At 43.2% G+C, this 66,983-nt stretch overlaps 2 long non-coding RNA genes across 2 annotated transcripts; both read left to right on the top strand.

Moving 5' to 3' along the window:
* The first annotated feature begins 17,591 nt into the window (after positions 1-17,591).
* On the top strand, positions 17,592-34,460 carry LOC122565334. Its single transcript, XR_006316134.1, has 4 exons — positions 17,592-17,663; positions 23,110-23,226; positions 28,252-28,353; positions 34,426-34,460. It is a non-coding gene; the product is annotated as an uncharacterized LOC122565334 (long non-coding RNA).
* A 27,109-nt stretch (positions 34,461-61,569) lies between these two features.
* Positions 61,570-62,424, top strand: LOC122565330. Its single transcript, XR_006316133.1, has 3 exons — positions 61,570-61,760; positions 62,157-62,214; positions 62,307-62,424. It is a non-coding gene; the product is annotated as an uncharacterized LOC122565330 (long non-coding RNA).
* Positions 62,425-66,983: the final 4,559 nt, after the last annotated feature.

Genomic DNA, 66,983 nt, shown 5'->3' with positions numbered 1-66,983 from the left:
GGTTTTTACAGTGGTCTGTAATGATTTTCCTCTTGTCTGAAATTAAAAGGTTAATAAGTGGGCATTTTACTTGAGAAGCCTCGATATCCAGCCAAATTGATTGCGGGTCAGACAAGACCCAATCAGCTATGTAACTTAATAGGGAACTTAACTGATATTTCCTAAAATCTGGGAAATCCAATCCTCCCCTTGCCTGTGGAAGCTGTAGCTTCTTCAGCTTAATGCGGGGCCGTCTATGATTCCAGATAAAGGAACCCAACCAGCCATATAATTTACGTAGCATCACCGGAAGCATTCTTATAGGGTATAGGAGACGGGGCAGGACATTCATTTTAATTAGTGCTATTCTGCCTAACCAGGAAATTGGAAGGTCTCCCCATCGTTGGGATCCATCCAATAAGTGGGATATACTAGCAAGGCCACCCATTGGCATAGCCTCCGATTTTGAGAAATTAATTTTGTAGCCTGAAAATACACTAAATGTATTAATAACTTGGATTAAGTGAGGCACGGACATCAAAGGATGACTGAGAAATAGAAGAACATCATCTGCATACAGGGTAATTTTATGTTTACCTGTACCAATCCTGGGGGCCGTTATATTAGGGTCAGCCCGTATAGCTTCTGCTAGTGGCTCAATTATTAGCGTAAATAACAATGGCGAGAGAGGACATCCCTGACGGCAGCCCCTACCCACACTGAAGCTATTCAAACCTAATCCATTGGTAATCACAACTGCTTTGGGATCACTATACAATGTTGAGACCCATTTGGTAAACACCTTTCCAATGCCAAGCCTTTCCAATATGTAAAACAAATATGACCATTCAACCCTGTCGAATGCCCTTTCCGCGTCTAATGAGACACTACTCCTGGTATCTTTCCCTGATGGCATGCTTGAATCATATTCAAAACCCTTCTAATATTATTGGATGATCTACGGCCCTTAATAAACCCCGTCTGATCCTCCTTTGTGATATGTGAGCAATACCCTTTCTAGCCTCAATGCTAATGTTTTAGAGAGGATTTTAAAATCTACATTTAGCAAGGATATTGGTCTGTATGACGCGCAATCATCTGGGTCCTTTCCTTTTTTAAGGATAAGAGAGATATTTGCCTCTTTCAGTGTAGGCGGGAGACAGCCCTGACTGTATGAGTAGTTATACATGTCTATAAGTGGACCAGCCAATCTTCCTGTAAATTCCTTACAGAACTCAGCTTGAAAACCATATGGGCCAGATGCCTTACTGCTCTGAAGTTGCCTAATTGCGTCAAGTATTTCTTGGATTGTTAGGGGAACATTCAAGACCGATACCTGTTCCAGAGTTAGGTCCGGAAGTAAATGTTTCTTTAAACTCACCGAGACAGGCGTATGGCTTCCAGAGAGTGAGTCAAAATATGCTAAGGCAGGCTGAACAGGGGAACTGGAAGAACAGGAACTCTACTCAGAGAATAAAAACATGCAAAAAGAACAACGGGCAGGTTTCATGTTAAAATGACAGGCCCATTTGGGATGTAAGGTAATTGGTGTGGAAATTATAGAGGGTTTGATGACAAAAGTGCTATCAACAAAAATGTATGTATTACCAGCAAACAATAAATATTTGGAATAGAGACAAAACATTGGAGATTTTCAGCAGTTTAGGGAACATCTGTTAAGAGAAAAAAAAGGCAGGTGACTTGGATCATGTCCAAGATTACAACCCAATAAATCTGTAACATGAAGACTGGCTTTGAACCCATCCATGTTAATAAAACCTGAGCATCAAGGGTGAGGTGACTAGTCCACTTGAGGGGGGTCAGTTGGTCATTTAAAAATCACTATCATGGCCTGCCATAATTTTAAAAGCGATTCTATTCTTGATTCATGATGGGCAGACTTTCCCAGGAAGGTGGAGGAAGGTGAGACAGGGCTACCTTATTGTCTTTTACAGCACAGCTTATGGAGTGCCAGGACAGGATTGTTTGTTCTAAGACCAACAAGATGCTTAGTAAATCCCTCATCAGGACCCATTGCACCAGGGACAAACAGCAGATATACCTGTGACCGGCCCCACCACTCACCTAGTTATTGGGCTGCTTTTTCTGTGATTAGGACAACACTATTTGCCATCTTAAACAGCCAGCACCAGACCTAGCTGTTCTCCTTGTTGTAGACGTTATTACCTGACAGGGTGTCAGTGATCTACAGCATTACGCAATGCAGTAATTTGTATTTTTAGATTGGTACTCTGTATACTGCAGGTTTGAGATTTAACTCTCAATGCCTGTTGGGAAACAGTTTGGCCAGAGGTTGTGAATGATTTCTCAGACTTCCCAATGTTGATGCTGAGGTAGCCATGACTGTTGAGCTGGAATATCAGATTGGAGGGAGAAACCTGAAGATCTCACCATAAGATCACAGGAATTGCTTCAGTCTCTTTAGAAGGAACTCTGTACAGGAGAATTGGTGAAACTGATGAAATCTCACGGATAATAAAGAGGACGAGCAGGATCAGAGACAGACTTAGACACTCAACTTAGATCCAACCTAATGGTATACCTCATAAGATCAATTGAGGAATAGAAAATAAAAGTGACAGGCAATGATGCAAATGTAAAGAAGCATTGCCTTTGACAAAGTGATTAGCTCTATTATTATTCTTGTCTGAGATTCTTAACAATTTCAAAAGATTACTCAGGAGTGCTGATGAACTGAATGTTCTCATTTGTGCCAGCTGGGTTTAAACATTAGCCATCTGTGAAAGCCACTGACAGAGAACTATCCCCTAGTCACCTCTGTGTTGCAGGTAAAGTGCTATATCATTAGAAGTCAGCTAGCTAGCAGCCAGATGAAAGGGAACCAGGATAATAAAAAGACTCTTTTCCTGAATGCTGGAATTCAATCGCAGAAGGAATCAGAACTACAGGACCTCAACTCAATCTCTCTCTAAGGATCATAAAACAAACTGTTCAACCACCAATATCAACTCTACCAGCAGCCTCCTTAGAGCCGACATTTACATCAATCTGTTCTTTGTGAACAATTCAGGGACCGATCTGTGTATCTGTTTTTATATAATCTTATCATCAATAAATAAAACTTCACTAGCCAGAATTTTACCCTGGGTCATTCCACGAAATCTTTGCAGTTGGCTAAACACTTTAACAAATTTCCATAGGAACCCCTGTGTCTAGTATCTCCTTAAAACAATTTGACAACTCCAACCAGAATGTTATGAATGAATTTACCCGGATGTCCCACAATGCCAAAGCAATCATATATCATTATGAATACTAGCCAGCACTAATGCAAAACAGTCCCAACTTTATTAGGAACAAATTTACAATCATCTGTAATACTAAACATACTATCTTTAATGCTATTTCACCCTTTAAGGTTACAATCCTTCCCGAGCACCTTGTAGATTTATGCAGTCACTCTCTCTCTGTCTGTTTCTGCGAACCTGCTTCTTCTCTCTCTGTCTGGATGTCCAGTTGGTCTTGGTCTCTTGCCATGCTGGTCTCCTCAGAAGTCCTCAGACAATTTAAAAAGGGTTTAAATGATCTCAAGAGAGAGCTCAGCAGGTGAACTCTGTTTGATATCTTTTAGATAGTTTTCTGGAACTTTCTATAGTTCTGGGAGAAAGTGAGGACTGCAGATGCTGGAGATCAGAGTCGAGAGTGTATTGCTGGGAAAGTACAGCAGGTTAGGCAGCATCCGGCATAGTTTGCAACAGAGTCGATCATTTGGATGGCATGCAACTGTTAGTTTCTTTGTGTAGCAGCACCCAGTGTCTTTCTGTCAGGGCCCTCCATTGTTTAATGGATTAGTTGTTGGGCATATGTATGTCCAGGATAACTGCTGTCTTTTACATTATGTTAATGTCATTTGCACCTGGCTGCTGTGTTTGCACTATGTCTGGCATGTGGGTTTTGTGATTTCAGTGTTCTACTTGGCCAATGTGCCCAACATCCCTTGCTTTTTCGCCAAGTTAGCAATCTAGCTGTGTCTTAACAGCCAGGAGGTCTCTACACCCCTGCTTGAATCCAGCTATACTTGAGGAGTATTGAGGTAGTAAATGGATGCCATTTTCAGATTGGCATCTGGGGACCCTAATCCTTCAGAGTTTCTGCAGATGGCATCATTTAGCCCTCAGTGACTCAGCCTTGTTTGTTTGTCATAATGATGAGTTTCCATCCAAAATAGAACATTGCTTCAACTTAAAGAAATAAGCTCAATGATTTGTTCTGTGTGTAGAGGTGTGAAGGAATTTGTATTTTAGTTACCTCCCCTTATAATATCCTTGCCCTTGAACTGAAATAAAAAATAAACATAAAGGAAAATTATCTTGAACAACTGTTCCCCAATCCACAGAAGTACAGAGAATGAAAATATCCTCCTGCTCACAATTACCTGGCACAAATCCAACATTTATGCTCCAAACAAACACTGTGATCTCATTGTTTTGGGTATAAACATGCCCTAGACGTCCCTATTTTAAAGAGTGTGTACCGCCAGATAAGGAGAGCTTCAGGAATACAAAAGGAGTGAATATTCCACAGAGAGATTAAAGTGCAATATGGCTGTCTACCAGGCAGCAACATGCCCAAGTAACATCATATTTTAAGTAAAAATGCAATGGAACATCAAACATACCAGTCTATTCAAGGCTGCCATTTATTTTCTTGTGAGTTGGAACTTCTATAGGAAACTCTGACTTGCAAATCTCGATTATCCAGGAGTTTGCAGAGGGCGGGGTTGCTCCCACTCTGCTGGTGTAACTTTGGTGAAAACCTGATTGATACACCTAACCTGGATATCTCTGCTGTCGTGACAAGAGCAGAGCAAGAGAGAAGGCTTGAGGAAATTTGGCCCCATGTGTTTTTGTCTTGTGCACTGCTGTCTGCAGTATCTCTCTTCACAGTGAATAAATCCCGGCTGTAAATAATTACCATGGTTTGTTTTATTTATACTTGATGTAATTTGATCTCAACTAGTTTGCGGAAGCCAGTCAGTCAGCCTAGCTTTCAGCTCAATATAGTGTTTCTTTTGTGTTTTGATTGCTTTGACTTATGTCATTGGTCAAATGTAATTGTACGTAAGCATGACTGCATAGCACGGCAAGTTTATATATAAATACACTTTGTGGTAAAATAGTGTGGTGAGGGCTGACTCCTAGTGGTGCATATATCTGAGTGTAATCTCGCAAACCACTTCATTGTTTGCTTTTCTGCTGCTTTATCAGACGATGTCAACCATGGGTACAATCCAGTTTGGATTATGGTTGCATTTATAGAGTCCATCAAAACTTCTCTTCAGGACAGCTGCTATTGCTGTTTCTTTTCCTGAGCTATCATTCTTTGAGATGCTTCATTGTTTAAATGATTATGGGGTGGCATGGTGGTTGGCACTACTGCCTCACAGCGCCAGGGCCCCAGGTTCAATTCCACCATTGGATGGCTATCTGTGTGGTGTTTGTACATTCTCCCTGCGTCTGTGTAGTTTTCCGAAAATGCTATTAGATTAGATTCCCTCCAGTGTGGAAACAAGCCCTTCAGCCCAGCAAGTCCACATCGACCCTCCAAAGAGTAACCCACGCAGACCCATTTCCCTCTCACTAGTGCACCTAACACTATGGGCAATTTAGCCTGGCCAATTCACCTGACCTGCACATCTTTGGACTGTGGGAGGAAACCGGAGCACCCAGAGGAAATCCACACATACACGGGGAGAATGTGCAAACTCCACACAGACAGTCGCCCAAGGCTGGAATTGAACCCAGGACCCTGGCACTGTGAGGCAGCAATGCTAACCACTGAGCCACCGTGGCACCCGTTAGGTGGGTTGGCCATGCTAAATTGCCCAGTGTCCAGGGATGCGCAAGCTAGGTGAATGAGCCATGAGAAATGCAGCGTTACAGAGGTAGTGTATGGGGTGGGATGCTCTTTGGAGGGTTGGTGTGGACTCACAAATTGAATGGGCTGCACTGTAGGGATTCTATGATTGACCTATATCTGGTGAAACACAGAGTTTTGATACTATAGGTCCTGAAATTCCAGTTTCACACCTCAACCAGCTAGTCCCAGTGTGGAAACAGAGGTGTGACGGAACAGGATGTCACTGAGAGAAAATGATTCACAGTGTTTATGGACGGGAAAACAGAGTTAATGTGTGGGTCTTGCCCCAGCTCCCTTGAAATGGCAGGGCAGATGTGAAGAAGGATAAACAATTGGGCAGGCTGGCACAGGAGGAATATCCTTTCTGCCATCTCAGTAATCAAGTTCTTGGTGGGAAGGTCTGTGGCTGACTTCCCTGACCCATCACCAGTTAAGCTTCTTCAGTGGCTGTTATGGCTTTTTGAGGGACTGTGGCAGGTGAAATAAGGGGCTGTTTTCTTAGCAGGGGAGAGCCAGGGTGGCCTGCCTGCTGGGTGGGTGGGGGATGTTCCTCTATGTGCACCAGGGTGGGGCAAAGGGAGGCACAGATGATGGGAATAGGTATGTGCCATGAAAGCCATCATGCCGTCCTTGCCTCAGTGCATTCGAACCCCACCCCATGATCCCAACCCTGCAATCCTTCCCCCCCACCATCCCCTTCCCAAAGCACTTCCTCTGATTCTGGTCTTCATGGCTGATTAGCCAGCAGCTTTGAGCTGGATGAGACCTCTCGGTCACGCTCGTGGATCAGTCAAAATCCTCCTGGTCACTTCTAAACTGCTCATTCTGGTGGGCTTTGTTGTTGATGGGGGTGAGTAGTTACTCAGTGTCAAGGCTGCCCACCCCAACACTTAGTGCATAGAGAAATCTCGGCCACTCATTTTGGTGAAAGATCTTTCCTCATTCATGACAGGAAACCCCTAATCAAGTACAGGCAGTGGGACTAAGGCTTTGATTCCTGCCAGCAATTGGCCTTATGGTGGGAGATGGGAGAAGGAGAACGGTGGAAGTTTTGGGAAGGGAAGTCTTCATTCTGAGGCATGCCTGTTGCAAGAGTTCTGTGGACTGTGGCAAAGGGGAATTCAACGGCAGTGATAGAATAAGTAAGAATAAAGAGAGTATGATTTCATTTTGAAGGCTTGTGTTTAAGTGTCTGGTCAGAAAGATGGAATGCTGTTGTCGGAATATAAGAGAAGAGACCATCCAAGTCAACAACACCCAATGATATGACTAAAGAAGACAGCAAGTAGCACGTGTGTGATGTCAGAAGACTTTACAAGGTCAATAAAGTATGTGAGATTTCTGCTAGAGTACAGGGAAGTGGACTGAAACGCAGAGAGGTCACAAGATCTGTTGGCTCAAACGCTCAAGCTGTGTTATTTAGAAGATCTTAGAGGACCTTGCTCTGTGACATCCTTCTCCCTCCACAACTCTCTCTTGACATCTACCCAAGTTCATGATGTTTATAGCCCAACTTGGGCTCTGTCTACATACCAGTGGACTTAAGTCAGTGGACTTTAGACTTTAACTTTGCTCTCACTTCTGACCAGGTTGTCTACATTCAAATCTGTAAGTAAAATAACAAGATTGATTTGTACATTTTTTTTTGGCTAAATGCAAATTACATCAGGTTTTTTTGTAGGGCTTCTCACCATGAAGCGTAGTGAGATTTCTTGGCGTATCTTACCCAACTTACCTCATTAATTACCTATCCTGCTTCTGTGACATTTCTCACATCTGATTCTAATTGCATCTCACCTCACACTGTCCCCAGAACAACCTCGTCACTCATCAGATAGCTGCTAAAAGGTCCCATCCCTGGTGCCCATGCCATCTTTAAAAGGTAAGTGAGCAATCAATGAGCACCGGCAGTCCAAAGCTGCCCTGCTCCATTAAATGTACCAAAGATGTACAGGTTAGGTGAACTGGCCACGCTAAATTGCCCGTAGTGTTCAGGGATGCATTAAGTTAGGTGCATTAGTGAGGGTTAAATGTAGTGTAATAGGTTAGGGGAATGGGTCTGGCAGGGATACTCTTCAGAGGGTCAGTGTGGACTTATTTGGCCAAATGGCCTGTTTCCACACTGCAGGGACTCTATGTTATATTTTATGTTAAAAATGGAGTCTGAACATTTCAGAGAAGAGGATGACACTGAGCTCCTGGTGGCCAGGGTGGTGCACAGACATGCGGTCTGGAGGACTGGCAGAGGAGGCCATGCCACTGGCAGTCTGTTCACCCAGGTCAGTGACATTTCAACAGTGCAAGTGAATGGCCAGCAGTGCTGTGAGGAGGTCAATGATTTTTTGTCTGGCACCAGGTTCTGTGTCACACTCTTCTCTCTGCTACCTCACACTCACTCTATCTCAGCTTCTGTATCCATCCTCTCACCCTCTCACGTCCATGCCACTCACTTACAACTCACTCAATCCATAATTTTCTCTCACTTCAGGAGAAGACAGGCCAGAATAGACTAGAAAGGGCCTAGATGTCAGGGTGATAGATATTAGACTACTGACCCCAAAAAGGACAGAATCCTGGCTCTGGCCCATGTCCCACCAACTGAGTGACTACCATTCTTCATTCCACTGCAACTCTCACAGAAACCTTAGTGACAGTGTCATTCACTGCACAGTACCTCTAACCACTGGCTGCGACACTTTGTCTCCCTTCAGTCTTAGAGGTACCAGCCGGAAAGCCACCATCCCTATGGAAAGATATCTACCAGTTGGCACTTCCTTGAGGATGGACACCTGTGAGGAAACACCCGTAAGCTGTCTCCTGCACATTTCAGATCCTGACACTCACTGGAAACGCCAACCTCAGCCGGTCAGGAGCACAAGCTGTTGCTACCTCGGTTCTGTCAACAGCCTGACAGCCAAGTGAGGAAAGAGTGATCCAGGTCGCTGGCACTGGGAGGGCTGCCAGAAACCAGACACCCACTCAGGCCCAACACAACGGCACCGTCCGGCTGCATTCATGAACAGGTTGGTGGCTGCCTTGGAGAGCCATGCCCAGTAACCTCGGGCTCTGCTGGAGAGATGCACATTACTGTACTCCATCACTTCAGCCATTGTTCCTTAGGACAGAAGGCATGGTAACTGGGGACAGGGAATGTGGCTCTTTCCCCTCATGAGGCACCCAGCTTGGGGAGGGGGGTGTGCGGGATTGGAGGAAGCATTTGCAGGACACTCCTGAGGTAGCTGGGCCCTCTACCTCCACCCTGCCTGACGCCATCTAACTCTTGGAATTTGAAGCCTCTGGCAAGAAGACCCTTAGCACGGTCTGGGCAATCAAGACACAAACGTTACCCACTCTCTCCTCCCCCCAGCAGTCACCCAATCAATCCTCCAGGGTCAACAGGTTTCACTGCTGAGCAGACCCCTTCTATCCCATCTGCTGAACCAGAGGAATGCACTAAGACATAGTGGGACAGAGAAATAGTCAGTGTATTCAGGTACTTTGATGGGATGGGCGACATTGCACTGTCAATGAAGCATCACACTTTTTTAAATTGCAGTTTTGGCACTACATCTGTTTATGTCTCCGTGTAATTGTATGTAGCTGCGCCAGCATGACGCCTAACTTTATGTTCAGACAAGATAGACCATGCAGAGAAGTCTGCGTTGCGAGCCTGCTGCAGCATGTGGAAGCAAAATGAACAAGGTATATACAGGGCAATGGGTTCTGCTGGCATCAGTGCCTTTTGTGCTAAAATATCTCTATTCTTTCTCGAGTCTGTGTCCAAACGTGTTGTTGTGAGTGAAGTGGCCAGTGATGTCTAGGGCAGGAAGGTGTACACTAAACAAGGAGCCAATGTGTTACCTTCGTCAGGCATGAGGGACTCTGCATCTGTTTCCTGTACAGATCTGTGTCATATTGGTGGATCTGCAGCTCCCTCCCTCATTGGTCCAATCCACTCCAGGTGGACTCACAGCCAGTTTCTATCCTATTGAATACTTTTGACTTCCAGCTTAATGAGAGGTGACAATGTGTGTCCTTCAGCCATTTATTTCCAGCCTGTGCCTTTATGTTGGTGAGGACCTGGGTATCCGGATCCGTCCCCGATAGCCCTTCCAGTGTACAACTCAGGAACAGGCCCTTCAGCCCACCATGTCTGTATTGAGCATGTTGCTATTCTAAACTAATCCCACCTGCCTGCACATGGCCTGCATCCCTATATTCCCTACTGCTTCATGTGCCTGTCTGAATGCACTTTATACAGTACTGTTATATCTGCTTCTACCACTTCCCCTGGCAGTGCATTCCAACCAACCAACAACCAACATATCAACCTCTGTGAAAAAAAACGCCCCTTGCACATCTCCTCCTTTAAACTTGCTCCCTCTTACCTTAAACATTTGCCCCTAAGATTTCCACCCTGGGAAAGAGGCTCCGATTATCCATGCCTCTCATAATTTGAATACTTCTATCATTCGTCCCTCAGACTCTGATACTCTAGCACAAACAGTCCAAATTGGACCAACCTCTCCTTATAGCTAATACACTCTAATCCAGGCAACATCCTGGTAAATCTCTTCTGTACTGTCTCAAAGCCTCCATATTCCTTCCTATATGCTGTGTTTGTTTGCCAGCAGCACCTCCAAGTTCCTGCCTGAAAAGCAGGACTGTCAAATTTCCCTTCTCTGTCAAATCTGAGAAAACAGCAGGAACCACACAACAGCTCTTTCAACATGATGCACCACAAGCGATGCTGGTCAATTCTGGGATATCCTGGCAGTGGTGAGCTGCCGTGGGAACAGTGGTGTGTGGTGAGATGTGATTAACATCAGATGAGAGGGATGCCATGGAGTAGGATTGGAAGTTAATCAAGCAAGCTTGGTAAGGCATGATGGGAAAACTAATAGGTTTCATAGCGGAAATCCCTCCAAATCAAAATGGCGCAATTGTACTTAGCCATACTCTGACCAATAAAGGAAAGCATACCAAACACCTTCTTCACTATCCTATCTACTTGTGACTCCACTTTCAAGGAGCTATGAACCTGCACTCCAAGGTCTCTTTGTTTAGCAACACTCCCTAGGACCTTACCATTAAGTGTATAAGTCCTGCTAAGATTTGCTTTTCCAAAATGCAGCACCTCGTATTTATCTGAATTAAACTCCATCTGCCACTTCTCAGCCCATTGGCCCATCTGGTCAAGATCCTGTTGCAATCTGAGGTAACCCTCTTTGCTGTCCATCACACCTCCAATTTTGATGTCATCTGCAAACTTACGAACTGTACTTCTTATGCTCGCATCCAAATCATTTGTGTACGTGACAAAAAGTAGAGGACCCAGCACCTTTGTGAGATCTTTGTGGCACTCCACTGGTCACAGGCCTCCAGTCTGAATAACAACCCCTCACCACCACCCTCTGTCTTCTACCTTTGTTCTGTTGGGAGGTCATGTTGCGGCTGTACGGCACATAGGTTAGGCTGTTGGAGTATTGCATGCAATTCTGGTCTCCTTCCTATCGGGAAGATGTGAAACTTGAAAGGGTTCAGAAAAGATTTACAAGAGAGGCTGAGAGGTGACCTTATAGAGGTTTACAAAATTATGAGAGGCATGGATGGGGTAAATAGGCAAAGTCTTTTCCCTGGGGTCGGGGAGTCCAGAACTAGAGGGCAAAGGTTTAGGGTGAGAGGGGAAAGATATAAAAGAGACCTATGGGGCAACTTTTTCACACAGATGGTAGTATGAGCTGCCAGAGGAAGTGGTGGAGGCTGGTACAATTGCAACATTTAAGAGGCATTTGGATGGGTATATGAATAGGAAGGGTTTGGAGGGATATGGGCCAAGTGCTGGCAGGTTGGACTAGATTGGGTTGGCATGAAGGGGTTGGACTGAAGTGTCTGTTTCCATGCTGTACATCTCTATGACTCTATGACTCAAAGAAACACAAGAACTGAAATGGCTTGCGAAATTCAGCAGGTCTGCCAGCATCTGTGGATAGAAAAGAGAGTTCACATTTCAAGTCCCTTCTTCGGTTGCCAGACCTGCTGAGTTTTTCCAGTAATTTCTGTTTTTGTCTCTTTCCGATTTTCAGCATCTGTAATTCTTTGTTTTACTTACATAAACAAAAGAGTCAGCCCATCTCTCCCTTCACTGATACTTTCAGACATGCTGAGCATTCCAGCATTAGACTCTAACAGAATGCTCAATAAAGACTGAATTCAAAAACACAATTTAGTTTCTTCCACAACAAAGAGATATTTCTTACCCCTCTGCAGCAAACAGTGCATGCCAATGATGAGGTCAGTTCTCCTATTAAGCTGTCTCAACATGAAATGATGACACTAACATCTGTAAAGCGAAACCCATGTGATGTCAATTCACTACAAGCAAAATATAAATGTGAAAGACACTTGTGCTGCATTTGAGCTCTCAGTAGTTTTACATTTGTGAAACTGGTGTTATGCAAGTCATGGCAGCAATAAAGAATCTCCTTATTTGACAAGAAGAATCTTTTACAGCCCAGAATTGTAACTGTGTATGCTTGTTCCCCATGCAGCATAAATTATTGTTCATTTGAAATTTGGTATCCATGGGCAGAATCTTTTCAGCACCTGAATGATGTGTGCATTGGATGAAAGTTGGGAGAACTGCATTAGATGGCCAGTGAGGGACCTACTGCTGTCGAGGGCAAAAAAAAATTCCAATTTTCCATCAAGTGTTGAACAGCAAGTCAAGATTGTTGCTGGTGACTGGTGAGATACCTCTTTGTGTCAATTAACATTCTCAATATCATATCAAGTTTTATCATTGATATACAGTTTGGCATCCTCCTACCAGCTGGATAGAAACTAGAGCGGGTACCTGGTGACTCTAGTTCACTCCCTGCCGCTCCAGCTCTCAATCAGTCACCATCATCTCAGTGCATATTGTGTGGACTGTGATTGCACATATACCTTTCCACCATAACACCAGTTTCCTGTTGGCAAAGCGACTGCTAATTTCCCTTTGCCTGACACATCTAGGGCAATAGATTGCCAGCACTTGACCAGGTGAGCTTTAAAGATGGCACCAGTATTGAAAATCCTAGAAGATCTCAGCAGTCACTAAATATGCCTTCCTGCGACACACGGGCAAATATGAATTGCAGACACCATAGGGACATTTGCATGAATCATTAGGTGACTTTGCGAAGATAATGTGAGAAAACTCTGTAAGCCTGGCAGAGGGAAATCCTCTATGAAACTTGCCAAAGTGATGCTTAGCTGATTCCTGATGAAATCCAGCCACTTGTGATTGAGATAAGATGGAGAACTGTGACCAGAGGTGTTTCGTGGGACCACTATTGTTTGTGACGTACATAAATGATCTGGAGGATGGTATAGGTGAGCTGATTACCAAGTTACAGATGACACTAAGATTGGTGGAGTAGCAGATAGTGAAGGGGACTGTCAGAGAATTCAGCAGAATATAGATAAATTGGAGAGTTGGGATGAGAAATGGCAAATGGAGTTCAATCCAGGCAAATGTGAGCTGATGCATTTTGGAAGATCCATTTCAAGAGCAAACTAAATGGTAAATGGAAAAGCCCTGAGAAAATTGATGTACAGAGAGATCTGGGTGTTCAGTTCTATTGTTCCCTGAAGGTGGTAATACAGGTTGATAGAGTGGTCATGCTTTCCTTCATTGGATGGGGTATTGTGTACAAAAGTTACAGTTGTATAAAACTTTGGTTTGGCCACATTTGGAAGACTGCATACAGTTCTGGTCGCCACATTACCAAAAGTATGTGGATGCTTTGGAGAGGGTGCAGAGGAAGTTCACCAGGATGTTTTGCCTAGTATGGAGGGCGCTAGCTATGAAGAGAGGTTGAGTAGATTATGATTATTTTCATTAGAAAGACGGAGGTTGAGAGAGAACCCAATTGAGGTCTACAAACATCATGAGAGGTATAGGCATGGTGGATGGCAAGAAGTTTTTTTCCAGAGTGGGGGATTCAATTACTAGGGGTCAGGAGTTGAAGGTGAGAGGGGAAAGTTTAAGGGAAATATGCGTGGGAAGATCTTTACCACCTCCACTGGCAACACATTCCGAGCACCCACCACCATCTGCGTAGAGATGGGCACGATAGTGTCATTTAAAATGTATCTAGACAGATCCATGAATGGGAAGGGAGCAGAGTGATATGGATCCTTAGAAAATAGGTGACAGATTTAGATAGAGGATCTGATCTGTGCAAGCTTAGAGGGCTGAAGGGTGTGTTCCTGTGCTGTAATTTTCCTTGTTCTTTGTTCTAACATGTAGCCTTTAATGGTGAACTGAGACTAAGGTCATGATTTACTACTCAGCAGTGATCCTTATGCTCCTATACACTTTGGAGATGTGCATGACACGCAGCAGGCATCTCAAGGGACTGGAGAAGTACCACCACAAGTGCCTTTGCAAGATACCCTCAGATCAGTTGCAGGAATGGCTCTCCCCAACCAACACTGAATTGGTAATCATTCAATATAAGCTCTGTTGCACAGGCCTTGTCATTTGCATGCCTGGCATCAGGCGCCTGAAGCATCTCAAAGCTTAGTGTGGAAGGACTCTTGCAGACGGATGGTACAAATACTTTGGGCACATCCGTAAAACATAATTGAAGGGGTCAAAAATCTCACCAACTCCAGGAAGTCCTTGACTTATATGTTTTATTTGTGAATGTACCAAATATCATTGAGAGACTTTGTTGAGAACAAGCTGAGGCATTGAAGCATTGGAGACAGTGCATAAATCTCCCAGCAACCCATCTGCCCAACTCTCCAAGTGATATCTTTCCCACATGTGGCAGAGTCTGCAGTTTGTGCATTGGACTTATCAGCATCTCAGAACCCATTGCTCTGGAATGGAAATGAGTTATCCTCAATCTGAAGAGACTTTGTAAGAAGACAGCATCATGTGAATGTAAGTGTCCTATTAATGGTTTCTCTCTCTCTTACATGGAAATGAGCAGAGTCCATGGAGAAATAGAATCAACATTCAAGGTGAATAGTCTTGTATCAGATTGTCAGATTTTTGTTTCCATCCATCTGTGGCAAACTGAGGAACCTTGAAATGAAAGTGAATGTTCTGATGAACAGTCATTGAGCTGACACATTAAGCTCAGTTTCTCCACCAGATCTATCTGGATCAGCATTTTCTGATTTTGTTTTCAGATATCCATTACCTTTTGTGATCATACAACAGGGGATAGAAATAGTATATAAAGCATGAATCCCTACCTGTAAACTAGATTAAGCAAAGGCATAACTTTACAAAGTTGGATTTTTAAGAATTGCAGGTGACTTCCACAATGGATGTTTTTCACCTGGTGAAGTAAGATTTCAAATCATAGGAACATACAATCACTTTTAGAGTCATAGAGTCATAGAAATGTAGATCATGGAAGCAGACCCTTCGGTCCAACCCATCCATGCTGACCAGATATCCCAACTCAATCTCGTCCCACCTGCCAGCACTCGGCCCATATCCCCCCAAACCCTTCCTATTCATATACCCATCCAAATGCCTCTTAAATGTTGCAATTGTACCAGCCTCAACCACTTCCTCTGGCAGCTCATTCCATACCCGTACCACCCTCTGTGTGAAAAAGTCCAGGGAAAACAGCCCCAGCCTGTTCAGCCTCTCCCTATAGCTCAAATCCTCCAACCCTGGTAAAATCCTTGTAAATCTTTTCTGAACCCTTTCAAGTTTCACAACATCGTTCCGATAGGAAGGAGACCAGAATTGCATGCAATATTCCAACAGTGGCCTAACCAATGTCCTGTACAGCCGCAACTTGACCTCCCAACTCCTGCACTCAATACTCTGACCAATGAAAGAAAGAAAGCATACCAAACGCCTTCTTCACTATCCTATCTACCTGCGACTCCACTTTCAAGGAGCTATGAACCTGCACTCCAAGGTCTCTTTGTTCAGCAACACTCCCTAGGACCTTACCATTAAGTGTTTCAGTCTTGCTAAGATTTAGTTTCCCAAAATGCAGCACCTCGCATTTAGCTGAATTAAACTGCATCTGCAACTTCTCAGCCCATTGGCCCATCTGGTCAAATCCTGTTGTAATCTGAGGCAACTCTCTTCGCTGTCCACTACACCTCCAGTTTTGGTGTCTTCTGCAAACTTACTAACTGTATTCTCTTATGCTCCAGCCAAATCATTTATGTACATGACAAAAAGTAGAGGGCCCAGCACCAATCCTTGTGGCACTCCACTGGTCACAGGCCTCCAGTCTGAAAAACAACTCTCCACCACCACCCTCTATCTTCTACCTTTGAGCCAGTTCTGTTTCCAAATGGCTAGTTCTCCCTGTCTTCCATGAGATCTAGTCTTGCTAATCAGTCTCCCATGGGGAACCTTGTCGAATGCCTTATTGAAGTCCATATAGATGACATCTACTGCTCTCCCATCTTCAATCTTCTTTGTTACTTCTTCAAAAAACACAGTCAAGTTTGTGTGACATGATTTCCCATGCACAAAGCCTAATCAATCCTTGCCTTTCCAAATACATGTACATCTTGTCCCTCAGGACTCCCTCCAACAACTTGCCCACCACCGATGTCAGGCTCACTGGTCTATAGTTCCCTGGCTTGTCCTTACCACCCTTCTTAAACAGTGGCACCACGTTAGCCAACCTCCAGTCTTCCAGCACCTCACCTGTGACTATCAATGATACAAATATCTCAGCAAGGGGACCAGCAATCACTTCTCTAGCTTCCCAAAGAGTTTTCGGGTACGTGATCAGGTCCTGGGGATTTATCCACCTTACCCGTTTCAGGCCATCCAGCACTTCCTCCTCTGTAATCTGTATATAAGTATACAATAAAGAAAAATTATGACAGAATTTATGGGAGAAATTCACATAATAAAAATAATAAAATAGTCAAGATGTGAAGTTCTCCTCAGTGCTATTTTGTGGATTAAGCAGCATCTCTGAGCTGGAACGTTTAAAAAAAGCAAAACACATGTTTGCAGTTAATTAAAATAAGGCTGGAAATGAATGAATCAACCATTCTGCAGATTGTGGCAGTTTGTAAAGTTCTAATTTATCAAATCTAGTGCTGAAGATTTAAACCTCTGTTTTATGAGGGAAGTGGGTAAGTTCTCGACTTTGTGGGGTGGTCTTATGAAGGCAATAACCAATTTGTTACATTTACTTACGATATTCATTTCCCTTTGAGTCAATGGGAGGGCTGGAAAACAAACTGCTGACTTGTCATCACCCATTTTACACCAGGACGGAAAGTGGATATCTAATCTGGCGAAATTTAAATGTCTTAATTTTCAAGTTGAATGAAATCAAACGCAAGGAAAAGGGATTCCCAAGGGTCACAATTTATTTTCTCGAAGTGGATTTGAGCTATAATCCTTCCCACTGGGAATGCAAACTTCAGAAAGTTCCATATGCAGGAAGGAAAATTCCTGGTTACTTTTGTTTGTTTTTTCCTCCACAGCAAACTGACTAACATTGAAGACTAAAGTGAAACCGCGAGAAAAATTAGGCGTGGGAACTTCCTTGACTGGAGAGCAAAGGGAAATTGCTTTATCTGTCCCACTGCCAAAATTGCTCTGGTTTGCAGTTCTGGGCGCTTTGCCCAGATGGAACCAACAAACACTGTTATTTTACACAGCCTGTCCTTCCCGACTTAATAGCTTTTTCTAAGCATTCTGGTACAGCAGCCAAATTTTGATTTCTGTATTCATTGCACATCCACTGGAGTATCACAGCATATGAAATTCAGTTGCCTGTTGGGTAAGTTCAAAATTGCTCAAACACCTTATATCACCAATTATATTCTACCATCTATTTTTGCCCAGGTCATTTGGTAGCTTAGAGATACAAAAATGCAAAAGTCTTTTTAAATTATGTTTTGTGTATATCTTGACAGGAATTTGTTACGTTGTTGATCTGTACCAAATCTTCCAGTCTTGGAATGTTTTCCTGTGTTAAACTGCTGCAACACTTTGTATGCTTTCTGATTACTGTTAATCAATCTCCAAAAAGTTAGATTGTAACCCTTTCTTCATTTAAAAAAAGTAGATCAGACTCCTTTAAACCTGCATTGTGTTCAAATAAGCAATCCTGAATGTTGGAGCTTATCCTGGTATTTCAGGGCCATAAGATTAAGTATTTGGTCTGACAGGCTTCATCTCCTACTTCTTCAGACCATCAATATCCTTTGCCATATGTGGATTCTACAACTAAAGAAAATGCGCTATATATGCATTTGTCCGCTGTCATTTCGTGATGGCACGCTTGCCTCTGCATCATCACACATCCATTCCAGAGGCTTAAATACAAAATCTAGATTTCCATTTCTGTATTGTCAGAGGTGTCGTCTTTAAGTTGAGATGTTAAACATGAGACTCTGTCCTCCCATTCAGGCTGTGTTATAACCTGCCCCTGTTTGTTCAACATGAAGATGTGAAGGTGGCAGCATGTCTTCTAGATTATTGTTAACACATCCAGGCTACCTTCCTGGTTTCGCATTAGCAGTTAGATAACTCTGGTCCTATCTCTGTTGATCCCAAGCACAGCTACTACTGATTCAGTCCAAGTAAGTGTAACCTTGATATACTATGCTATATAGGTCAGTTTCCCTTTCCCCAAACTGACATGATAATATTGTCTCTTTTCACCTTTGAAACCTTTCCCCCATAGCTGGTTAAATCCCAAATTATGTTTCCAACACCGCAAGGGTTAACTTAACCATCAAATCCTTTCCTCTTCCGCATGTTACAAGTTACCCTGGGGGTGCAGGCTCTGTCTATGCCTGCAGGAAGGTCCCCACTCTATATATCTCTGTCCTTATTATGTTTCAGTGACCCTCTATTCTTGATCACATTAACTTTAAGTTTGACTAACTAGTGTTGCTCATATTGGCTCAGCAATTTTCTCCAGCTCAAAGCGTTGCTCCATCATGGATAGTCACTCTTTTAATTGTCATATCCCTTCTACTGGGACAATTTCCTAAAATTCCTCAATTTCCCCATCATCTTTCCTGATTTCAAATGCCTGTTCAAAACCTTTTTTTTTCATCATTGTTCCCTTATTTTCATTCCACAGTTTGCTTCCATCCTGTTGCAATCCTTATTTTTTTTTTGTATAAGAAGAGAATGATAAAATTTTATTTCAAATCATGTTTGGAACATCATTTTTGAGGGATCAGCAAAACGGGAACTTGTGCAATCTCACTCCATTTTAGAAACAATATAGTTTTTGAATTCAAGAATTGTAACACCTTATTTTTGTTATTATTAATGGCAACAACTGAATTTCTAAAGAATGTTTAAACCAAGAGCTAAACTTGTAGCTCATAACTGAGGGGTGGCATGGTGGCTCAGTGGTCAGTACTGCTGCCTCACAGCACCAGGGACCTGGGTTCAATTCCAGCCTTGGATGGCTGTCTGTGTGGAGTTTGCACATTCTTGCTGTGTCTGTGTGGGTTTTGTTTGGGTGCTCCAGTTTCCTCCCACAGTCCAAAGATGTGCAGGTTAAGTGGATTAGCCATGCTAAATTGTCCATTGTGTAGATTAGATTAGATTAGATTCCTACAGTGTGGAAACAGGCCCTTCAGCCCAACCAGTCCACACCTACCCTCTGAAGAGTTACCCACCCAGACCCACTACCCTCTGACTAATGCACCACAATAGCTATGGGCAATTTAGTATGGCGAATTCACCTGACCTGCACATCTTTGAACTGTGGGAGGAAACCGGAGCACCGGGTGGAAACCCATGCAGACACGGGGAGAATGTGCAAACTCCACACAGACAGTTGCCTGAGGCTGGAATTGAACCTGGGACCCTGGTGCTGCGCGGCAGCAATGCTAACCACTGAGCCATCATGCCACCCATGTAGGTTAGGTGCATTAGTCAGTGCGAAATGTAGGGGAATGGGCTGGATGGGATACTCTTCAGAGGGTCCTGACAATACAGAAATGGAAGTCTCGATTTTGTATTTAAGTCTCTGGAATGGATGTGTGATAACACAGAGGCAAGCGGGCCAAATGGCCTGTTTGCACAGTGTAGGGATTTTATAATAACCAATTCTTCTTCAATCTATTGTGAGGAACAGTATCCAATAGTTGAATATAATGGTTTTTGAAGGTGAAGTAAGTTACAAGACAGAACCTGGCAGAGGGAATGCCAGAAAATCAGTCCTGGAGGATTGAAGCTCTTCTGCCAATGGAGGAGCTTAAAGGAGAGTTGGCAAACAGAAGATCAGAATCAGAGGAACAGTGTTCATGGGAGGGAATATAAGATAAGGGATTTACAAAAATCAGAGTGCAGCAAAATTGTAGAGCAATTAAAGTCAAAGATTTTAAAATGTACATTGTGAATCAGATTAATGTGAGCATTACTGGGTGAGCAGGTCAGAATGTGTGTGGCAGCGTAAAATCAATGATTTGGAACCACTTTAAAGCAGTCTTCTTTTGAAAAGGAAACATTTTAAATGTTTAATTAATACAAACTCAGCAGAATTATAGAGAACTGGATCATCCTTAGATTATGCTGGATCTGAGTTGAGTCCCATAACACCACAGCAGAGGTGGCCATTGCAATTACTTAAACTATGTTATCCTAGGGATTTGGGTTGGTGTTGTGGCCAGATCAATGTTGTAGCCAAATATTCACTCATCAATACAGTTCTCTTCTAGCTTGTTAGATTCTATGGTGAACAGCACTTCTTTTTTGGCCTTCTTTTCATTCCCAACCATAGTCAGTAGAAGAAACATTTTTGACTTGGAAAATGGTGTACAGACCTGCTGGTTCAAAATGACAGGCAGGTCAGTACAGAATAAACAGCATATTTAAAGAAGGTAAGAGAATAGTGGAAGTGTACTTTTTTTAGATTACATTACAGTGTGGAAACAGGCCCTTCAGCCCAACAAGTCCACACCGACCCGCCGAAGCGCAACCCACCCATATCCCTACATTTACCCCTTACCTAACACTACGGGCAATTTAGTATGGCCAATTCACTTGAGCTGCACATCTTTGGACTGTGGAAGGAAACTGGAGCACCCGGAAGAAACCCACGCAGACACGGGGAGAATGTGCAAACTCCACACAGTCAGTCGCCTGAGTCGGGAATTGAACCCGGGTCTCTGGCACCGTGAGGCAGCAGTGCTAACCACTGTGCCACCGTGCCACCCACATGCTTCATATCCAAATGGATAACTGAAAGGGAATGGGACTTACTTTGTAGCAACAATAGTAAGGATTAAAAGTGACACCATTGAACCCAGTCTAGATTCTTAGATCAAACAGCTGACTGGAAACTGTGTGCCATTGAAATAGTTGGGAGCTGCAGGGACATAAAGATATGAGGAATCCAGCTCAGTACTTCATGAACAATTGAATGTAATATTTGAGTTACAGACAGGCAAAGCAATTGTTATAGGGATGGTAACAAAGTCAAAGTAGATATTATGATTACATGCTTTATTATAGTTTCACTTGGATTAAGATAGTTGTTCCAAAATTAAAACCATCTGTGTTTACGCCATGTAATTATCAAGCAGGGATTTATTGCTTACGTGAGTACAAGTCACATCTGGAACTGTACTGCTGTAGTTAAAGAAGTTGGATATGTTTTTTGTCAACATTTATAACTATTCCAACAGTCACTGCATCAGAGGTCAGATCAATTTTCCTTCATGTTAATCCAAGGAAAGCAATAGGACCAGACGGAGTACCAGGCCGCACACTCAGAACATGCGCAGATCAACTGGCAGAGGTTTTTTCGGACATCTTCAACCTCTCCCTGCCTGTTTCAAGAGGGCCAACATCATCCCTGTGCCTAAGAAGGCTCATGCAGCATTTCTCAATGACGACCACCCAGTGGCCCTAACTTCGGTGGTCATGAAGTGCTTTGAAAGGCTGATCATGGCATTAATCAACTCCAGCCTCCCCACTACTCTTGACCCACTCCAATTTGCCTATCGGACCAACAGATCCACTTCAGATGCCACATCACTTGCTCTTCACTCCTCCCTTGAACATCTTGACACCAAGAACAGCTACGTAAGAATCCTACTCATTGACTACAGTTCAGCCTTCAACACCATTAAACCCTTGAGACTGATTACTAAACTTAGTGATCTCGGACTAAGTCCCGCTCTCTGCAATGGGATCCTCAGTTTCCTGACCCACAGGCCACAATCAGTGAAGATTGGGGACAATATTTCATCATCACTAACACTCAACACTGGAGCCCCCCAGCGGTGCGTACTCAGCCCCCTATTGTACTCGCTGTATTCCCATGACTGCGTTGCCAAATACCAGACTAATGCTATTTACAAGTTCGCCGATGACACGACCATAGTCGGTCGAATCTCAGATGGCGACGAAACAGACCACGAACAGGAGGTGGAAGACCTGGAAAAATGGTGCACTGTGAACAACCTAACTCTCAATGCCGGCAAAACCAAGGAACTCATTATTATCTTTCATCGGGATATTACTTATGCCCCCCCAAAACTTAACAGCACAGAGCTGGAACAAATGGAGAGTGTCAAGCTCCTGGGAGTGGTCACACAACAAGCTTTCTTGAACTCTTCATGTAGACACACTGGTTACAAAGGTCCAACAACATCTCTTCTTCCTCAGGCAGCTGAGGCATTAAGGTGAATACCTTTGCCAACTTTTATAGGTGCCCCATCGAGAGCATTCTGTCTGGATGTATCACTACTTGGTATGGCAACGGTACAATTCAAGATCAGAGACGGTTATAGAGAGTGGTGAACTCAGCCCGGACAATCACAAAGGCTTTTCCCTCATCTATAGAATCCATCTACCAGGCCCGCTGTCAAGGAAAGGCTGCCAGCATTCTCAAAGATCCATCCCACCCTAGCAATGTTTTTCTACAGTCGGTTTTGCAACAGTTTCTACACTACTGTTGTTAGAATACTGAATGGACTCACAAACTCTTCACATTCGCCTGTACCGATGTTTTTGTCGCTGTTTACCTATTATTTACTTTCTATGCAACTTAACTATGTGATCTGCCTGTGTTGCTCACAAGACAAAGCTTTTCACTGTGCCTCGGTACACGTAACAATAAATGCGATTCGATTCAATTCAGTTCAATTCCACACTACCATAATATTACTTATCCAAATTCCTTAGCAGTCCGTATTATCACTGAGGTAAGAACAAGATAAATATTATTTATCCTATTTTTGTTTCAGCAGCAGGAAGAGCGGGAGCGTCGACCATGAGGCTGACAGGAAAGTGAATCACTGATTTAAAAACTTACCTCATGATTAGGTGGAACACACGCTGAGCAGGAATGGACACGAGACTGCTGAGTAAGTGAAGTTATATAGTTGGGTGGTTGCGTTATCTGAAACACTACTTAGGTAAGGATTCCCACGCATTCTCCTCCATGAACCAAAAAACAAGCTGCTGTGCACTGGATTGGTAAGATTACTAGTCTGTTTTTTTTTCTTTTACAGTCTCTTTGGGAATTTAGAATAATGGGAATGGAGGTGAGAGCAGTTGAATGTTCCTCCTGCAGAATATGGGAGGTAAGGGTCACCACTAGTGTCCCTGCTGACTTCATCTGCGGGAAGTGCACCCAACTCCAGCTCCTCAAAAACCATGTTAGGGAACTGGAGCTGGAGCAGGATGAACTTCGGATCATTCGGGAGGCGGTGGGGGTTATTGACAGGAATTACTGGGAGGTTGCCACACCTCAGCTGCAAGCAAGAGGCAGATGGGTTACAGTCAGGGGACAGAAAGGAAACCAGCAGTCAGTGCAGGGAGCCCCTGTGGCCGTTCCCCTCAATAACAAGTACACAGTCTTGAATACTATTGGGGGAGATGACTTACCAGGGGTAAGCCATGGGGTACAGGTCTCTGCACAGAGTCTGTCCCTATTGCTCAGAAGGAAAGCGGGGAGATGAGCTGAGCATTAGTGATTGAGGACTCCATAGTTAGGGGGACAGATAGGTTCTGTGGGAATAAGAGAGACTCATGCTTGGTGCGTTGCCTCCCAGGTGCCAGGGTTCATGATGTCTCGGATCGTGTTTTCGGGATCCTTGAGTGGGAGAGGGAGCAGCCCCAAGTCATTGTCCACATAGGCACCAATGACATAGCCAGGAAAAGGGATGGGGAAATTCAGGAAACTGGGGTGGAAGCTTAGAGCCAGAATAAACAGAGTTGTTATCTCTGGTTTGTTACCCGTGCCACGTGCTAGGGAGAGAGAGGAGTTGAGCATGTGGCTACAGGGATGGTGCATGAGGGAGGGCTTCAGTTACCTGGACAATTAGGGCTTATTCTGGGGTAGGTGGGACCTCTACAAACAGGATGGTCTACACCTGAACTGGATGGGTACCAATATCCTGGGGGGAACTTTCCTAATGCTTTTCGGGAGATTTTAAACTAATTCAGCAGGAGATGGGAACCTAAATTGTAGTTCCACTGTCCAGGAGGTTGAGGGTAGGGAAGTCAGAAATGAGGTTTCAAGGTCACAAGAGTTCACCGGCAAGCAGGAAGGTAGTTTGAAGTGTGTTTACTTCAATGCCAGGAGCATCCGGAATAAGATGGGTGAACTTGCCGCATTGGTTGGTACCTGGGACTCCGATGTTGTGGCCACTTCGGAGACATGGATAGAGCAGGGTTATTATAGGTTGTCATAGGTTCTGGGATGTTTCAGTAAGAACAGAGAAGATGGTAAAAGAGGGGAACTATGGCATTGTTAGTCAAGGACAGTATTATGATGGCAGAAAGGACATTTGAGGACTCGTCTACTGAGATAAGATGGGCTTAGGTTACAAACTAGAAAGGAGAGGTCAATCTGTTGGGGGGTTTTCTATAGGCTTCTGAATAGTTCCAGAGATGTAGAAGAAAGGATAGCAAAGATAATTCTGAGTAGGAGCAAGAGTAACAGGGTAGTTGTTATGGGGGCTTTAACTTTCCAAATATTGACTGGAAATACTATAGTTTGAGTGCTTTAGATGGGTCAGTTTTTATCCAATGCATGCAGGATGGTTTCCTGACACAGTATATAGACAAGCCAACAAGGGGCAAGGCAACACTGGATTTGGTGCTGGGTAATGAACCTGGCCAGGTGTTACATTTGGAGCTGGGTGAGCACTTTTGTGATAGTGACCACAAGTTATATTGACTTTAGCGATTGAAAGGGATAGGTATATACTGCAGGGCAAGAGTTATGGCTGCGATTAGGCAAGATTTAGGATGCATTGGATGGGGAAAGAAACTGCAATGGATGGACACAATTGAAATGTGGAGCTTATTCAAGGAACAGCTACTGCATGTCCTTGATAAGTATGTACCTGCCAGGCAGAGAGGAAGTGGTCGAGCAAGAGAGCTGTGGTTTACTAAAAAAGTTGAATCTCTTGAAAAGTTGAGGATGAAGGTAGCTTATGTCAGGATGAGACGTGAAGGCTCAGTTAGGGAACGTGAGATTTACAAGTTAGGCAGGAAGGACCTAAAGAGAGAGCTAAGAAGAGTCAGGAGGAGAGATGAAAAGTCATTGGCAAGTAGGATCAAGGAAAACCCTAAAGCTTTCTAAAGGTATATCGGGAATAAAAGAATGACTAGAGAAAGATTAGGGCCAATCAAGGGTAGTAGTAGGAAGTTGTGCTGGGAGTCTGAGGAGATAGGGGAAGCGCTAAATGAATATGTTTTGCCAGTAATCACACTGGAGAAAGACAAGGTTGTCAAGGAGAATACGAAGTTGCAGGCTACGAGACTAGACGGGATTGAGGTGCACAAGGAGGAGGTTTTAGCAATTCTGGAAAGTATGAAAATAGATAAGTCCCCTGGGCCGGATGGGATTTATCCTAGGATGATCTGGGAAGCTAGGGAGGAGATTGCACAGGCTTTGGTTTTGATCTTTATGTCGTCATTGTCTACAGGAATAGTGCCAGAAGACTGGAAGATAGCAAATGTTGTCCCCTTGTTCAAGGAGGGGAGTAGAGACAACCCTGGAAATTATAGACCAGTGAGCCTTACCTCGGTTGTGAGTTAAGTGTTGGAAAAAGTTATAAGAAATACGACTTATAACCATCTAGAGAAGAATAAGTTGATTAGGGATAGTTAACATGATTTTGTGAAGGGTAGGTCATGCCTCCCAAACCTTATTGAGTTATTTGAGATGGTGGCCAAACAGGTGAGGGTAAAGCAGTTGATATGGTGTATATGGATTTCAGTAAGATGTTTGATAAGATTCCCCATGTTAGACTATTGCACAAAATATGGAGGTGTGGGATTGAGGGTGATTTAGCAATTTGGATCACAAATTGGCTAGCTGAAAGAAGACAGAAGGTGGTGGTTGATGGGAAATATTCTTGCTGGAGTTCAATTACTACTGGTGTACCGCAAAGATTTGTTTTGGGGCCGCTGCTGTTGGTCATTTTTATAAATGACCTAGATGAGGGCGCAGAAGGATGGGTTAGTAAATTTGCAGACAACACTATGGTCGGTGGAGTTGTGGATAGTGCTGAAGGATGTTGCAGGTTACAGAAGGGCATAGATAAGCTGCAGAGCTGGGCTGAGAGGTGGCAAATGGAGTTTAATGTGGAAAAGTGTGAGGCGGTTCACTTTGGAAGGATCAACAGGAATAAAGAGTGCTGGGCTAATGGTAAGGTTCTTGGTTGTGTAGATGAGAAGAGAGATCTCGGTGTACATATACATAGATCCCTGAAAGTTGCCACCCAGGTTGATTGGGTTGTTAAGAAGGTTTATGGTGTGTTAGTCTTTACTGGTAGAGGGATTGAGTTTCAGAGCCATGACAGTCATGTTGCAACTGTACAAAACTCTGGTGCAGCCACACTTGTGTACAGTTCTGGTCACCATCACATTATAGGAAGGATGTGGAAGCTTTGGAAAGGGTTCAGAGGAGATTTACTCGGATGTTGCCTGGTATGGAGGGAAGGTCTTATGAGGAAAGGCTGAGGGTCTTGAGGCTATTTTCATTAGAGAGAAGAAGGTTGAGGGGTGACTTAATTGAGACATATAAGATAATCAGAGGGTTAGATTGGGTGGACAGGGAGAGCCTTTTTTTCTCAGATGGTGATGGCTAGCACGAGGTGACATAGCTTTAAATTGAGGGGTAACAGATATAGGACAGATGTCCGAGATAGTTTCTTTCCTCAGAGAGTAGTAGGGGTGTAGAACGCGCTGCCTGCAACAGAAGTAGATTTGCCAACTTTAAGGGTATTTAAATGGTCTTTGGACAAACGTATGGATGAAAATGGATAGTGTAGATAGATAGGCTTCAAATTGGTTCCTCAGATCGGCGCAACATTGAGGGCCGGAAGGCCTAAACTGTGCTGTAATGTGCTATGTTCTATGATCTCAACTGGGACTGGAATACCATTGACCTCAGCATTCCCAGGTGATGGAGAGAATAATTAGTCACTGTTCCAGTTCCTGATCATGATGTATTTTGTCCCACTGAAATGAGCGTGTGTCAGCCAGGCTGAGGTCAGGCCTGAGCCCTCCATGATGGAAGTTCCCATATACACTCACGTCAACCATGACACTTGATGAATTACTTGGATAAAGTGCTACTGGACTGTCTGCCCTCATGGAATAGCTCTGTAGTAAAAGTCAGTCGAAACCAAACAAGGAAAGATCAATCAATGGTTATCTGGGTGGTATCATAAAGTGCAATCTTCACAGGCACTGAGCAATGTGGATGTTGGTGAGAAAGTTCGATAACCATAAGGACATTATTGATGAGCTTCTTGCCATTGAGAGCAAAATGTGTGGTTTTCTGACCTAGTATTGAATGGTGAGATGTGATTCTTGCTTGTGAGCAGTGTGAAGCCTATTTGCATGAATTGGCATGTAATAATAACTCATGTTTGGTAATTCCACGCCATTTATATACAATTTCCCATTCTCCTACTTGCTGAATTCCAACAATTCTAAACAGATGAGCAGTGTAGGAGGAAAGCGGGGATAAGAGTGAGGGAGGGAAGATGTTGCATGCAATAATGAGAGTGAAAAATCTGGAGTTTTGTGGTCTAGCAGAGACAGTGACAGTGAGGAAGCAGTGAAAATATGCAGCAGTGAGAGGGTTATTGGCATTGTTGGGCCGTCCTGTGGATGGTGCATAACGCCCTGACTCCAATGGTGACCTTGGACCAAGATGGCAAGGTCTGCTTCTGTAATTTTCTTTCTGCTGGTACCAAGGGAAGAAGATGTCTGTCTTCTGCATCAGCTCCTCTGAGATCGTCAGGTCTCAGTCTGTGAAGCAGGGTGCCAATTTCCCTTTGCTGGACATATTTGGGGGAAAACGACAAGGAACATTGCAGGGCAGTTTCACACTGATAGCTGTTGACCTGGTGCATTTTAATTAGGTGCAAGTGCCAGACATCCTGGAAGATCCAAGTGACGAGTACTTTTGCTTACAGAGAAAACAACGCACAAATTGCAAAAGAGCATCATGCTTAGGCAATAAGGTGAGTTTGGGAAGATTGCACGTGACAGGCTGGTAGATATTGTGAAGAAAAACCCTCCATGTAATTTAACAGAATTACCAGTTTCTGGTAAAATTCAGCCCTTATGTTTTTTAAGAAACATTGATGATTATCTTTCTCACAATCTTATTAGCTTAAGTTGCACTATCTAATTCTTATTTCTAGGAATAACGCCCAAATGAATGATTCTTATAATTATAATTTCATGACCAAGTTGGAATCCATAAGCTATATACGAAATGTAAATTTTAAAAATCAGATAAACCTCTTCTTGAATTCTGCATCAGATAACTGGCAATCTGCTATTCACATCTGAGGCTGTCAGATGCCTAAAAGTACCTTTGAACTGCCTGATTATGCAACCTAAAGTATATACTACCTACCGCAGATTCTGGAGATTAAAGTCAAAATTAGAATAGTGTTGGAAAAGCACAGCACATCAGGCAGCATCCGAGGAGCAGGTAAATTGACGTTTCGGGCAAAAGCCCTTCATCAGGAAAGGCCCTGAATGCTTCCTGAACTACTACCTACTGTAGTAAGCCTACAGTTATACTAACCAGATTATTTCCAGCCAAAAGACAAAACTATTGAGTGAAGTGGATAACTTCTCAGTGACATCACAAAAATAGGTTGGACAAAGAAGTAATGGGAGCCACAATTATGTAATTAATATCTTGATTAATTCGCTTGAAATTAAAAATGTTCATGCTCCAGTTAAGCACTGAAAAAGAAGTACTTAGGAAGACAGCATCAACTAATCTAAAAATATTGTAGAATTGAAAATATAGTCCAGCAGATTCAAGAACAGGTTCTTCTCCACTGTTATCAGACTGTTGAATGGACCTCTCATATATTTTCTCTGCATCTTCTTTGTAGCTGTAACACTGTATAGGTTGTTCTGCTATAATGTGCCTTTCATCAATGCAAATTCGCTGTAACATGATTGACGAATTGGGGACATTGTTTCTAAAGTGCAAACTTTTAAAGTATGTATTGATTATAAAGTGATTCCGGCCCCATTAGTTTAGATTGTGCTGCTATTGCATGATTTTCTTACAACGTGGGATTGACAGGAATGGAACCATTGCTTTATAGCAGAACCGACTGTATTCTGTTCTATTATCCTGATATACATATGAAAGGTATGAGTTGCTTGGATAACACACAAAACAATACTTTTCACCGTATCTTGGTACATATGACAATAATAAATTAAGTCAAAATTAAAAGAAATGTGCAGTGGAATATTTCAATATTTGATGGGTTTTACTTTGGAACATTTTGCCCGGTATTTAAGGTCACTGTACATTTTAGTTAGCTTATATAGCTTTTTCAAATGGCATAGCACTGATAAATGGCAGCTTCTAATAATGAGATTATATATCACACAAAAGCACAGGCATATAACCTTCTGAGAAAGCTTATGATAATTGAACTTGAATTGAATTGAGTTGAATTGTCACATATATTAAGACACAGTGAAAAGCTTTGTCTTGTGAGCAATACAGGCAGATCATACAGTTAAGTAGCATAGATAAGTAAATAATAGGTAAACAGCGGCAAAAACAAAAACACAGGTACAGGCAAATGTTAAGAGTTTGTGAGTCCATTTAGTATTCTAACAGTAGGATAGAAACTGTTTTGAAACCAGCTGGTGCTGTACCTTCTCCCCAATGTTAGAGGTTGTAGAAAAACATTGCCAGGGTGGGATGGATCTTTAAGAATGCTGGTGGCCTTTCCTTGACAGTGGGCCTGATAGATGGATTCTATAGATGGGAGGTTGGCCTTTGTGATTGTCTGGGGCGAGTTCACCACTCTCTGTAACCGAATCTGATCTTGAATGGTACTGTTGCCTTACCAGGTAGTGAGGAGAAAGTGAGGTCTGCAGATGCTGGAGATCAGAGCTGAAAATGTGTTGCTGGAAAAGCGCAGCAGGTCAGGCAGCATCCAGGGAACAGGAGAATCGACGTTTCGGACATAAGCCCTTCTTCAGGACAGGTAGTGATTACATTCAGACAGAATGCACTCGATGGCACACCTATTAAAGTTCTGGATTAGAGTGGTGGTGGAAAAGCACAGCAGTTCAGGCAGCATCCGAGGAGCAGGGAAATTTCCATCCTGCTGCCCCCAATATATATCCAAGTCTGAATAGTGAATGGCAATGATTTCCCTGCTCCGCGGATGCTGCCTGAACTGCTGTGCTTTTCCAGCACCACTCTAATCCAGAATCTGGTTTCCAGCATCTGCAGTCATTGTTTTTACCCACCTATAATAGTTGGCAAGGGTATGCACCATCAAGCCAAATTTCCTCAGCTGCCTGAGGAAGAGGAGACTTTGTTGGACCTTTGTAACCAATGCATCCAAAAGAAGAGTTCAAGAAAGCTTGTTGTGGATGACCACTCCCAGGAGCTTGACACTCTCCACTTGTTCCACCTCTGAACTGTTAATGTGTAGCGGGGGGCATGAGTAACATCCTGCTGAAAGATAATAATGAGTTCTTTGGTTTTGCTGGCATTGAGAGCTAGGTTGTTCTCAGTGCACCATTTTCCACATCTTCCACCTCCTGTCTGTAGTCTGTTTCGTCACTATCTAAAATTCAACTGACTACGGTGATATCATCAGTGAACTTGGATTCACCTGTGGGGAAACCAATAGCTAGTCCCCATTAGCTTTCTTTTAATTTGTTCATGAGATATGGCGTCAATAGTTAGGCCAGCAATTATTGCCCATCACTAGTTAGCCAGAGGGCAATTAAGAGTCTATCACATTGCTGTAGGTCAGGAGTCACATGTAGGCCAGACTGGGTAAAGGTGGCATATCTCCTTCTCTCAGGGAATCAGATAGGTTTTTATGACAATAGATGGATAGTCTTGTGCTCAGCATTAAAGAGGCTGATTTTCAATTCCAGATTTTTTATTACTTCAGTGTAAATATCTCACCAGTTGGCATGGTGACATTTGATCCCATGCTGCCATAGCATGCATGCAATGGCATCATCTCTGGGCCAATGGCTCCTCTAATTCTATGCAAACTCTCCAAATGTTTTAGATTAGATTAGATTAGATTAGATTACTTACAGTGTGGAAACAGGCCCTTCGGCCCAACAAGTCCACACCGACCCGCCGAAGCGTAACCCACCCATACCCCTACATTTACCCCTTTACCTAACACTACGGGCAATTTAGCATGGCCAATTCACCTGACTTGCACATCTTTGGAGTGTGGGAGGAAACCGGAGCACCCGGAGGAAACCCACGCAGACACGGGGAGAATGTGCAAACTCCACACAGTCAGTCGCCTGAGGCGGGAATTGAACCCGGGTCTCTAGCGCTGTGAGGCAGCAGTGCTAACCACTGTGCCACCGTGCCGCCCACCGTGCCGCCCACCGCAATCCATGTTGATTGCACTCTTGCCTCTGAGTCCGAAGCTAACAAATATAAACCCATTTCCAAGATTTGAACTCATAATCTGGGTCGACACGTTGCTGCAACTCTGAGAGAGTACTGAATAGGTGGAAGTTCCATTTTCCAGGTCAAACTTTAAACAGAGGCCTTGTTTGCCTGTCCAAGCAGCTGCAAAAGGATTCACAGCACTGTTTGAAGATGCACAGTAGCAATGAGATGTCCAACGTTGGTCATCTTCCAACCTCACAACCATTTCCATCCAGAAGGATAAGGATAATAAAAACATGGCTAAATCACTTCCTGTAAAATCCCCCCTAAGCCACTCACTATTCAGACTTGGGTATATATTGGGGGCTGAAAATGTGTTGCTGGAAAAGCGCAGCAGGTCAGGCAGCATCCAGGGAACAGGAGAATCGACGTTTCGGGCATAAGCCCTTCTTCAGGATTCCTGAAGAAGGGCTTATGCCCGAAACGTTGATTCTCCTGTTCCCTGGATGCTGCCTGACCTGTTGCGCTTTTCCAGCAACACATTTTCAGCTCTGATCTCTAGCATCTGCAGACCTCACTTTCTCCTTATATATTGGGGGCAGCAGGGTAGCTCAGTGGTTAGTACTGTTGCCTCGCAGCACCAAGGATTCAGGGGTTCAAGTGACTGGCTGTATGGAGTTTGGACATTCTCCCGGTTTTGCAGTGATTTCCTCCGGGTACTCCGATTTCCTCCCACAGTCCAAAGATGTGCAGGTTAGGTAGATTGGCCATGCTAAATTGCCCAATGTGTCCAGGGATGTGCAGGCCAGGTGGATGAGCCATGTGAAATGCAGATTTACAGGGATAGATTAGGGGCTAGGTCTGGGTGGGATACTCTTTGGAAGGTTGAAGGGGACCTGATAGGCCAAATGGCCTGTTTCCACACTGTAGGGGCTCTACGATTCTATGACTATCGTTCCTTTGGTGTCATTGGGTCAAGCCTCTGGAACTTGCCCTTTAACAGTATTATGGCTGTACCCTCGCCAAATGGATTACAGCATTCAAGAAGGCAGCTCACCACCACCTTCTCAAAGGTAACTAGGAATGGTCAATAAATGATGGCCAGCCAGCAACACTCACATTCCTTGAATAAATAAAAACAAAATTACCAAAACAGTTTTATTCAACACAAGCTGTGATTGCTGGTCATTTGTTATATTACTGTGTGCATTACATTATCTAAAACTCAATTCCCACATTACAAAAATAATTCATTGGCTGTAACACCTTTAGAAATTCTGAGGATTTGAGGAATGTTACTTGATGAAAGTTCTCTTTCTGTTATAAAGTAACCTTTCTAATTCTCTGCTCAGAAACTTTGTCTGCTGCATTCCAATTTCTCATGTCAACTTAAATATTTAACTTGTGTTTAACTTAACAGTTTGCACTCTTAGCTGAGTCAACCTCCTTCTGAAGATCTCTAATTTCCTATCGAGTCACAGAGATGTACAACACGGAAACAGACACTTTAGTCCAACTCGTCCATGCCCACCAGATAGCCAAAATAAATTTAGTCCCATTTACCAGCATTTGGCCCATATCCCTCTAAACCCTCCCTATTCAAGTACCCATCCAGATGCCTTTAAAATGTTGTAATTGTACCTCCACCACTCCCTCTGGCAGCTCATCCCATATGCACACCACCCTCTGGGTGAAATGTTGACCCTTCGATCCCTTTTAAATCTTTCCCCTCTCACTGTAAACCTATGCCCTCTAGATTTGGACTCCCCACCTCAGGGAAAAGACCTTGCCTATTCACCCCTCATGCCTCTCATGATTTTACAAAGCTCAGCCTCCAATGCTCCAGGAAAAATAGCCCCAACCTATTCAGCTTCTCCCCATAGCACAAACCATCTAACCCTGGCAACATTCTTGTAAATGTTTTCTGAATCCCTTCAAATTTGACAACAACCTTCCTATCGTGGGGAGACCAGAATTGCACACAGTATAACAAACGTGGCTTATCCACAATGTAATGTGCAGCTGCAACCATGACCTCCCAACTCCTATACTCAGTGCATTGGCCAATAAAGGAAAGCATACCAAACACCTTCTTCACTTTAGGGTGTAGCTTTGCTCGCTGAGCTGTAGGTTTGATATCCAGACGTTTCATTACCTGGCGAGGTAACATCATCAGTGGCAACCTCCAAGTGAAGCAAAGCTGTTGTCTCCTGCTTTCTATTTATATGTTTGTCCTGGATGGGGTTCCTGGGGTTTGTGGTGATGTCATTTCCTTCATCCGTGTGTAGGGCTATGAGGGAGAGGGGGTTGTGTCTTTTTGTGGCTAGCTGGTGTTGGTGTATCCTGGTGGCTAACTTTCTTCCTGTTTGTCCTACCGTAGTGTTTGTGGCAGTCCTTGCATGGAATTTTGTAGATGGCGTTGGTTTTGTCCATAGATTGTACTGAATCTTTTAAGTTTGTTAGTTTTTGTTTGAGAGTGTTGGTGGGTTTGTGTGCTACTAGGATTCCGAGGGGTCTTAGTAGTCTGGCTGTCATTTCTGAAACTTCTTTGATGTATGGTAAGGTGGTTGGGGTTTCGGGCTGTGTTTGGTCTACTTGTCGTGGTTTGTTCTTGAGGAATCTGCGCACTGTATTTTTTTTTGTTTTTTTTTCCCACGAACAGGAAATGACATCACCACAAACCCCAGGAACCCCATCCAGGCGAAAGATATAAATAGAAAGCAGGAGACAACAGCTTCGCTTCACTTGGAGGTCACCACTGATGATGTTACCTAGCCAGGTAATGAAACGTCTGGATATCACACCTACAGCTCAGCGAGCAAACCTACACCCTAAACCTCAACCTGAGCTACAAGCCTTCACAAACCTTACACCTTCTTCACTATCCTGTCCATCTGCGACTACACTTTCAAGGAACTATGAACCTGCACTCTAGGGTCCCTTTGTTCAGCAACACTCCCCAGGGCTTTACCATTAAGTATATAAGTACTACCCTAATTTGCCTTTTCAAAATACAGCACCTCACATTTATCTAAATTTAACTCCATCTGCCACTTCTCAGCCCATTGGCCCATCTGATGAAGATCCCGTACTCTGAGATAATCTTCTTTGCTGTCCACTACACCGCCAATTTTTTGTCATGTACAAAATTACTATCCATCGCCCCTATCTTCACATCCACATCATTTATATAAATGACGTAAAGCAGTGGACTTTCGAAGACCTGTGAAACTGTCTGATCTGATTGTGTATTAGATATAAATGTCCCACAGATTCTGTTGGTCACTCATTGCAACTCAGAGGCAGAGCAGCAGACCTTCAGGGTGAAGGCGCAAACAGTAATTTTCTACTGTTTAAATCACTTCTCTGTGACCTCCCTGTCTCCTACCTGACTGATGTCGAATGGCGAGGGGAATCCCTTTGGGACTGAGAGTATCAGAATTAAACGTCTGAAACAAATAAGATTCCCGTTTGTTACATTTCTGAAGGTGATTCAGACTGAGCCATAAGTTTATGCATGCTATTCAATTTCAACAGGCACAAATCAAGCACTTTACCAGGAAATCTCAATAAGCCATTTGAGGGCCTGGCAATTTGTCAAATACTGAATGTTTCTTCTCTTAGCCCTACATTACGATAGCAAGAGAACAAACCAGATAAAAGAGCCTTCTTTGGCCTGTTCCTAAATACTCCCTGTCTATTTAGATAGCATGACTCATTCATTCTAGCCATCAAGAGAAGATGACATCAACCTCTAATTGCAAACACTTGCCAGTTCCAAGGATGTTTTGTTTGTCCCATTTCCCTCATGAGTCATTGTTCAGAATTCCATTCTTAGGCTTTTGGTTGATCAGCAACATGGTTTAGAAGACTATTCTTTTGACCATCGTTCCTACAAACTCTCCCAGACTATGCCCCCAGCTGCATTGGTTCCTGTTCAAGATGTCTCACTCAATGGATTCACAAATTCAGCGCCATCACCATATAATGGCATCAAACAAAGGTCAACTACTCGTGCATGCGAGAGAGAGGGAGAGAAAAAGAGAGAGAGCATGAGAGAGAGGGAGAGCGTGAGAGTGATAGAGAGTGCGCAAGAGCGAAAGAGAGCGAGCACCAGAGACAGAGCCTGAGTGTGAGACATTCTTATTCAAGACAATGCTCCTGTCAGGTCCCAGCAGCATTGAGCATAACTCCCATCCTCTATCTTGGCGAAAATGAACAGGACATGCTACAAGAAGACCAGGAGAGATAAAGGACTGGGAGAAAAGTGAAATAAATATTGAAGTTTTATGAAAGAAGTCCCCAAATAAAGTTTAGGTAGTTCATTCTGTTTCTTAACTCTAAATGATGGTAACCTGTCCCCTTGCACACATATGCCTACAGACAAAAGACCATGAGATATTGGAACAGAAATAGGCCATTCAGCCCATTGAGTCTGCTCCTCCATTCAATGAGCTACAGCTGATCTGATAATCTTCAACTCCACTTTCCTGCCTTTTCCTCCAAACCCTCGATTCTCTTCCTAATTAAACTCATCTATCTTGGCCTTGAGTATACATTAACCAGCCTTGTATGGCACCTGGAGAAGGTACATGAGAGTGCTTCAGAATGTCCAAATCATGACAGCTGCCAGGGAAATGGTAACTAATTCCAGGAAGGGGTAACAGTGGTTGCAGATCACCCAGTCATTAATGGATTGAAACCCCTTCCTGCTGATGAATTTCGCAGTGTTTTGAAATGGCCCTCTCAGTGCCATGTCGATACTATATAAAGAACTCAATGCCTGGGTGAAGCCAGCTATGTTCCTGAGTCCTATTGCCCAGGCTGCAGCACTGACCTCTTCATGGGGAATGAAGTGAACCGCTGTGTCCTTGTACAGATGGCACTGGTCTCTGCCCTGATGCCTTTGTGGGTGCACAACGGGGGGAATCCCTTCCTGCTCCCTGGAAGGAACCAGTTGCTTTGACGCTCAAAGCAAATGTCACTGACACAGCCACAGGGAGAGATGGCCTCCCATTCCTGCAGCCCTCAATTCCCTCTCTTGTATCTGATATGGATCCATCCAGGACACATGGAGCTTGCACCAACACTTTGCCTCACTTATCCTGAAGAAAAGGGGTCAGGAGTGATAATTTCTTGGTCTCCTGTGGACCCCATGCATCCTGAAAGGTTGTGTGGCTGTGACCTCTTCCCGAACTGTACCTTCTTCAGCCTCTACATTGACCTGCTGCTGTTCCTGGGCTCATCATTGGCCCAGTTCTCCTGTTTCTACCATCACCTTCTTCGGAAGGCACATCCGGTGACCGATCTCACACTAACAGCAGGGCGCGTGACTCTTATTAGCATCAATCAGTGTCGGGAACAGAAGGAGCAAAACAGGCTCTGAACATAGTCACTGCTGGCCGGGTCTGTAGATGCGGTTCGCACACACACCTCCACACATTCATCCAGCTTTAGCCTCAGTATGTTCACCAGTTGGTGAAGGGGCATGCTGGCTGAGGGACCACATTAAAAAGGGAGTGTTACTGTGCTCTGGCCTTTTTCCATCCCACACACACACTGGCTCTGAAACTTTTCATTCTATTCAGTAAAATACTTACATGACAGTTGGTGAAGCAATGGTCTCCACCTCCCATAGCACACTTGGAAGTTTCACAAACTATGGGTCACTTTTGACTAACATTCACCTCTTTTTAAATCATTCCCACATACTTTTGTATCATTAAGATTCCAATATTGAATTTGTAATCACCGATGGCCTGGTGTGCATTGTCGAAGAATGTTTACCCTGCAGGCATTGCAAATGCCCAATAAAGTGATTGCACATTAAATAGAGTTGCTGTTTGAAAGTGCATGCTTCACGTATTTGCCCTTTTCAATGTCATAGCACCCAGCAGACAAGGATCCCGTGTTTCTATACAGGGAAAGGCTAGGGAATCAAAAGCACAAAGGGATGTGGGAGTCCCGTCACTGTCCTGGAGGTCTGTGTGTTGATTGTTGAGGAGGGTGAAAGAGGGGGGTGTAGGAACAAAGAGAGGATCATTGTGAAAAGAGGGTAAGACAGTCAAGGCAGTAGGAGGAAGGTTGAGGTATGTATTGAGCTGGGGCGAGGACGGTGACAGAGGGAATTTGAAGGCACTGATCAAGCCGACACTGTCTCCATCTACCCTGCCTATAATCCCAACCATTTTCCAGTTGCAATTAGTGTCTGGTGTCCTGCAAGTGATGGCAGGGAATACAGCTTGTGGTGGACATCATCAGTACTGTGCTCCACCTGATGACTCCTCCCCCTGAGCCTCCATGTCCCCTGGCAATACTCCAACAGCCTGCCGCCATCCTCCCCTCCACCATTCCCAGCCTTATGGAGACCCACAGCATTGAGCTTCACCTACAGTGGTCCTGTCATCCCCCTGAGTCTCAACACAGCACCTTAATAATGTGCACCTCTGTGCTATCCCTCTAGACACCACTAGTGGTTACTGCCAATATCTCCTCCTCCTCCTGCAGCCCACAAAATCCTCCAATGTTTTTTTGCATACCCTCCTTATGCCTTCAAATTCCCTCTCACCGTCACCGTCCTCACCCCAGCTTAATACATACCTCAACCTTCCTCCTACTGCCTTGACTGTCTTACCCTCTTTTCGCAATGATCCTCTCTTTGTTCCTACGCCCCCCTCTTTCACCCTCCTCAACAATCAACACATAGGCCTCCAGGACAGTGCTGGGACTCCCACATCCCTTTGTGCTTTTGATTCTCTAGCTTTTCCCTGTTTAGAAAATGGTCTGAGCCTCTATTCTTCCTACTAAAATCTTCCTATCCACACACTTACTTACATTGTATTCCATCTACCACTTCTTTATCCACTCTCCCAGCCTGTGCAAGCCCTTCTGCAGCCTCCCTGCTTGCTTAACACTACTTGTTCCTGCACCTTCTCCTTTGCGCCGATACCCAATACTGCCTCAAAAATCACTGTATTATATTCTCACTCAGACTGTGTGTCACTTTGGATGTATCTCTCTTTCCTGACAATGTGGAGCTTACTGATCAAGAATCTCAACAGTATCCAGTTCAAAGCAACCCACTTGATTGGTATCACATTGACAAGTACCCACTCCTTCCACCAACTGACGCTCAGTAGTAGCAGTGTGTACCAATACAAGACGCACTGCAGAAATTCACCAGAGATCCTTGGACAGCACCTTCCAAACCCATGACCACTTCCATCTGGTACAGCAAAGGCAGCAGATACAAGAGAACACCACCACCTGCAAGTTCCTCTCCAAGCCACTCATTGTTTTGACTTGGAAATGTATTGCTGTTTCTTCAAACGCAGCATTGTGGTTCTACCCTGAGCACATGGACTGCAATGGTTCAAGAAGGCAGCTCAATACCACCTACTTCAGGGTAACTAGAGTGGACAGTAAATGCTGGCCATTCAGTGACACTCACGTGCCATACATGAATAAAAAAAGTCGACAGATCTGAAAAAAGCCTTGAGGTTTTCTTATAGCTTAGGGAGAAAGGTCAGTTAGTTATCCTGTGACTGCCTCTGGGAGATGGAAAGAATCACACATGGCGAATGAGACATCAATCACTGAAAGGAAATGTTTGCGCACTCATCAGTTGAGTAAAAATGAAAGTATGAAGGTAGAAGTGATACTTCACTAGGGTTACATATTTATCAAGGATATTGCTGTGGCAAAAGTTGAATCTTTTTGCTGTTTATGATAACATTTTTTTCAAATAATCTTACAGATATATGTTTTCTTTAACTTTTATGACACCAGGTAGTGAAGTGCACATCCCTGAAAAATTTTAAAAGCTTCCTTTCCCTTTCTATTTCTATTTAATTCCTTTTCCGAATTCATTGCTCGTCATCTCTCTTCCTCTTCCTTTTGAATTTTACTTGACTTCCCTTTTTCTTCCAATTTAAATCTTAACTTTTAAAAATTTTTTTCTTCTAACACAAGTTTTATCAAATTCTCTTTCTCTCTGTAACTTATTTTTTCATTTCTGACTATATCCAGTTAATTCTAACTGTGGCATCTCAACTTCAGATTGTCCACCTTCTAATTCTGAGTAATGAGTTTAAGCATCTATTCCTACAAGATGCTTTTTTTGTTTCTACTTTCAGTTTGTCTGGTGACTCTCTCCGTTTAGCAAGTCAAAACTTTCAAATGTTCCACCGTTATGGCTTCTACTCCTGGAAACGTCTTGGCAACAGTGAAAGCTAATGTGAAATTCCAATCTGATATTTACAAGTTTCCTATTTACTTATCTGTAGTGAAACCCCTCTAAGTTCCCTAAATTAAATGAATACTTTAGAAGGTTCCAAGCACAGTAAAATCTTTAATTTCTTGAGCAATTCCTTTGAAGCCTACTACAATTCGACGGGGTCCCCATTTGTAAATCCTATCTACTTTTCTGAAACAATTATCTGGATATCGGGAAATCTGGGTCATGGTTGCAGCTGATATTTTATCCAGAGGATTTGTGAAGCAACCAAATGCTATTATCTAAATCAACTTATGTAAAATATAGCTCAGTGAATCTCGTATTTTTAATGCGTGTATATTATTACTAATCTACATAACATAAAAGGATTGTTAAAATGTTTGATGGGAATTGAAAATGATTCTTAAGAAACATTTTGATTTATATTTAGGGGAGGCACAATGAACTGAGTACATTTTTCTATATTAATAATCATTTTTAGAGTTTGGATTTCAAAATAACAGCAAATGGGTATTAATTTTGTTAAGGGTTTTATTTGAAGTAAAATTATGGTTAGAATCTTTGCAAAATAATGACCTTATCCCAGCTCAAAATACTAAGTCTAAGTGTTAAGTCAAAGTAAAATTGTTTACAATGACTTACAACACCTAAGCAGGCATTGAAGACAATTAGTTTGTTTTAGTTCAGAATAATCAAGGGATGATTTTAGTTCAGAAACTGAAAGTCATTAGTTAAGTCCAGAGGAAACCTAAGAGTATAGCTTCTGAGCTGTAAGTGTTTCTTGAGCAATTCAGGGAATACATTTACTCATCAAAAATGTAGTGTGCATAACTTCTAGCTCAAAGACTTTAGTTCGAAAACTGGACCTTATTAGAAACTGAGCATATTTAAACTCTGAGTTCTGTGACAACTTATGCAGGAAGATCTAGTAGCTCCCAGGAAATTTATAGAACATAGAACGGCACAGTGGTACAGTGGTTAGCACTGCTGCCTCACAGCGCCAAAGACCTGGGTTCAATTCCCGCCTCAGGACACTGTCTGTGTGGAGTTTGCACATTCTCCCCGTGTCTGTATGGGTTTCCTCTGGGTACTCCGGTTTCCTCCCACAGTCCAAAGAATGTGCAGGTTAGGTGAATTGGCCATGCTGAATTGCCTGTAGTGTTAGGTGAATGCGTAAATGTAGGGGAATGGGTCTGGGTTGATTGCTCTTCGGAAGGTCGGTGTGGACTTGTTAGGCCGAAGGGCCTGTTTCCACACTGTAAGTAATCTAATCTAACAATACAGCGCAGAACAGGCCCTTTGGCCCTTGATGTTGCGCCAATCTTTGAACTATTCTCAGCTTGTTCCCCTACACTATAACATCATCATCCATGTGCTTATCCAAGGATTGTTTAAATCTCCTTAATGTGGCTGACTTAACCAAATTGGCAGGCAGGGCAATCCACACCCTTACTACTCTCTGAGTAAAGAACCTGCCTCTGACATCTGTCTTAAATCTATCACCCCTCAATTTGTAGCTATGCCCCCTCTTAAAAGCTGATGCCATCATCCTAGGAAAAAGACTCTCACTGTTTACCCTATCTAACCCTCTGATCATCTTTAATGTCTTTAACAAATCCCCTCTTAGCATTTTTTTTTCCAATGAGAACAGACCCAAGTCTCTCAGCCTTTCCTCATAAGATCTTCCCTCCAGATCAGGCAACATCCTGGTAAATCTCCTCTGCACCTTTTCCAATGCTTCCACATCTTTCCTGAACTATGGCGACCAGAACTGTACACAATATTCCAAGTGTAGCCGCACTAGCGTTTTGTACTGTTGCAGTATGATAGTGTGGCTCCGGAATTCAATCCCTCTACTAATGAAACCTAACAGCACTATCAACCTGGGTGGCAACTTTCAGGGATTTATGTACGTGGACTCCAAGATCCTTCTGCACATCCACACTACCAAGAATCTTTCCATTGACCCAGTACTCTGCCTTCCTGGGTCCCAAAACAGATCCTTGTGGCACACCACTAGTAACCGGACTCCAGACTGAATACTTTCCATCAACCACCACTTTCAGAAAGCCAGTTTCTAATCCAAACCGCTAAATCACCCTCAATCCCATGCCTCTGCATTTTCTCCAACAGCCTACCGTGTGGAACCTTATCAAAGGCTTTACTGAAGTCCATGTGTACAACGTCAACTGCCCTACCCTCATCTACATGCTTGGTTACCTTCTCAAAAAACTCAATGTGGTTTGTGAGATATGACCTGCCCTTAATGAAATCATGTTGACTATCTGAAATCAAATTATTGGGGAGAATCTGTTAAGCGGAACTTATAGATTTGATGTTTCAGAGTAATTTCTCTGAACCTGAATTTCTGTAATTTGGTGGTGCTGGGAAATAAATTTAAAGCATTGGAGTGATGGACATTTCAAGATTTTTCTAAACTGTATTCTTTATTTATACCTTTTGGTTCCTTTTATTTAATTGTTTGTACAATAAACCTCTGTAGTTAAAACAAAATGCAGTCTTATATCAAATATATCATAGTGACTGGTCACAACATTAAAGAGACTATAAATAAATATCATCAGATTTCATTCTGATCTGATTTGTCCAGAAATACCATGGATTGGGATCAAAACAAAATAAAATACAATTGTGGTTTTAAAAGTTTGATGCCATCTTTCCGTCGCTCCTGGAGATTGTGGATGATAAGCTGAAGACGTAAAACTTGAGCCTTCATCCGATTGTATTTCATTCAGATATTCACAACTTGTGAAAAAACAGACTAATGTTTCTACTATCATAAACTTTGCCCAAATGCACTCACTCGGGAAAAAAATGTTGAAACATCCAGAATTGTTCAAAGATACTGATTCCCACTCTCAGTCTTAGTTAGGGGTTCTTCACACCAATTAAGACCCTGCTAAATAGTTGTCAAAAGCTGGTATGAGGTTTAATATTGCAATTTTAATTGTGTGTCCCTACTACTTGATATGTATGATTTGTCTGGCAAAATGTGACTATATCTTTATGTAATCCTGGCCAACTTTAAATATTTTTATATTTTAATATTCTAATCTGAGTTTCCTAACTGGTAGGTGATCTGCCATTGGACATTTTGTGATCCATTCATAAAAGTTTGCAACAATACCCAACTAGAATTACAAGATGAGGGACCACTGATCATTCCTCATTGACTGGCATATCTTTAAGAACACCTTTCTCTTTAAATGATAAAATCAAGTCCTGGTTCTGATTGAATTTCTGAATGAGCTGTTTAGTATAGCTCTCACAATTCAACAACCACCAGTTGCATTTCTACTTTAGCAAAGAAGATGGCCTAAATGAGTTCATCCTATTCTCTTTGTCTTTATCATTTTTGTTTAAGACTTTGAAAATAGTGACAGATAGATGAATTTCCAAGTCATCTGCCTTTTTCATTGACAAGGAGGACTGCAGATGCTGGAGATCAAAGTCAAAAAGTGTGGTGCTGGAAAAGGTGCTGGGTCAGGCAGCATCCAAGAAGCAGGAGAGTTGAAGTTTCGAGCATAAGCCCTTCATGAGGAATGTGGGTGGTGGTGGTGGGGGGTGCCAAGGGGACTGGGAGATAAATGGGAGGGAGGTGGGGCTGGGGGAAGGTAGCGAACAATGCAATAGATGGATGAAAATGGGGGGTAACAGTGATAGGTCAGAGTGGAAGGTGGCACGCATAGATGGGAAGGGAGATGGACAGGTAAGACAGTTCAGGAGGGTGGTGCTGAGTTGGAGGATTGCATCTGAAATGAGGTGGGAAGAGGGGAGATGAGGAGGGAGGAGGGGAGATGAGGAACCTGGTGAAATCCACATTGATCCCCTGTGGTTACAGGGTTCCAAGGCGGAAGATGAGGCATTCTTCCACCAGGCATAGAGTTTGGCGGTGGAGGAGGCCCAGATCTTGCATGTCCTTGGTGGAGTGGGAGGGGAGTTGAAGTGGTCGGTGACAAGGCAGTGTGGTTGTTTAGTTTGGGTGTCCCAGAGATGTTCCCTGAAACATCCTGCAAATTGATTTCCTGACTCCCCAGTAGATCACATCGAGAGCAATGGACACAGTAAGGCCTCAGATGGAGGTGAAGGGGAAGGTGTAGGCACAGGTTTTACCCCTTTTGTAGTGGTAGGGGAGGTGCTAGAAGTGGAGGGTGGGTTAGTGGGGGGTGTGGACCAAAACGTGAGGGAGTCGTGCAGGGAATGGTCTCTGCAGAATGCTGAACGGGGTGGGGTGGAAAATATATCTCTGATAGTGGGATCTGACTTTAGATGGCAGAAATAGCCCCACACCTCTCCCATTTATCTCTCAGCGCTCTTGGGCACCCGCCCTCATTTTGACTTCATTTCTCTGTAAGTCTATTGACCTGAGATCTAGTCACAAACCAGTTTAAAACCTGAATGCTTCTTCTGTAACATTTCAGGTTATTGAATCTCTTCTGGTTGTTTTCATACCCTTGATTAGGCCAGTATTTTTGAACCATCCTGGTCATTGCCCAAGATAAAACCAACTCTTTCCATAAGAATTTACTTGGCTACAACTTTTTCATTTACTAAGTCACTCTTTAATCCAACTTGATGTATTGGGATCAGTTTGCAATCTCCATGTATACCTCCAATCAATATTTTTTATTTCCTTCATCCATCTGGAAGTAAACCTTTATTATCAGCCATCATCAATGTTTGACATGCTCCAATGTAGCTCAATCCCAATCTCCTTAGTTTATCTCCTTGATTAGAAGATTAAAGAAATATCACTCCCTTTGGTGTAAAATATTCAGGACCTCGAGTGATCTGATACTCTTCAACAATAAATGTGGAGGAATTTTCTTGACTGCTAGGAGTCACGTCTTGTTTCCTCATAAGTTCCAAGAAATTATGCTTCACATGTATCACTGCTATATTTTTAAGATCGATTTTCATTTGGAATGCACATATCACTGAGGATTTCTTCGGCACTCATACTATTTCATTCAGTCACCCAGCTTATCAGATTTTTAATATTTGATGTTCACCTGAATTGGTCTTAAGTATAACTGGAATAGTATTTCAGAGTGGATCCATTCTCATTCTCTGAGGTCAGCCAGGTGGATCTCATAGACTATGAATTCCCTGATTGGAGCTGTTAATCTGGTCCAATTAGGGAGCCCTGACTGTCAGATATAAACAGAAGTGTTCCAACTCTATTTTGATTTAGTCCCTACCCTCCCCTTCACTGTTTTTGATCACACAGCACTGCCGTTTGATGTGAAGGGCAGTGTTTGTCACTGGCCACCCGGGTGTTTTCCTACCTTCCTGGTGGTGGAATTTGAATAAAGATTCGTGCACTTTGTGTCTTTCACTGTGTCTCACACCTACACACACACAACATGGGTCCTGGAAAAAAATAAGCACTACCACACTTAGGTGGTAGTGTGGGAAAAAAAACAAGAGAAAAAACACAGGAGATTCCCACTTTGTGTCTTTCACTGTGTCTCACACCTGCACACACACACCATGGGTGCTGGGGATAAAATAAGCACTATCGCACTTAGGTGGTAATGTGGGGGTTTAAAAAAATAAATAAATAAAAGAAAATAAACAGGAGATTCCTCCCCTCCCCTTCACTGTTTTGATCACACAGCACTGCCCTTTGATGAGAAGGGCAGTGTTTGTCACTGGCCACCCGGGTGTTTGCCTATTGTGAGCGTATGTGCAAGGACACTCCTTGAAGGGGACTATCCCTAGACTAGCTGCCCTACAGAGAAAAAAAAAATAATAAAAAAAAAATAAACAGAAGTGTTCCAACTCTATTTTGATTTAGTCCCTACCCTCCCCTTCACTGTTTTTGAATAAAGATTCGTGCACCTTGTGTCTCTCACTCACCTGCACACACACACACACACCATGGGTGCTGGGGAAAAAATAATAAAAAAAAATATAAACAGGAGGAAAAAAAAATAAAACAGGCTTGTAAGGGCAGTGTTTGCCACTGGCCACCCGGGTGTTTTCCTATCTTCCTGGTGGTGGAAATTGAATAAAGATTCGTGCACTTTGTGTCTTTCACTGTGTCTCACACCTGCACACACACACACCATGGGTGCTGGGGATAAAATAAGCACTACCGCACTTAGGTGGTAGTGTGAAAAAAAAAGAAAAAAAAAGAAACAGGGGAAAGCGGAGGGTATTATTTCCCCGTCCAATTCTATTTTGATTTTTAAAAAAAGAAGAAAATAAACAGAAGTGTGGCCACTCGGGTGTTTCCTGTCTTCCTGGTGGTGGAAATTTGAATAAAGATTCGTGCACCTTGTGTCTCTCACTGTGTCTTGCACCTGCACACACACCATGGGTGCTGGGGAAAAAATAAGCACTACCGCAGTTAGGCGGTAGTGTGGGGGTTAAGAGGAAAAAAAAATATACAGGGGTTATCCCTAAAAAAAAGAAAAAAAATCAACAGAAGTGTAAAAGAGAAAAAAAAACAAGAGTGTCAGGGGTTCTGTTAAAAAAACCCAGAAGTGTCAGAGATTCTGTTCACTCTTAAAACTGGTTCTGCAGGAACTGAATTAGTGTCAAAGACACTTCATGTTTAAATAAAGGGTGACTTGGTGAGGGGATGCTCGCCTCTGGAGTTATTTCAGTGGCAACAAGAGTGGGAATAATGATATAACCAAGCAAGAGCCTGAACTAACAGAGGCCCACCGGCACTACAACTGGCTTTATCGTTGGAAAATGTGGCAAGTGGAGTATTAGAGTTGCAGAGTATTCCGATGGAAATGGACCCCTTCGCCAATCTGACTGAGATTGGGGAACGCCACTTGAGTGAAGGCATATGTACAGCATCAGGACACATTCTAAACATAGGAACTTGGGGTCAGCCCACAGCAAATCTGAAAACAAAGCCAAGCCTCGGCCAAACGGATAAATGTTTCTTCAGGATTCGGGTTGATAAGCCATTGTATTTGCTGCCAGAGTGCATATTTGAGACAGAAAAGAGTCCCCTACCCATAAATTGAATAAAGGAACTCATAGGTCAGAATTCAGGGGAAGGCACACCTTGGAAAGTCTACCTACATTTGGTTTGGAACAGTTAGATTACTTTTTGCAACTGAAAAAATGACCAGTCCTGAGCATTGAGGATTTATGCACAAAACTGACAAATTTCCACCAAACTGTCCTTCACAAAGCTGGACATGAGCCGTGTGTACTTGCAATTGTGGTTAGATAAGGATTCCCAGGCGTATGCTACAATTAATAACTATAAGGGTTTGTACCAATATACAAGACTGGGGTATAGTCAGCCTGTGCAACTTTTCAGCAGATGATGGTGAACATTACATAAGATCTACTCCAGGTCACCATTTATCTAGATGATGTGCTAATAACAGGAAAGACCAATATGGAGCACTTAGAGAAAAGGGACATAGTCCTTAGACATTTCTCCCAGGCGGGTGTACACTTTAAAAGGGAAAAAATGTGTGTTTCAAACCCCAAAGTGATCTACTTGAGCCACAAAGCTGACAAGAAAAAGTTACACTAATTGGAAGATAAAGTGAGGGAGACCAAAGGTACCGGCTCCCATGTCAAGATAGGAGCTTAGGTCTTTCCTTGGCCTCTTGAACTATTACGGAAAGTTCATACGTAACCTGGCCTCCATCCTGGCACCTTTACATCAATTGTCAAAAGAGGGTCAGCCTTGGAAGTCATTGTGCAGCCAATCCATAACATTCAGGGAAGTGAGGCAACAGTTGTTATTCTCTAAGGTGTTGGCACACTATGATCCCAAGCAAGATCTGGTATTGACATGCATTGCCTCCTCGCATGGTATCGGGGTAATATTAACTCATAGGTTACCTATTGGAAACTAATGAGTCAAAAAGTGTGGCACTGGAAAAGCATAGCCGGTCAGGCAGCATCCGAGAAGCAGGAGAGTTGACCTTTCGAGCATAAGCCTTTCATCAGGAATGTCATTCTCGTCAACTTTCCTGCTCCTCGGATGCAGCCTGACCAGCTGTGCTTTGACTCTGATCGCCAGCATCTGCACTCCTCACTTTCTCCCAATAGAGAGGAACATCCAAAAGCATATGCATGCAGGACATAGGCTAATGCAGACCGCCAATGCACCCAGGTAAAGGCAGTCATATTTGGAGTTAGGAAGTTCCATCAATACCTTGACGGATGTAAATTTGTAATAATAACTGATCACAAACCCCTGCTAGGTCTACTTAAAAAGGACAAGGCAGTGCCACCCATAGCTTCAGGCTGAATTCAGCAGAGATTTAAAAGGGACCTAAGGGGCAACTTGTTCGCGTATAAGGTGGTGCCAGAGGATGTGGTGGAGGCTGGTACAATCACAACATTTAAACGGCTTCTGGATGGGTATATGAATAGGAAGGGTTTAGAGGGATATGAGCCAAATGCTGGCAAATGGGACAAGATCAGTTTAGGGGTTAGGCCACTTTTGGAATATTGCATTCAGTTCTGGTCTCCCTGCTATCGGAAGGATGTTGTGAAGCTTGAAAGGGTTCAGGAAAGATTTACAAGGATGTTGCCAGGGTTGGAAGGTTTGGGTTATAGGGACAGGCTGATTAGGCGAGGGTTATTTTCCCTGGATGTCGAAGGCTGAGGGGAGACCTTGTAGAGATTTATAAAATCATGAAGGATATGGATAGGGTGAATAGCCATGGCCTTTTCCGCAGGATAACAATGCCCAGAACTAGAAGGCATAGGTTTAGAATGAGAGGGGCAAGATTTAAAAGGGACCTAAGGGGCAACTTTTTCACAGAGGGTGGTATGAATGGAATGAGCTGCCAGAGGAAGTGGTGGAGGCTGGTACAATTACAGCATTTAACATGCGCCTGGATGGAGATATGAATAGGAAGGGTTTAGAGGGATATGGACCATGTGTTGGCTAATGGAACTCGATTAGGTTAGGATAGCTGGTTGCAAGGAAAAGTTGGACCGAAGGGTCTGTTTCCGCGCTGTATATCTCTATGACTCTATAACTGTGCAGGTCCTTTCATGGGCTCAATATTCTTAGTCATTGTGGATGCCTATTGTGGATAGGTACAGAATCCATTCATCAAACCTGGGGTCAATGACAGAAAAACTGTGAGCATCTTTTGCAATACATGGACTCATTGGTCACAGTTAACAAGCCATCGTCGACCAGCAGGGAGTTTGAACATTTCCTAAAGGCAAATGGCATTCGACATATAAGGACAGCTCCATACCATCCATTATCCAATGGTCAGGCAGAAAGGGCAGTCCAAACTTTGAAGGAAGGCTGAAAGAAACAGCTTACAGCTTCACGAGATACCAAACTGTCTTGGTTCCACTTGATTATAGGAGCATGCCTCATGCAACTACAGGGATAGCTCCAGCAGATTTGCTAATAGGGAGAAGACTCCACACCAGGTTGAAAGCTGATTTTCTTGGTGGGGATTGGGGAAAGAGCTGCGGGGAGGCAAGGGTGAAACGACATCGGGAACACCAATGCTGGACTTAAGAGTCCACTAAATGAGACAGACAGTTTACTTAGGGGACAACGTTTGGTGTGGTAACCATGGGAATGACCCTGCATGGGTAAGATGCGTGCTCGACGTGCAGTCAGACCAAGTGACATATAAAGTTCAGTTCTGAACTATATGGGCCATATGAAAGCTGCAGACTCATAAACGGAGCAGGAGTGGTGAGGGGAGGGAGAGATAGGAAGGAGGAATAGGGGAGGTGGTGGAGAGAAGGAAGAATAAGGAGGTGATGAAGGGACAGTGTGTCTGGTTCCTCGACAGCCTTTCCAACTGTTCTGGAACCCATTGGTTCTCCCTCTCTGTCAAGCGTTGAAAATGTCTTAGAATCTGAGATGGATACAGCAGAATTCACTGCTGTATCTTTGCCGCGTGAAGAGGAGACTGACTTTCTCCTGAGACACTCTGGGTACAAGAGGTGAGCTATTGTGCGTTACTCACCACCTGTATTAGAGACAGAGTTGGAGAAACCTGACCTGGTGCTAAAACACCCAGGAGGAGCTACAATAAAAAAAAGGCCCATGCCCTTGCACTCAGAGAGGGAAGAATTGTGGTGATTTATTGAGGTCAGCCAGATGGACCTTACAGAATATGAGTTCCCTGTTTGGGGCTGTTAGTCAGGTCCAATCAGGGGACCCTGGCTGACAGATATAAACAGGAGTGTCAGACATCCTGTTCATTCTGAGAGCTGGCTCTGAGGAAAGATCACTAAACCTGAAATGTTAACTCTGATTTCTGTTCAAAGATACTGCCAGATCTGCTGAGCTTTTCCAGCAGGTTCTATTTTTTTTGAGGCAGTGGATTAGTGTCAAGGACTCTCCATATGTAAATAAAGGGTGACTTGGCGACGGGATACTGGCCTCTGTGAAGTTATTTCAATCATTATTTCCATGAGGTTCTCCAATTTCTTTCTAATCTCGGTGATCAAAACTGAGAGAAACTAGAAGAGAAGTGGGCTGAGACTTCACTCGAGTTGACTGTCTATGAAGGATATTGCTCAGAAAAAGGGCTGGATCTTCCATTTTCCTGTTTTAAGAGGTTTCCAAACAGTCTTATCATTTTATTTTCTTCTTTTCTAATAAACCTGTTCTAGTCCTCATCGCATTGAATTGAAATATGAATTAGAACTTTCTGCTGCAAGTTTATTTATCAAATGAACAATACAAACTGATCCTTGAGCATGGGGCTACTGTTTTAATTGATCTAATTTTCAAGGTAGCAATAAAGTGTGAAATCTCCAATATAATAGCCGAGTAACTGGCTGGAAATATTTAGGAGCTATTGGGTGACATCTTTTTGCTCCCAGAATTCTCTTGTGGCAGCTCTGGGACATTCTGGGCCAATGCTTCCCAAATGCTTCTCCGTACGATCCTGTGTTCATGTCTCAGTGCTGTTTCCACCTACCCCTCTCACCTCAACCTTTCATCTCTCCCGCCATTCACTACCCACAACTACTCTGTCCCTTCACCACTTCCTTACTCTTCCATCTCTCCACCACCTCCCCTATCCCTCCTTCCCATCTCTCCCTCCTTTCACCACTCTTCCCACTCTCCCCTTCCCTCATTGCCCCGAGGGCAGATGATGAAAAGGCAGGTAATGGAAACACATACCTTCTCACACAAACTCTCACAGACCCGGAATCAGGCTTCACTCAACAGTCGATTGGGTCACACAAGTCGAATAAAAACATGAGTATTTTAAAGTGACCACACGTGCGTTGCCAGAGGTCAATCCAAACTCTGTGGGAAACATTGCTGCTTTGGAGCTCATGACCCCAGAATCTTATCTTGCGAACACACTTGCAAGGTCATGTCGTCCAATTTGCCCTAAATTAATGTCATTACCAATCGCAGACCAATTCAACTTCCCATCAATTTATACACAGAGCCAACTCATCCCTCCCTCAGTCAGTCAGACATTTATAGAGGCAGCTCCTTATCATTGCTGCAAAGTACTGCGCTATTTTAGACCTATTAGTTACTTTCAGTTTCTTTATATCCAAGACACTGATCCGTTCCCTGGAAATTCAGGACATTGGCAACGTTCCTGCAAAAGTGCACTGTGTTTATGCATAAAACATTATTTCAGCCATATATGAGCATTATTAACTGTGCACTGAAATTTGAGATCCAAGAAATATTTATGATGTGATTTAACAATTGGCTCATCCACTCTTTCACATTGTGTGTAACAAACTCATTTCTTGGCTGTGTTCCCTGAATATGTAATACATGATTTCATTTCTGTGAATATAGAATAATATTTGGAGAACTCTTAAAGCCCACAAGGTGATGGGGTCATTTTGTGATCTTGGTGCTTTCCAATTCTGGCCTCGTGTACATTCCTGATTTTAATTGCTTCATTTCCTGACCTCTGTCTCACTCTCTTACTCTTAGACATTTCTTAAATCCTGTCCAAGCTTCTGGTCAGCTTTTCTAATAGCTCCTTCTCAGTCTCAGTTTAAAGCTGACCTCAAAGTGAACTGGGGGTGTTTTGAATCCTAGGCCACACTTAATGCCATTGGCCATCTGTGAGGGTCAGTGATGGCACTAACATCAGGCAAGTCCACCACCAGGGTCCCTGCACTCAGAGGTCCCCATGTACCAGGAAAGGTGCAAGTTTTCCTTTAGGGCCTAGGGGAACTCTGTGCTGGGTCATTTTATCAGGCCCTGGTCCCTCTGCCTGTGGGAAACTGTCATCTGTTGTAAGATCTTAGCAAACAAATGTAGTTCAGTTTTGATGGTATCATTAAGACCTGACAGCGCGAGGAAGAAGCCACCTCTTGGCAGCTGCAGAGGCTAAGAGATTTTAACAATCCATTTTGCAACCATTTACACTGCTCCCTAATTCCCAATGCTTAGCGTACCAGGTCTCTTAAACTAATTTTCTCCACATGATGCACTCAATCCAATTCAGTCTTCTTCATTACCTACTTGTTTCAAGCAAACATTACTTTGCAATATTATAAAATTATCCTTTTCATTCCAAAGGTAAGCACAGAATCATTCCCCTTCCTCAGCCTTCATCTCCCGACATGTTTTCTAATTGTGGAAAATTATTTCTCACCCCAGTAAAAGCTGTAGGTAAAGTATTGTGGTTTCCCCATCTGTCTAACACGAGTCACGGAGTCTGTGATTGTCAGTTATATGTTTAAGGAGTGATTTAAGAAAATTGTGAGGAGGCACTGGAACTAATCCAAGGGGAATACTACAGCAGGTCATTCTACTTGATCACGATGACACATAAAAAGAAATTTTTCTCTTTCTTAGGTTTTCTGACTTTCTGTTCCCTCCCTCCTTGTGTAGCCTCGGTCACCTGGTCCGATAGCGCCATCTACTGCATATTAGCACTCAGTTCCTCTAAACAGAAAGGCAGAATTTTGGTGCTTAAAGATTTCACATTCCAGAGAAAAAGAACAGAAGCGTTTGATCTGCACTTACGGAGGCGATCTCTTGAAGTAGCGAACTGGAAAAGCTGTTTGCTGCTTTCAATATGATTACATAACAAGATGACACAGCTCCTCGCGTTACAATATTACCACTATACCAGTTTGTCAAGCACTGGTGTAAAGCAGCACGCTCTTAACATTTTCATTTTATTTATTTGCACGAAAGTGGAATGCAAAGTTTGTTCAGTTGGTAGCTTGCTGTGACTCTTTTTCTTTCTTGGAAACACTGAGGAGAATGTCTAAAACTCATGGACCTCTGACAAAACTATTCCAAGTCCGAAAAGGTCCATGTAATCCTCTGGCAGCCGAATCCCTCAGAAGGATGGTGTGAAATAGCCTACAGGAAAGGCAGAAGGGCCAGTCTGTCCCAGCAGAGAGCAAGCACCTGCTAATCTGACCTCTGTGACTCACAGTGGAACTCAGTCCCTCATTATCAGTGGGATCCCGACATGCTCCCTTCCACCCCAGCTCCATGGAGGCATATTTACTGGCTCCACTTTCCTCAATCAGGTGGAAACCTTGCTGACTGGAGCTGCTGGCCAAACAGAGGCAGGTGCGTCTCCAGTATCGGCAGAGCCACTTGGAGCAGTGGTTGCTGCTGGTATTACACTTGGACCCTCACCAGGGTTCACCTTGGGGTCTCTGGAGAAGTGAGGACAGTCCCAGCTCATGGGGGTTGTTGGGGGGGGGGGGGGGGGGTTGGGGTCTTGCCAGATTGTTGGAAATGGCGTGGAGGGGGGGGGGTGCATTCTGATGAAAGGGCAGGTCGATGGCTTCCAGTATCCTCCTCCCTCTTGCTGTCAGGGCTCTCAACCCAGCAGTACATGCTTTGAAAGTGACCCCTCACCCTTCCACAACTGAGCAAAAAGCGAACAAGACAGGTTTACATGGTGCCTTCCTATCCACTGTTGGTTGAAGGCCCAGTGATAATGGCTTCAGGCCCTTAAGTAGCCATTAACTTGCCCACTTATGGGCCTCAGATGTGGGGCATATTTAAATTAATACTCAAACCACCGCATCAATTAGCCTGACAATGTTACATTGCTAAATATTTGACCACGTTCTCACAAGAGGGTGCTGCAGAACACAAATAGCAACTCGAAATTCAAATTACAAAGAATTTACAACAGAAACATCTCCTTTGATCTACCTAATTAGATCCAGTACTCCATATGCGCACTCTTGTGCAGTTGTCTGAAATCTCCACTGCTCTTGCAGTTTAATAGGGTTCCTCTTGTCTTTAACTTCTATCCCATCTATATTCAATAAACCGGCTATTTCTGTCTTTTCCAGCTTGATGCCCCCTCCATCACCTCCCGTCCCCTCTCCTTTCCGCATTCTGAAGAGACTGCTTCCTCAGCAACGTGCCCCAACACAGCCATTTTCCTCCACATTATCCCCACAGTCCTTCAGGCAAGTGCAGGATATACAACACATACAGGTAGTTCAGATTTACTTTTAATTCTTTCCATTTAACATGCTCCACACAGTGCTCCGGGGGATATGGTCTCCCCCTATGTGGGGAAATCAAACATTGACTGAATGTTGAATCAATCTGCCAGCATGGTCCCAAGATTCCAGTCGCTTTTCATTTTAATTCTCCTCCTTGTTTCTAATCTGAGCTCCTCTCCACAGACTGCGACGATATTCCAATGAAAGCCAAAGCTCAAGGAACAGCACCCTATCCTTAACAGCCTCTGGGCTCAACTTGGGTGCAATTATTTTAAGACATAATATCTGTCTCTATTTTGCTGCATGTTTCACAGAATTGTTGCAGAAGGCCATTCAGCCCATCATGCCTGCACCAGTTCATTGTGGATTTGTACTTTTTCCCCCTTGTTTCCCAAATACAGTGGCTTACGAACTTAATCCGTTCCGGGACCCGGTTCGCAGACCGAAAAGTTCGCGAACTGAATCAATTTTTCCCATTGTTCGGATAGCGTAAGAATGCTCGGACGTAGCAACGAACACTGTTCACAGCGCACGCGCCAAAGACGAACTGAATGAGATCACGCAGGGCTCGGGAGCTTTTGTGTTCAACAAACACGTAGCAAAGCAGAACAATGAAACCACGTGGTCGCACACAGGCTTTTTGTGTTCGTACCTTGAGTTTCGTACGTACGTTGAAGCAAAATTTTACGTACAATCCTGTTTGTAAACCGATTTGTTCATGGTCGGGGTCGTTCGTATGTCGAGGCGCTACTGTACTTGATTTACTTTGTGCTTGGCTGGCAGCAGTCCTGCTGGAGACACATCTTAGTCTGGACATTTCCAATAGTGGGCTTGCCCACCCTGCCCATCCAAGAATTCTGTGCAGGAAATGCCTGCTGTAGGATGTTGGCTACCCCTGCACCAGGGAGCACCCGGGCAATCCAGCACCTCAGTGCTGCAACAGCACCACTGGCAGCGGTGGTCACTGCTGGGATTTGTGAGGAGTATTGTTCACAGGGAAATTCCCGGGATGGAGGACGAGGCCTGATAGCGTGGAGCTGAGATGAAGTGGGATCACAATTTGAATGGCAGGAACTGAGGAAGAACCTTGGGGAGGGTGCCCAGACTTTTAGGAGGACAGGGGCCCTGTTTTGGCTGGGAAGGGAGACAAAGGACTGGAGTAGGTGCAAGGGGAGCTGCAGATAAAGAATGGGGTTGGGGAGGGTTTTGGGTGGTGAAGTGGGGAGAGGTAAACACAGGTAGAGGGTACAACCTGGTTGGTCCATGAGAGGAATGATCCGATTGGTAGCTGGAAGGAAGGGTCAATTAGAGAAATGGAAGTGAGGGGGAGGCATTGGGAGGAGTGGAAGGGAAGGGCTGGGAAATGAGTCGGGGGATGGGAAAGGAGGTTATTTGAAATTGGAGAACTCAATGTTGATTCCTCCAGGCTGCAGGCTGCCCAGGTGGAAGCTGAGGTGGTGTTCCTCCAATTTGCGGTCTGATTCGCTGCGGCAATGGAGCAGGCCAAGGATGGTCATGTCAGAAAGGGAGTGGGAAGGGGAATTAAAATGGGCAGTGACTGGGAGGTCAGGTCAGCCCCTGCGGGCCCGGCTGAGATGCTCGGCGAAATGTTCCCTGAGTTTATGTTTGGTGTCCCCAATGTAGAGAAGACAATATCGGGAGCACCACGTATAGTAAACTAGGTTGGAAGAGAGGCAAGTGAACCTCTGTCTCACCTGGAAGGACTGTTTGGGGCCCAGGATGGAGGTGAGGGGGGTTGGTCTACTGGCAGGTCTTGCATCTTTTCCAGTTGCAGGGGAAGGTACCTGAGAGTTCAGAGGGGTTGGTGGGGAGGGTGGCATAAACCAAGGATTAGCGAAGGGAATGGTGCTTGCAGAAGGCAGAGAGGGGTGGGGAGGGGAAGAAGTCCTTGGTGGTGGGGTCTAATTGGAGCTGGTGGAAGTGGTTAAGGATGATATGTTGGATGCGGAGACTGGTGGGGTGGTAGGTGAGGACAAGTGGGACTCTGTCTTTATTGCGTTTAGTGGGAAGTGTTTAGAGCAGTAGAATAGAGAATGGAGGAGGTGCATTGGAGGGCTGACTGGACGATGGGGGGGAAAGCATGATGTTCAAAATAGGTGGACATCTAGGATGCTTGCGAGTGGAATGTTTCCTCATCTGATCAGATGCAGCGGAGGCGGAGGAATTGAGAGAATGGGATGGAGTTCTTGCAGGATACTGGGCGGGAGGAAGTGTGGTGAAGGTAGTTGTGAGAGTCTGTGGGTTTATAGTAGATATCCATCTGGAGACTGATTCTGGAGATGGAAATGGAGAGGTCAAGAAAGGGGAGGGAGGTGTCCAAGATGGACTAAGTGAATTTGGGGGTGGGGTGGAAGTTGTGGGCGAAGTCGATCAACTGCTCCAGCCCTTCCCATCTGCAAATTCATCGAGTGGGACCCAGTAAAATTCAGCTCCTTTTGTTCTTTACTAGCTCCACCATCACCCTTGTTTTTGGTCTAGGACTATTAAAAGGTTTTGTCTCTCCTGCCCTCCAGCCTATCACAGTCCTTCCCTTTTGCTGTCCTCAGACCTAATTTTAAATCGTTAAGTCTGAGATAGGTAAAGTTTTGTTCAGCAAAAGTATTAAGGGATATGGGCCAAAGGCAGGGTATGTTGAGTTAGGCCACAGATCAGCCATCATCTCGCTGAATGGTAGAACAGGCTTGAGGGAGCTGAATGGCCTACTCTTGTTCCTTTGTTTCCAACCTTCCCTCTTTCATTTGTACAAAAACACTTACTGCTTTTACCATTTCTGATGAAAGTTCACAGATAGAAATGTACAGCATGGAAACAGAGCCTTCAGTTCAACTCATCGATGCTGGTCAGAAATCCTAAATTAATCTAGCCCCATTTGCCAGCATTTGGCCCACATCCCTCTCGACCCTTCCTATTCATGTACCCACCCAGATGCATTTTAAATGCTGTAATTGTACCAGCCTTCACCACTTCCCCGGCAGCTCATTCTATACACACACCACCCTCTGTGTAAATAAGTTGCCCCAGATCAGAAGCATTAAAACCTATTCCTCTCTCCACAGATGCTGTCAGACCCACTGAGTATCACAGTAATTTTTATTTTTATTTTATTTCTGGCAGCAAGCTTAGTTCTGAAACTCTGTGCTCTTGTTGGAGAGTCAAATCCTAAAAAAAAATTAATCTAACATAAGAAAGCCTTTTTGTTGAAAATAATGGAGACCAAATGTCAATTCTTTTAAAAGTCTTTTACGTGCCATGTGGATTTAATAGAGTTAATCATTTCAATTCAACCATTTATCAAAAAAATGACTGAGAAAAGAGAAAAGAGGATATTTCATTAACTGTGCAATGGATGTTTGAAGGATGACACAAGTAGTAGAGTTTTCACTAAGGCAATAAAATAGGAATATGCTGTTTAAAGTTAAAGAAAATATTTTTTCTGTTACACGGATCCTGCTGTTCTTGGCTCAACCAGCAACAGCAGTGACAGCTGTCTGCTTGAAAACAACTCTCATCTGCTCCTGCACCATGAGGAAATATAAATCTTACCCCACAACCAGAAATACGTTTGCACAGAACAGCACACGATAAGTTACCGAAACGGTTCATATTCCACCGCAGTGTATTATAGAGAAATGGCTGTCCTCAGAAAGTAGCATCAACTTCAGCAACAAAAAGTAGACAATTCGTGTTTATTTGGAAGGAGGATTAGACGAAAAATAAACACATGGCATTTTAAAATTATTGCTGTGACTATGCTATTTTGTGTGATTTACATTACTGCTGTCATTGACCAGAAACTGAGCTGGACTAACTATATAAATGCTGTGACTACAATAGCAAGCCAGGGGCTAAATATCCTGCAGTGAGCAATTCACCTCCTGACTCCCCAAAGCCTGTCCATAATTTCAAGGCACAAGTCATTGATATCGGAATAAGCTCCACTTGCCTGGATGAGTACAGGTTCAATAACACTTTGGAAGTTCAATGTTATCCAAAACATTTGATTGTCACCTCATCTACCACTTCCACACATTCAGTAGCAGCATCTATCTACAAGATGCATTGCAGTAACTTACATAAGCTCCTCAGAAAGCATCTTCTAAATCCTTAACCTCCACTACCTACAGGGACAACAGCAGCAGATACATAGGAATACCACGACCTGCAAGTTCCTGTTCAAACCATTTACCATCATCACATGGAAACATATGACCACCCCAGCACTGTCATTGGATCAAATCCTGTAACTTCATCCTTAGCAACACTGAGGATTGCAATGATTAGAGAGGTCAGCCTGCTACCAGCTTTACCAGGGCAATAAGAGATGTGTAATAAATTTCTGGCTCAGCCAGCGATATCCATATCCCATGAACAAATAAAAGAAACTGTTCTAAGCCAAGCCTCGGTAAACACATCTCCATTAAGATGAAATCCATCTGAAAGCATTGGGCCTTTATCTACATTTGTCCAAAAAGTGCACAATACCATTCCTCATCAATGGCACAACTTCTTTGTCATTTTTACCACATGTTTGCAGCAATCAAGACCTTGTTTCAGTCCAATTACTTAGATTCATCTCGTCATTGTGACACAGAAAAAGGCCACTCAGTCCATCAAGTTCATGCCAGTAATCGATTCCTTCTCTTTCCTCTGCATTGTTCACATATCTCTGCAAGGTTATTCCCATGCAGTACCTATCCTATTTGCTGTAGAAATCACCTTCCCTTCTCCCACCCTGAACACTAAGTTCAAAATCTTTGCGCCTCAACTTAAAAACAAGTTCGTCCTCACATGACCCTTGCATTTCTCATCTATAACATTCCAGATCCATCATCTAGTCCCAGCAACCTCAGCAAATGGGAACAGGTTATCTTTGCCAATCTTATCTAAACCTGTTGTGTTCTCTGACTCACTGCTATCAAGGGGAGATGTTGGCACAATAGTATTATCGTTTGACTATTAATCCAGAAATGCTGGGACCTGAGTTCAGCTCCTTCTGTTAGGTGGTTTCAAAAAAAGGAGTCAATTAAAAAGATGTGGAATTAATATCATTGTCAGAAAACCCATCTGGTTCACTAATGTCCTTTAAGGAAGGAAACTGCCACCTTTACGTGACCAGTCCTACATGTAATTCCAGAAACACTCTAGGCGATAAATGCAGGCCTAGCCAATGATACCCTCATCCCATGAACGAATAAAAAAAAAATAACTTTTACAAAGAGAACGAGCTTGTTGTATGAGCAATTCTGTTGAGCACCTTGTTATATGAGGCTGCATGTACTATTGCTCACTCACTGTGGGGTAGGTATACTGCCACTATTTACAATTGGGGCCTACATGGCTCACTTGGTCTGCAGTGCCAGGGGAAAACCACTTGCTAGTCTACTGAGAATAAGCTCTTGTCTTAAATAAGATCAAATTTATTGCATGTTTGCAACAAGTCACATGAAACCATAGACATTGTTATAGAAAGGAAGAGGAGGATGTAGATAGAGATCTTACTCCTCCTAGATTCTGAGCTGTTCTCCCATGTCTATAGAACGTTATCATAGGGGGTGATGCTTAATGTGTTCATCAATATTCACCCTTTCATTATGCAACAAAGCTCACCGTCTCTAACTTAACCTTGAAGTTAAAAGCCCCCATCCTGGGAACCATTCCGGTAAATCTCCTCTGCATCCACAAAAGGATCATCAATATTTTCCTAGAGTAAACTGGATCCAATACTCTAGTCATGGCCTAACCACAGTTTTATAAAGATCCCACATATTTTCCCTGCTTATGTACTCAACGTATTCTATTTATGAAGCCCAAGATTCCATATGTTTGTGAATTCAGTCCGATCTGTAACCTTCATACCTCCATGTCCATAAATACCCTTTGGTTCTTGCACATTTAGAATTTTGCCATTAATTCTATTTCGTCTCTCCTATTGCCTTCTGCAAAACACGTCACTTTACATATTTCTACATTAAATTCCATCTGCCACATTTATTGTCCAATTAGTTAGCATATTTATGTTGATTGATATCATCTTCACTGTACGCCACACTTCCGGGTATCAAAACAGTATGGTCCTAACACTGACTTTAGGGCAGAACCACTGTCCTCCAGTTTGGAAAACAACCATTTACCAAACTTGTTGTCTTCTGTCCTAATGATTTTTTTTCTTTATCCAAGCTGATACTGAACATCCTATTCCCTAAGACTCAATCTTGTTAAGCAGCCTTCTGTGTGGAATTTTGCTGAATTAAAAAAAAAACACATAGACAACATCACAGTGTTCTCTTAATCAACACTCTCTGGGTACTTCATCACAAGCATTCTTGGAATTTTTGGAATCTTGGAATTTCCTTTTGGAACAGTCCAGAGCTATCTGCCCTTTACAAATGACTGTGTTTATGGTCAACTCCCACCACTAGGTGGAGCACAGCATGCACATTGAAGAATTCTAGATCCTGGGCTGCAGTATTTTTAAAGTTAAATACAGAACAAAGTCGGTTATCCAAACGTCAATTATCCGAATTTCAGATTATCTGAACAAGATCTCAAAGTGCCATAAAAATGTCATTCATTATCCGAGCAATCAGTTATCCGAGCAGTCAGTTATCCGAACAAAATACTCCCTGCCTGTCTTGTTTGGATAATCGAGGTCATTCTGTACTGATTCAGTCAGGAGGTGCATTTGGCACTGAGTTAGAGGAGCTGTGTGCTCTGAGAAGTGAGAGCTGCCTGCCCATTAATAGTGGCAAAGCAAGGTGCTAATTTTAGCAGGCAGCTGCTCTGTAATGGATAGACGTAGACAGCGATCTTGCGCAGCAAAGTGTTTGTGCTGGCATCAGTTGGAACCACAGATTGAGTTGGAAAGATCACTGCAAATAAATTATTCAGTCCAGTGCAAGAGGTACAAAGATATTAAGACATACATAGCCATTACACTGCTGGCTGCATTTCAGGAATGATGTCAGAGGTATAACCAATATGTGTCACTGGAACTTGGCAGCCATTTTTAATGGCAATGCCCTTCTCCTGCTTTCGGAGGAGCCAAATGTTCCATTTGCAAATCTGTCCTGGTTCTCCTTAATCAACCCAAACCTTTTCAATCACTTATTAGCTTTGTCTCCTGATTATTGTGTTTTAATCATTACCTACCACTGATGTTGGTCTGATAGTCTTGTATTTAAGAAGATGTCCTTACACTCTTTCTCAAACATTTGCTGCACACCAACCTTTTGGACCTCCCCCCTATGTAGTGGTGTTTATGGCAAGCTGTTTTATTTTCTCTATCACCACCTTCCTGAGATGCAGGCCACCCAGACCAGGTGATTTATCCACTCTGTGCTATAATCTAGAATTTCCATTGTATGGTGCTTCACAATTTTTATCCCATCCTTCATCTCTGCGACCTGTGCTCCTACCAATATTTCTCCATGATCCTCTTCCTTAGTAAACATTGACACATTGGACTTATTAGTATTTCAATCTTGTTTTAAGCAGATACCACTTTCGTTATCTTTAATAGGCACCACCATTGCACTTAGTGGTCACTTACTATTTACATTCCTTTAGAAGTTTTCTCTTTCATGTAAATTCTATTCTCATTTTTTTAAAAAAACAGTTTTAATTTCCTCCCAAGGTTTTGTATTTGTCTTGGTTCTCATTGAAGAACTCCCTGGCATATTTTAACCTTTTTTTTGTTTCATCATGCTCGCTATCAGCCTTAACCATCTAAGGAGCCCTAATCAGAGTTGCTTCTCCTTTTTTCACTGTTAGAAGGTGTGTAGCCTGTACCTCAAACATCACTTCCTTAAAGGTTGCTCATTGTTTCAATATCCGTGTCAACATTTGTTTCATTTTATCCTGACCAGGTTCCCTTCTTACCCTAATGAACCCAGCCTCCATAGAGGGGTTGGCGGTTGGTGGATGTGTTAGCAGCTGCAGTGGGGACATGCGTGACCAGTGGCCCAGTGCGGAGCATGGTGACAGCTAGTGGTCAGATCACATGGAGGCCCCCTGAACTCGTCTGCTGTGGAGAGCTTTTGGAAACAGACTGTGATGTTTGTCTTTTCAACTTTGCCTCTTGTTTTTTCTAACCTGCGGATATACTGTGTATAGCTGTACTATGTCTTTGTGTTCTTCATTTCTCTATTCTGTAACAAGGGATTGTACCTAGGTACCTTTGTACCTAAGATGATGCTGTAGTGGCAACATAAATGTATAACTCATTTGAGTGCATGTGACAAAAAAGTTAATTAAATTAAATTCAATTCAAGTTAGCTCTTGTCCATTCCTCACCCAGCTAAACGATACAATGGTCATGCTTGTACCTGGTCCATTTGAGTCACCTCCTTCCCAAGAACCAGACCAACCAATGCCTCCTTCCTAATTGGACTGACCAAAGAAGTTCTCCTGAATGTACTTCAGCTATGCTTCCCACTCCTTAGACTTTGGTCTATCATTATCCCTATTGATCCTTGGATGACGAAAGACCCTAATAGCATCATTCTTCATCTTTTTGGGTGTCTCTCTGATCTCTCTCTAGATTTGCAATTTTGACTCTCACTCACTATTTGGAGGCCACGTAATATGATCATCTATCTTTTGCTTCTCTACTGTACCAACTTGACTCTGTTTTCTGCCCCCTCAAGGACATCCCATCTTTCTAACATGACGATGTCTTCCATTATCAGTACAGGCACTAAACCTCCCTTAGTTCTTTTCCTATCTTTCCTGAATACCTTGTATTATTGCAGTTTATGTAACCATTCCTCACCATTTGAAACCACCTTTCCTGATTGCTACTTCACATTCCTGTGCTTTTAACTCACCAACATTATTGAACATACTTAGTGAATACTTATATGAATTCTAGCCCTGCCTTTCTATTTCTTATAGTACTCCATAGTACTCGTAATGCCCTTCTATCTAATCTGGTGCTCCTTCCTTCTCTAGTACTATCCAGTGCGCTCATTCCTTTATGTATCTTATTCCTCAATTCTCCTACACACTAGCACTTTTTCTCCTGCCCTTCCCAATTCTACTAATACACATTCCTATGAGGACATTGGTCTTGGTACTATTGAGGTGCAACACATCTCTTTTAAATAGGAGCTTCCTGCCCAAAAACTGGCCCCATTCCCCAAGAATCTGAAACCTTTGTTCTTGCACCATGCCTCATAACAAACATGGGTGCTCCCTGTCTTCCTATTACTAAACACAGAATGGTGGGAACTGAGAGCAAATATACCATAGCACCATACGATGTAGTAGCAGAAGTAGGCCATTCTGTCTATTGAGGCTGCTCTCCTACTCAATAAGATCATGGCTGATCTGATAATCCAACAACTCCACGTTCCTGCCTTTCTCCCCTAATGTTGATTCCCTCACAGATGAAAAATCTATCTCAGCCTTGAATATACTTAATATATTAATTCTCTGTAGTAAAGAATTGCACACATTCACTAACCTCTGAGAGAAGAAAGCCCTCCCACCTCTGTTTTAATGTATGATCCCCTATTCTGAGATTATGCCCCCTGGTCTTAGAATCTCTTAAAGAGGGAAACAACCTTTCTGCATCTATGCTGTCAAGTCCCCTAAGAATCTTGTATGCTTTAATAAAGTCACCACTCATGCCTTTATATTCCAATGAATACAGGCCCAATCTACACAACCTCTTTTCATTAGACAGACCCTCTATACCTGGTATCAGCCTGATGTACTTTCTCCGAACTGTCTCCAATTGTCAATATATCTTTCCTCGGGTAAGAGGCCCAAAACTATTCAGAGTTCTGGTTATGGTCTGACTGATGCCCCATATAGTTTTAGCAAAACTTCTCTATTAGAACCCAGTTTTGATTTATTGTCAGATTTCCTCTGTTGTATTTATAAGAGTTTTTGGAGGAGAGTCACTTGTTGTCTCAATTAGGTTTAGAGCCATAGTCTGATGGAGCAGGAGTGAATTATTCAAAACCAAATAACATGTTGAAACAAGTTGAAATGGGAGACAGAAAGAAAGAATAGCCTCGGGTCTGTCCATTCATGACCACTCCCTACAATGCCAATCATCTCCTTGGCTCCTATATCACTAGGAGCCCAGACAACATTACACAAGAGTTAGCTCTCCAGTCTCAGTATCAATAGGCTTTCCTCTGTAGTCTTCAATGGTTGTCTAGATGGTTCTTGCTGCGACAGTCTGAGAGCTGGCTTTGAGGAGCTGGATCAGTGTCAAGGACTCTTCACGTGTGAATATGGAGTGGTTTGGTGACAGGATACCAGCCTCTGTGGAATTATTTCACCCGTCACGTCATCAATTAAGTGATGCTGTCCTTCAGTCAAAAGTAATTTCCACACAGTTGACCAACCTATGTGATAAATCTATTCATTGTCCTTGCGTTTAATTGGGTCAATGGAGTAGGAACAGTTCCCCTTTTATAGAAAAACACCTTTATTTTCTACAGCATTGATTCTGTTTAAAAACAATAGTTTAATCAAAGCAACAGCTGTGAACATGTCGAGCAAGCAAAGGCTTTGGGGAAAAATAAACTCAAGTCTACCATTATTAATATTGCTACTGATTAAATAATTGATTACTTGCTTGACTTAATCAAATAATAATTAGACTTAGTTTTAAATCAATGGCTACAAAGTAAAAAATCAATACAGGTTTAATTGATAAAATCAAAAGAAATGCAGCAATAAAATACAAAAGTATAAAATTTCAAAAAATGGTGTATGCAGGCTGTTTTGAACCTCCTCTTCACATAATACACTTTGAATTGAAGTCTTTGATTCAACAACACCTGCAGTTTCAAAGTTGCAGACCATAAGAAATAGGAGCAGATGAAGGCTGCTCAGCCCCTCAAACCTACTCTCACCATTCAATAGGATCATGGCTGATCCGACATTCCCCATGTCCATTTTCCTGCCCTTTCCCTGTGACCCTTAATTCCCTTAATTATCAAGTACCTATCTATCTATCTCGGCCTTAAATACACACAAGGACTCTGCCCATACCACTCTGTGACAAGGAGTTCCAAAGAGTCTGAATCCACTAACAGAAGAAATTCCTCCTCATCTCAGTTTTAAATTGGTGCTTCTTTATTCTGAGACTATGCCCTCTGGCCATAGGCTCTCCTGAGAAAGGAAGTATTCTCTAAGCATTTACTGTGTCAAGGCCTTTCAGAATCCTATATGTCGCAATGAGATCACCTCTCATTCTTCTAAACGCGAGTGATTAGAGTCCCAACCTATTTAGCAGTTTTTTATAAGACAATCCCTCCATCCCTTCATCCTAGGCACTCTTCTCTGAACTGCCTCCAATGAAATGATATCTTTCCTTAAATATGGGAACCAAAACTGCTCACAGTACTCCAGATGTGATCTCACCAGTGCCTTGTACACTTGCAGTTAGACTTCCCTACTTTTATACTACACCCACCTGCCTCCCAATTTAAATAAGGGCCAACATTCCATGAGCCTTCCTGATTACCCACTGCATCTGTGTCCTAGATTTCTGTGTTTTGTGCACAAATACCCTCACATCCTTTTGTGTTGCAGCTTTTGCAGTTTTTCTCCATTTAAATAATACTATTCTCCCTTCCAAAATTAACATCACATTTTCCCACATTATTTACCAACTTTCCTTACATTAGATTACTTACAGTGTGGAAACAGGCCCTTTGGCCCAATAGGTCCACACCGACCCAACGAAACGCAACCCACCCGACCCATTCCCCTACATTTACCCCTTTAAGCTTGTTCTATTATTAAATTTTCCTACATTTTGTAGCTCCTTGGTACAAATGATATTCACACATTTTGTCCCTTCCTTTTGCTTTCTGGTAACAATCAGCCCCATCACTAACCTGCACTCCTCCCTTCTCCTTTACTTTTGATTTTATAATTTTCCACACAACTGAACCCACACCCTCCACTATTTCGTTTAAAGCCCCATCCCCAGCCCTACTATTGTAATTCAATAAGACTCTTGCCCCAGCATGATTCAGGTGGAACAAGTCTCATCGGAACAGCTCCCTCCTTCCCCAAGCTAGTGCCAATGTCCCATGAATTTCTCCCACATCAATCTTTGAGCCATGCTTTTACATCTTTAATCTTACTAAGACTGTGCCAATTAGCTCATGGCTCACATAGTAATCTGGAGATTAGTATGTGTTTGATTCTGCTTTCTAATTTAGCCTCTAGCTACTCATATTAGCTTAGCAGATCCCCTTTCCTCTCTCTACCTATTTCGTTGATACCTACATTGAACATAGAAACTGGATCTTTCCCCTCCCATTCTAAGTTCATCTGTAGCCCACATGAGATATCCTGAACCTGGGCACTAAGCAGGCAAAACAGCCTTCAGGATTTTCAGAATCGTGTCTATTCCCGTGACTTTACGATCTCTGATTACAACTACACATGTCTTTTCTCCCCTGTCCTGTTTCATTGTGATAAAGTCAGTTTGCTCATCCTCTGTACAGCCCCCACTCTCATCAATACATGGGGCAAGAATCACAAACCTGTTAGACAAGCTCAAGAGCTGT

This window comes from Chiloscyllium plagiosum, chromosome 2 (assembly GCF_004010195.1).
Source record: "Chiloscyllium plagiosum isolate BGI_BamShark_2017 chromosome 2, ASM401019v2, whole genome shotgun sequence".
NCBI classification, from domain to species: domain Eukaryota; kingdom Metazoa; phylum Chordata; class Chondrichthyes; order Orectolobiformes; family Hemiscylliidae; genus Chiloscyllium; species Chiloscyllium plagiosum.
The sequence above is the reverse complement of the archived record's forward strand: the minus strand, read 5'-3'. Positions and strand labels throughout refer to the sequence as shown.